General features: G+C 45.0%; 1 pseudogene across 1 annotated transcript; it reads left to right on the top strand.

Moving 5' to 3' along the window:
* Positions 1-56,111: 56,111 nt before the first annotated feature.
* LOC309552764 lies at positions 56,112-66,232 on the top strand (annotated as a pseudogene). Its single transcript has 4 exons — positions 56,112-56,287; positions 57,599-57,671; positions 63,926-64,241; positions 64,950-66,232. The product of its transcript is annotated as an uncharacterized misc_RNA (transcript).
* The last annotated feature ends 5,857 nt before the right edge of the window (positions 66,233-72,089 follow it).

Genomic DNA, 72,089 nt, shown 5'->3' with positions numbered 1-72,089 from the left:
CACAGCTCTAAACCCCGGGGATCGGGTTCCTCTCCGTACTCCGTCCACTGCGTCCAGTATCGGATCCCTCCCTCCGATCACATCCCCCGCCGCACACTGCCCGATGTTCTCCAAAGAGCGGGCCGGGCAGTGGCGGCTCACGGCTTCTCCGGCGTGGCGGCGTGTCCTCTGTCCTCCTCCCCAGCCAATGGCATGGGGTTTGCCTTTCGGCCAATCAGGAAGCGCGTATCGGACACGCTTCCTGATTGGCCAGGAGGAGGATCCGTGTGACAATAGCAAATTTTCATTCGCTATTGTCACACAATGGATGGGCTCGGGACGCACTGCTCTGCGCCCCGCGTCCACCCTTTTTTTTTAGCCTGTGAGAGCCTCTGGCTCTAATCACATTGTCTAAAAAAAAAAAGAATCCCATTGTACTCCATGCGTCCAGCGCCCCACATGTAGATTAGGGGGCCGGACGCATGGATAGGGGGGCGGCGCCCCTGCGCCCCATATACACCGGCCGCCCATTGTACAGTCCATGCCTACCAGGAGCTCATTGTATGAGCCAACTCTTGTTCTCGTCATACCTAGTTACTGTTCTCTGACACATTTCCACCAAGAACCCCATCTGGGTTCCTTAATATCAGGGCTGCAAACTGTGTCACTTTCCCTGATGTCCTCAGATCTGTCAGACATGTCATTGACACTTCCAAACATTGGGCAACTGGTGCACCGAACTGGAGAAAAAATAAGGAGCACAAAACTGGAATCATTACCAATGTCGAAAAATCCCATTCCTCATTGCCAGTATTAGGGTACTTCCTGAGGGGGACAAGGGAGCCCGGACAATACGTGCCATATCGCTGTTCATTACTCATTCCCAAATATCAGCTAGCATGCTGGCCAAATATTACTTTAACCCCAAAGTTTTCCGATCCTGACACAAGAAGGGGCAACAAAACCATACAACACACACTAATATCTACATTGTCACCCTTGACAGACTATAGGCTTGTGGGAAAGCTAATTCTTGAAACCTACAGTCATTACACTGCTCTCAAACAGACTGGCACAAAGGCTTCGCAAAGCAAATACAGATTAGTTAAACCAGGTAATTGTAGCAGGTTTTCCAGGCACTGGGCCTGATGTGGGTCTGCCATTGTTACTGGTTACCTCTCCAGCCCGTGTGAGCTGAGACCCTGGGTGTCAGAACTAACACATTGACAACTCCGGCATCTTTGTTTTGTGGTTTTAATTTATATAAAGGGGATGGGAGAAGGGAATGAGTGGGATACTCCTTTAGGCTTAACTAGATACAATTTGGGACTTTATCCGGAAAAATGTTTGTTAGCGCTGCCTTGACGCCAGCCGACGCTAGCCAGCGCTCACTGACGCTTGGAACACACTGTAACTTGACAGAAGTGCTGAATCCTCGACTCTAGGTCCAAAACACTCAGGACTTTGAAGCATAGAACTACTGACACTGTTGCAATGCAAAGTCTCTGACCACTTTCTCCAACCTGGCGATGACTGGAGGTAGCTTGCTGTGAATTTCGGTATAGCTGGAACTCTCAACTGGTACTCTGTACAATTCAGGGCCCAAACCGCAGGTGCCCCCTTTACACTTTAAGCTCTTCAGGGTCCATTGACTATGTACCCCCTCTACTACTTCAGGGTCCTCAACCTAGGTACCCCCTTTACAGCTAGCTGACACTGGATCCCAGAACCTCCTCCGGAGTGGTCTCCTCTACCTCTTCAGGCAGACCCCCAGGGGCAATCCTCAGTACTCATGACTTGTGTAGGCTTTCCTGGGACTGGACCCCTCTCTCTCTTCGCTGGTTCTCGGCACACCGGATCCCCTCAGCTCAACTCAGCACTCTCTGGATTCTCAGGCGACACCCCGAGACATCCGCTTCCTCAGACAGGAGGAGAGACAGCTGTTCTCTCCCTCCTGGGACTCTGCTCCCTCCAAAGACACCGTGTCACGCACTTTGCCCAAACTTATACCCACTCCCAGAATCCTCTGCAGCATATTCTGCCTTCTGGGGTAGTTACAAGCTTGGATGTGTCCCCTGATTGGGTTTCCTCCACTGCCCTATCAGAAGCCACTAATAAAGCCGGTGGGGAGACACACTTGGAAACCATGACAACCTACCTAGCAAAAAGAAACACGGCCCTGCTGTTAGGCAGACAAGGCCCACTATGCATTTACCTAGCACCTACCTTTTACCGCTAGGCGCCAATAGAGGGAGACTCACCTAAAGTCTATCTAGGTGGGACACACACAGGCAGATGCAAATCTGCATATAATTTAATGTACTCTGATGGTTGTGTAGTAGCTTAAGTGATTTCCCATGACCCTTTGATTCTCCAAAGTATCCTGTGAGCCAGAGTCTTCCTCCTAGTCACCTTTCCTACTACACACACACATGGGGCCCTGAGGAGGGCTGCTTTAACTCTTCCCTGACCTCTGAGTTGGGCTGAAAATCTCCATAGACAGCTGGAGTTGGTGGGTGGGCCAGGGGTGTGGCTATCTCCTCTACTCCTCCCACGGGTGGCTGCTTCATCCTGGCTGATCCCGCAGCTGAAGATGAGGAAGGGTGGAGGAGCCAGAATGAAGCAGCCTGGAAAGTCTTCCATTTCCTCAGCTGTGTGCTAAGCGACTGGGCACTCTGACACTACATTCTACCCTAACCTGACACTACACTGCTCACTGACTGCCCTGGCACTACATAGTGTTCTAGCCTGCCCTTACATACCGTTCACTGACCACCCTGCCACTATATACTGCTCACTGACCAACCTACAACTATATACTGCTCACTGACCAACCTTCCACTATATACTTCTCACTGACCACCCTGCCACTATTTACCGCTCACTGACCACCCTGCCGTTATATACTGCTCACTGACCAACATGCCACTATATACTGCTCACTGACCACCCTGCCACTATATACTGCTCACTGACCACCCTGCCATTATATACTGCTCACTAGCTACCCTGCCACTATATACTGCTCACTAACCAACCTGCCACTTTATACTGCTCACTGACCACCCTGCCATTATATACTGCTCACTAGCTACCCTGCCACTATATACTCCTCACTGACCGCACTTCCACTATATAATGCCCACTGACCACCCTGCCATTAGATACTGCTCACTAACTGCCCTGCCATTATATACTGCTCACTAACTGCCCTGCCACTGTACTGCCCACTGACCACCCTTCCATTATATACTGCTCACTAACTGCCTTTCCACTATATACTACTCACTGACTTCCCTGCCACTAGATAGTGCTTACTGACTGCCCTGCCACTACATACAGCTCACCGACTGCCTTGCCACTGCATACTGCTCACTGACTGCCTTGCCACTGCATACTACTCACTGACTGCCCTGCCACTACATACTGCTCACTGACTACCCTGCCGCTACTTACTGCTTACTGACCACCCTACCACTACATATTGGTCACTGACCTCCCTGCCACTACATACTGCCCTAGCCTGTATATTACATACTGCTCACTGACTACCCTGCCACTACATACTGCTCACTGACCACCCTGCCACTAAATACTGCTCCCTGACCTCCCTTCCACTACATACTGTTCACTGACCATCCTGCCACTACATACTGCTCACTGACTTCTCTGCCACTAGATAGTGCTCATGGAGTGCCTTGCCACTACTTACTGCTCACTGACCACTCTACCACTGCATACAGTAATTCTCACTGACCACCCTGCCACTACATATTGCTCACTGACTGAACTGCCACTACATACTACTGGCTACCCTCCCACTTCATATTGCTCACTGACAGCCCTGCCACTATATACTGCTCACCAACTTTCCTGTTGCTACATAGTGCTCACTGACTGCCCTTTTACTACCTACTGCTCATCTACTGCCATCCCACTTCATACTGTTAACTGCCCTGCCACTACATACTGATAATTGACCCTCCCTGCCATACATACTGCTCACTGACCACCTTGTCACTACATACTACTCACTGACTGTCCTGTCACTACATACTGCTTACTGACCACCCTGCCACTACATACTGCTAACTGGCCAACCTTGCACTACGTGCTTTACACTGACTGCCCTGTAACTACAGACTTTTCACTGATCCCTGCTGGTACATAACATACACTCCATAGCTCTGCACTGCATTTCTTACTCCCCTACTTTTTTGTTTACTTTTATATTTCTGTAGTCCTAAAACTACAGCTCTCTTATATATACACTGCTCAAGAAAATGAAAGGAACAGTTTGAAAACACTTTAGATCTCATTTGGGAAAAATATCATGCTGGATATCTATACTAACATGGACTAGGTAATTTGTTAGGAACGAAAGGATGCCAAATTATTTGATGGAAATGAGAATTATCAACCTACAGAGGGCTGAATTCAAAGACACCCTGAAAATTAAAGTGAAAAAATTATGCAGCAGGCTAGCCCATTTCAGCAGCTCAAAATGGTACTCAGTAGTTTGAATGGCCCCCACGTGCATGTATGCATGCCTGACAATGTCAGGGCATGCTCCTAATGAGAAGATGGATGGTATCATGGGAGTATTTCCACCCAGATCTGGACCAGAGCCTAATGCCCCGTACACACGTGCAGATTGTCGGCCGAAAAGATTCGGCCGACGACCGATCTGCCGATTGTAGGCTTGTTAGTATGATGCTTCCGACAGCCGACAGCGCACTTTCGGTCGAAAAGAATCTGTCATGCAGGCATTAAAATTTTTGTTGGCCAACACCAGAACGGCCGATTGTTCGCCAGTCAGTACAGAATTCGGCCGACAATCAGCAGATTTGCAAGACTGGGCATGCTCAGAGAAGAAAAAAGACAAGGAAAGTTAACCATCACATGACATCACTTCTGCAGTCGGCTGTTGTTGGCCGACAAAATTCGTGTGCAGTCTTTTGCAGTTTTCAGCAGACAGGACAGCCCTGGACAAAAGACGGCCGATCGGTCGGCCGACGATCGGTACGTGTGTACGAGGCATTACTGAGATGCTGAACAGACTGAGGTGCAACCTGGCAGCATTGGATGGCCCTAAACATAATGTCTCATAGTGTAAAGTAATAATTAAACCCTGCGCTACCCTCAAAACAAATAGTGGTAAGTGTATAAATAAATATTGCAGCTGCTGCTCACCAAGTAAAAACTCAGAAGAATATATAAAACCAAATTAACACAGCGCTTGCATACAAAAAAATCAATTATAAGTAAAGTGAAAATACAAATGTGACCCAAAATTATTATTTTTTAAATAACTGTGCTAATTTGTCTCATAGGTGTTCTATTGGATTTAGCTCCAGCGAGCGTGGGGGCCATTCAATAGTATCAATTCCTTCATCCTCTAGGAACTGGCTGTATACTCTTGTCACATTAGACCGTGCAGCAGGAGGAACCCAGCACCCACTGCACAAGCATCATATAGGGTCTGACAATGGGTTTATCCCAATACCTAATGGCAGTCAGGGTGCCATTGTCTAGTCTGTAGAGGTCTGTGCATTCCTCCATGGTCATGCCTCCCTAGACCATCACTGACCCACCACCAAACTGGTCATGCTGAACGATGCTACAGGCAGCATAAAATTCTCCACAGCTTCTCCAGACCATTTCACGTCTGTCACATGTGCTCAGGGTGAACCTGCTCTCATCTGTGAAAAGCACAGGGTGCCAGTGGGGGACCTGTCAATTCTGATGTTCAATGGCAAATGCCAATCGAGCTCTACCGTGCCGGGCAGTGAGCACAGGGTCCTGTTGAGGATGTTGGGCCCTCAGGCCCTCCTCATAAAGTCTGTTTCTGATTGTTTGGTCAGAGACATTCACACCAGTGGCCTGCTGGAGATCATTTTATAAGGCTCTGGCAGTGCTCATCCTGTTCTTCCTTGCACAAAGGAGCAGATAGCGGTCCTGCTGATAGGCTAAGGACCTTTACGGCCCTGTTCAGCTCTCCTAGAGTTACTGCCTGTCTCCTGGAATCTCCTCCATGCTCTTGAGACTGTGCTGGAAGACACAGAGAACCTTCTGGCAATAGCACATATTGATGTCCCATCCTGGAGGAGTTGGACTGCCTGTATAACCTCTATAGGGTCCAGGTATCGCCTCATGCTACCAGTAGTGACACTGACCCTAGCCAAATGCAAAACCAGTGAAAAACAGTCAGAAAAGATGAGTAGGAAAAAAAAAATGCCAGTGACCTCCACCTTTAAAACTATTCCTGTTTTGGAGGTCCTCTGACTGTTGCCCATCTAGTGCACCTGTTGTTAATTTCATTAACACCAAAGCAGCTAATTAACAACCCCCTCTGCTACTTAACTGACCAGATCAATATCCCAGGAGTTTAATTTACTTAATGCTATACTCTGATTCCTTTAATTTTTTTTTTTTTTTGAGCAGTGTAGTTCCAACTGTTGTTCTGCTGTTCCTAGAGTCCAAACTCTGTCACTGTATGACTACCAGATACAGTGGCATGTTTGATATCTAGGAAGTTCTTTGTTCAATACGTTTTTATTGATAAGAAAAAAAGAAAGTATAACAAAAAATGTATTCATCAAACAGTAGTAGGACTCAATATTTTTGACAAGTAAGTATCATTACAATAATAATAACAAGACACGTGTAGGAAACCATTCGAGAGCACTCAAGTGAATGGTCAAATTGGTCGTTCAAACTCTACAGAGCATTTGGTCATGTATAAAAGTTGTTGGAGAAAAAAGGGATAGAAAAAGATGAAAAGGAGAGGAAAGGTTGATAAAAAAAGGAAGAGAATAAGTGAACAGAAGGAAGGGAGGAGAAAGAAGATGGGGGTATCCTGTTCCCACAAAAGGAAAAATACTTCACAGAAAGTTAACCATAGAGAAGACATAAACATGTCAAGCTTGAGACATAATCATGGCGTAAGTGGAGGAGTGGATGAAGGATAACCAGCAGGCCCATATCTTATATGATTTATCTGTATTCGAGAGTCATGTCCTCCATACGGTACATGTGGTCCACCACTTGTAGCCATTGCTGTACCGTAGGCACACTAGATTGTTTCCAGTAATGAGGAATAAGGGATTTGGCAGTATTTAATAAGTGCGGAATGATAGATTGGCGATATGGGCCTGTTGGCGACCCCGAGCAGTGAAATAGTACTTCCCAAGGCTCATTTTTAACTGGACAGCCCTGGATAGATTCAATCACTTGTAATACTGCAATCCAATACGGCCGTATAGGAGGACAGGACCACCATATGTGGGCATGAGTGGCCTTTCCCCGCCACCCTCTCCAGCAAAGGTCAGTGGAGGCTGGAAACATCCTATGTAACTTGGCTGGGGTGTGATGCCATCTTGTTAACAACTTATAGTTAGTTTCTGCGAGTTTAGATGAGACAGAAGAGGTATGAGTCAGTCAAATTATCTTTAAAATTTGAGCATCAGATAATTGCAATTGTAAATCCATTTCCCACTGGCGTATAAATGAAGGGGGAGAAGTTAAATCCAAACTTTGCAATGTTTTGTAGAATTGGGAGATGGGTCTTTGGGGAGGTTGGTCAACATTCAGCATTCCTTCCATTGGGGTGGGGGAGAACAAAGCGCGTATAGGACGAGTTAAAGATTTCATAAATTTGCTTAGTTGAGCATAGCGCCACCTGTCCATGAAAGGGGGGGGGGGATATCTAGGAAGTTATTTTTGTGCCTCCAGTCTTTTAGAGAATGTTTTATTATTGTGCACTCCACAGGATAGAAGTTATGAATTATCACCCTTTTTCAGGTTTTTGAAACACAGACATCTGTTATATGTGCTTATTGAGACTTTACACCTAGTCTGTGACACTTTGGGACACAGTGAAGATGTTTGCCAGCACACCATGGACCTTCAGGTTGAGTCCAAATGTTTTTCTATTAAAGAATGATCACATCACAAACAAGAGAGTGCAGGACCCCTTCATCAGGGACAAAGACTCACACTAGGAGAACATACACTACTGGGTGAATCCCTACTGTGCAGGCACACAAATCAAACATTTGGCCTTTCTTCCTGACACTGTTCCATCCGTGTGCTGCCTGATATCAGTACTGCAAGTTGCTTCACTTCCCCTGATGTCCTTAGATCTGGCAGACCTGCCATTGTTACTCCTAAATTCTAAGCAGATGGTACACTAAATTAAGGAAAAGATAAATCGCACAAAACTGGAGTTGCTGCCAATATCCACCAATCAGATGTATTGCTTTGTCTTTTCATAAAATAAATGGAGAACTTCATTGCTACTAATGACGACTTAAATTATTTACTTTTCACTTTTCTTTAAGGGGAACTTTAGAGGTACATAAGGGTAACCATATTTTCTTGTTTCATTAACTGGCCCTGCTTCTCCATAGTGCTGTACAATGATAGTGTTGTCATGCTTCTCAAATCTATGGGTCGTGTTTGACAAGAGTAAAGGCAATATACCCTATATAATACTGACTAAGTTTATCTCAGCAGCTGCCCTTAAAGGGAACCTAACACAGGAGAAATCAGTGGTAGGTGGGATTCATTGCTGATTTCTTTATGAAATTTCTAGTTGCATGCTGTTTTTATCTTCACTACTACCTGTGACCTGGTAGTAGAGATCTTGATGCTGATATTTAGTGCCAATTTAGCGACTTGACAACTTGTAATTTTTAAGTCTGGTAATGGTATAATCCAACTCCCCTGTATGTTGGGGCTAGTTTGATTAGACCCCTTCGTTCTGCTTCACATTTCCTTAGAAAGCCATCAGCCTGCATTGCATTCATAAGGCTGAGACTATTATTGTCTCTTTGCACGTCAATTAGCTGGTGAACACCCCATGCACTGCATTTTAACCAGTAAAATTTATGGAGAGTTGGTGGAGGGTGCTAATTCAGTAGATGACCATACTGGCTAGATGTATCAAGGTTATAGGAGATATGTTTTATGCAAAAAAGGTGCTTGAAACAGAACAAGTCACTGACTTAGAATAAGTAGGGACTAGTAATGCTATGAAGCAGAATGGTATAGGAGGAGACACTGTTCTCCACTGAAATTACTATTACATTTAGAAATTTTCTTACACAGTGGTACACTTTAGTCCCGGGTGCCTCTATGTTGTTTATCTGTTATTATGGCTGTAAAGTAAGGATAAGTCCCATGTCCTCACCACTGCTTCCCCTGAACCTCCAGGTAGTAAAGTGCCCTCCCTGTACCCTGCACAGGGGCTATAAGCTTCTGTGGACATAAAGAAAGGCATGCGCAGACCCGGCCAAGAACAGGTACACAAAGGTGTCCCCATGGGTCTCTGTAAGGGAATAGTGCCACCCGAAGACTTGAGCTAAAGAGGGGAGGCTTTCCTACTGAGGACTTGATAGTAGGCACAGCATTTAAAGAAAAATTGACCTGAAAGCAAGGTAAGTGCTAAAGTGTACAGCACCATGTGGTGTTTTTGAATTTAAATTTATTTCATTTCAAAAATACATTTAACCGCTTGCCGACCGCCGCAAGTACATATACTGCGCAAACCAATCAAAATACGCTTATTGCAATTTTTTTTACCAAACATATGTAGCAGAAAACAAATTGGCCAAAAATGTTAAAAATTTTTGATTTTTACATTTTTTTTGGGGAATTTCATGTAAAAAAATTTGAAAAATATTGTTATTTTTGCAAAATTGTCGCTCTTTTTTTGTTTATAGCGCATGATCAAAAAATCGCACAGGTGATCAAATACCACCAAAAGAAAGCTCTGTCTCGCCTCTCTGACCTGACGACAATGACGCCCATAGAATATCTATGTCGCAAATATGATAACCTACGCAGTTTTATCTCCGTGATCTATAATGTGTTATCTGACTCGCCGATGAAGCTTCCTTACATGGTCCGTTGGGAAGCCGATATCCAGGACACCTTGGAGTTAGTTGACTGGCATGTCATGGCTCAGGGGGCCTCCAGGTCTTTGATCAATACTTCCATTATAGAGGCCAACTATAAAGTTCTGCTACGCTGGTATATGGTGCCAGCTAGAATTGCCACCTTCGTACCAGGAGCATCTCCTCTGTGCTTTCGGGGCTGCGGCCAGGAGGGCTCTATGTTCCACGTCTGGTGGCTGTGTCCTAGGGTGAGACGTTTCTGGATCAGGGTGTACAATTTTGTGTACACCCTGACGCAGGTGAACCTAGTTAAATCTCCGCAACAGGCCCTCCTGGGTCAGAAAGTGGAGGCGGCCACGAAGGCTCAGAGGAGGCTTATTACCTTTATTTTTACAGCAGCAAAAATTACTATTGCCAGGTCCTGGAGGTCTCCTGTGATCCCGTTCGAGCAGTTGAGGCATAAATTGTCCTGGATCATGGTGAATGAGCGACTGTCGGCTCAGCTGGACGACAGGATGCGTAGCTTCGACAGGGTATGGGAGCCATGGCTCAGCTATCTGACGGGGCCGGCCTGAGAGGGGTCTTTGGGGTGGGGGGGCGGGGCGCGGAGCTGGGTCCACTCTTTTTCCCCTTTTTCCTACTTCTTCTTTTCTCTCTTCTTCTTACCTTTTTCCTTTGTTTTTTTGTATTTTTCTACTTATCACTGGGGGCTCCGGTACGAGGGCCTATTATTGCGAATATGTGCTCTTTTACCTGCTCAGGGAGTAACGCTTGTGTAGCATATTTTCTGAGTCTAAGCTTGAAGGTTGAGTGTGTAACCACTGTTTTCTTTTTGTTTGCCCTGGGTACTGTTACAATTTGTTGAAGTGATGGCCTAGCCCCTACGAGGCACTCTTTGTTCTTGTTCTGATGTTAATGCATAAAACTTTCAATAAAAATTATTAAAAAAGAAAAGAAAGCTCTGTTTGTGGGGGAAAAAAGGACGTCAAATTTAGGTACAGTGTCGCACGTCCGCGCAATTTTCCGTTAAGGTTAAGAAAAAAGAAGGGGAAAAAACACACTGCAAAGCATCAAAAACACGCATGCAGAAAAGCATCTGGAACACATCCAGACTGTTTCTATAGTGTGAACTGGCCCTATGTTTTGTTGGATAGGGGTTAGTAAGTACCAAAATCGGGGCTTATCAGCCTTTCAAAATTCCATTAAAGCAAACAAATGTGCAGCCCTCCTCATCTGATACTTTACAGCATATCCTGTTTTAGCCTTTGCAGTTATTTATTTAGCATACTAACCAATATTCAGATATTATATATACTGTACACATATAATGCATACCTCCGAACTTTCTGAGATGGAAACGAGGGACACCTGTTAGCTAAAGCATGTAGGAATAGGACACACCCCTGCCACGCCCCTTAAGGAGAATTATACAAAAACATTATTAGTTAAATCTACAAGTGCTTTTTTTTTACCAGTACTATTTTTTTATACTGGCTTTTGACATTTACAAATGCAGAGATTTAGAAATTGGATGAAAGGATTAGCACTGGGAAACACTTTTTGAAAGATACAAAATGCATTTTATATACAACTATATAGATCAGACCAAAATGAGGAACAAATGAGGAGGAAAGATGGACAGAGGGACTTTGTTCTGAATGAGGGACAGTCCCTCAAAATCAGGGACAATTGGGAGCTATGCATAATTTTGTATTTTCTTTATGAATGCAGCAGAGATAGGCTCACCATCTATTGCTACACTACAGGTCTCTTCGTAGCCTTAAATCCGACTGGAGGCCTGATGAAACTTGCAGAAATATGTGTCATCTATCTGTTTTCTATACCTGACAGCATGTTTTATATGATTTGCATGACTGCGTTGTATAAACTTTCCCCTCCGGCCTAGAGAATGATGAACACAGACGTTTTACAACGTAACATCAGATTGGCACGAACTAGTATCTTGAAGTGATTAATATGTGTATGTACAGAGATCTCACATCTTGTTTCTGCTTTCAGTACACCATTTTAAGAATTTAAAAGCAGGACAAAGTTATCAAATAAAAAGAGATCTCTAACGAAAATCTTAAATATAGATTGTGCCAATAGTTATCTCCGGTGACGCATCTGCTGTTGTGTTCGTTTGAATTATTCAATAAATATGCCTAATAAATACCTCCTTTGAATTTGAAAGGATATTCCTCAATAAATATTAATTAAAAACACAGATGATAAGCTTTGAAAGTAGCTTTTGGAAAAAGAGGAGGTTGACGTTATGTTTGGCAATACTTTAAGAAGAACTCCGCTAAAGCAATAGTAATATAAAATCTGAACTCATAGGATAAACTCAATGAAATGTCAAAAAAGAGCCCTTTTTGTGCAATAACAAAATCCCTGTATGGGTCTGTATGCCTCCAATAGCCATACATATGTGGAAAGATTAAAACAAAAATTAAGCACAACCCTTCCAAACCAGCACTCTCCACAGAGAAGGTGGCCATAGACATACTATGGCACCCACTACTTCTGAAAAACCCTAAAGCCCTGGCAAACAATAGAACTAAATTATACTGATTGTCCTTGATCAGTGGTATCCAAATTGCAACCCTTAGCCTGCCTTTGGGGCACGTTTCCTCCCACTGATATAAAACACTATTCCTCCCACTTACACCAACAATGGGGCACTGTTTCCCCCATTGACACCAACGATGAGGCACTATTCCTTAAACTGACACCAATGATGGGACTCTATTCTGCCCACTGACATCAACAATGGGTCACTATTTCTCTCATTGACATCAATAATGGAGCACCATTCCCTCCTCTGATACCAATAATGGGTCACTATTCCTTCCACTGATACCAATAATGGGGCACTATTCCTTCCACTGATACCAATGATGGGGCACTTTTCCTCCCACTGATACCAATGATGGGTCACTATTTCTCCTACTGACACCAACAACGGGGCACTATTCCTCCCCTAATACCAAAGATACATTATTTACTCCTACTGATACTAGAACAATTTCTACTCCCATTGGCTACAGTCCAGCCCCCCTAAAGTCTGAAGGACATTAAACTGGCCCTTGGTTTAGAAAGTTAGGAGACTCCTCTCTTAGTTGATCAACTAATTTCCATTTTACAAAAACTACAGCCAAGACATTTTTATTCATTTATATTTAAAGTAACCCTGTTATATTGAAAGAGTACCCTGCAAAGACATGCCTGTAAGAGAAGGCAGGAAACATTTCTTCTGCTGCCCATGCCACCAAACTCTGCTCAAATGCTGTGGCATCATCCCCAGAAATCCACTGGGAAAACAAGACTTCAGAATTTTGACCTCCAGGGTCCCCCTTAGCTCTCACAGATTCCTCCTGCTGACCTTCATGTCACAACGGAATCATGTAATTAGTGGAGGTCTGAAACCAAGCAGACATTGCAGGATCCCAGGATTGCGACAAGTGTTTTGTAGTGCAAACAGCGGGAAATGTATTTACTGTTTTTTTTCTTTAAGGTTTATCTTTACCAAAGGATCTTCAGCCTCCACCCCCCCCCCCCCCACCCCTGCTTACCAGGTGGTCCAGGTGGCCTAATTCTGATACTTGCCCATCCAGAGTATCAAGTGCAAACAACTGTAGTGCAAACAGCGGGAAATGTATTTACTGTTATTTTTCTTTAAGGTTTATCTTTACCAGAGGATCTTCAGCCTCCACCCCCCCCCACCCCTCCGCTTACCAGGTGGTCCAGGTGGCCCAATTCTGATACTTGACCACCCAGAGTATCCAGTGTTGTCTGCTGAGAGCCTCTTGTTTTCTGCCACCTCTCGGTCCTGCACTGTCATGTTGATTGGGGCTTAATCAAGAGGCCCACCGGCTCTTCCTGGTTCAGCTGACGAATCTCCTGATGATGTGGCACTAGGTACATCCCCCTTCTGCTTTCGAAATTAAGCTCTATGCAAAGGGAGGACAGTGCAAAGGAGGACAAATCCACTTTAAAGTGACAAAGAGTCCTTGGTAAAGATAAACCTTTAAAAACAACTGTAAATACTTTTCCCACTACTCTCACTACAAAATTCCCTCAAAATCCCCTGGGAAACTGATACTTCCTGATACATTCGCCTAGGCAAATGACATGCAAGCGAGGGGGGGCTCCCTTTTTTAAATAAAAAAATGTCCCAGCCAAATAAAAGTCAGCCCTATTCTGACAGCGGAGGGGTGCAGGGGAGGGAAGTCTCTCCGGGGGGTGAAGATGCGCTTTTAATTATTTTGTCTCCACCAATAGAAACTATAGGGTACATTTGAGTTCTGTAATACCTAGGGCATTTCCAGGGCCAGACCTTATTATTATGTAATCTAAGATTTTATTATCTAATATTATTCTCCTTAACAATTGTTATTTTCAGCAATGAGAGCAGAACATAATCACATGGCTAAAATTATTGATTGGGTAAAAGTGAGAGGTATATGGCACCACTCACTAGGATTAAAAGAAAATAAAATATAGTGTAAATGATCACATAGACATAGACCATGGGTGAATAATAGAAAATTAGTAGAACTGATCAAGTGAGCCAATATATGTGAAGGTGAGGTGGTCAATATATAAACGCAACTAAGTGCAAAGATAAATAAATACAATATAAATAATGATATATAGTACATCAATCATAAATAGTAAATCAATAGTAGAAAATTCATAAAGTGCTATTGACTAAAAATAATATGCATAAAGGTAAAGTGATGAATATAAAAAACGGATGCTATATTAAAGTAACCAAGTGCAGCAGTTATTAAATAAATATATAACTAAACGTGTGGGATAATAACTATAAGTTGTCACAATTCAATTATCAAAGTGGTTGAGTGCATATGCTGATATTCATAACAGCACAAATATCCGCATATATAAAGTGAGTCTGTGCCACTGTCCAACAATAAGTCACATAAAGTGATTATGTGCTGGAGAGAAAAGTCCCAATAGTGTAATAGTATCAGACTCCAGCCAGGTGTGGAATTAGAGTGATACAGTGCAATCTTCAAAATCGCATGGGCAGTGGTTCTGTGAAAACTTCAGGTGCTTGAATCCAAGGGTCTGGTGATGATCCGGGTGAGCTAGGTGTGGTGGATCACTCGTGCTCCCCACACCCCCAGGACCTCACTAACTAGAAATATTCACCCCTACAGGGGTAATAGGCCTTGAATATTCAATGGAAATGGTAATCCTATGGACCTCTGGTGGTTCCTTAAATATACTTATGCCTTCTCCTGGTATCCTAGGGTTTCCTCATAGTGTATAAAAGCCACGTGTATTCCGGGATGTTTAAATAAGGGAAAGAAGTGGCTCGTATATTGTAGTAAAGTTTGATAAAATAGTTCAAAGTTTATTAAAATAATACTCACATAAATAGACGGAAATCAGGCAAAAGCTTGTGTACAAACAGTGCAAGGTATACAGCGGGACACTTCCGGAACACGATGTGCTCCAAGCAGCCGAATGTGCGTTCCACTGGACAGGAAGTGACACGGTGACGCTCTACGCGTTTCGTCTCATTGACGTCATCAGTGGAACATGTTCACTGAGGCTCCGAAGAATCTGTTCACTGAGGCTCCGAAGTGAAAAGAGTTCTTAAAAAAAATACAGCATTCTGGTCTAACAAATATTCTCTCCCTTGTCCATATTTATTGATACTTTTATCAGCAGTGGACTGACATCTGATGTGATATGTTGTACTTCTGATTCATCCATCACAGAGAGCATTGTAAGTATACTATACCGGTTGCAAACAAAGAGAACCCAATATCTTTCTGCTCTGACTCCTCTGTCCCTTTTTTACCATCTTATAAGGTGAAACGATGAAGGTTTGGGATCATTAGATGTAGTGGTTTTATTAGTCTTCCTTTTAAAGATTTCTTTCCTCTATTTTCACCTGGTCATCTGTATTATACATACAGCACTCTGGATGAAGGAGCACAGGGGGAAGATTTTTACAGCAGCATTGTCAGTCTGGGGGAAAGGGAGTGTAAGATGTACTAGTAGATTTAAATACAGTAGCACGTTTAAACTGAACTCCAACTATGGTAAACTGTGTTTCTTTTTACTTTTTGGATAAAGGTTTCACATCAATAAATAAGCTGATCACTTTAAGACTTCCCCCAGTGTAAATGGTACTGTAAGTCTCATCCCTGTAACTACAAGAGAGCTTCCCTCTGACGATATCCAATAGGATGAAACATGTCAGGCTGGACATAACGCTGGTATGCTCTCAAGCCACGACGGCCAACAGATGATCTATTTGATTTTACTGCCTTATTTTATCGCCTGTTTGTGAGTATATTTTTATAATAAAAGTATATCCTGCTTGAATACAGGGCTTCACTATGTCTGGATCTTTTATGTCTCACATATGACGGTACTCTACACCCTTGAATGCTGATTATCAATCAATGCTTGGGAGCTGTGTGTGAGAAATTACCTACCGTATATACTCGAGTATAAGCCGACCCGAGTATAAGCCGAGACCCCTACTTTTACCACAAAAAGATGGGAAAAATCATTGACTCGAGTATAAGCCTAGGGTGAGAATGCAGGGCGGCGGACATGGTACAGGAGAATGCAGGGTACTGGCATGGTGCAGGAGAATGCAGGGCGGCGGGCATGGTACAGGAGAATGCAGGGAGACTGGCATGGTGCAGGAGAATGCAGGGTACTGGCATGGTGCAGGAATATGCAGGGTGACTGGCATGGTGCAGGAGAATGCAGGGTACTGGCATGGTGCAGGAGAATGCAGGGTACTGGCATGGTACAGGAGAATGCAGGGTACTGGCATGGTACAGGAGAATCCAGGGTACTGGCATGGTGCAGGAGAATGCAGGGTACTGGCATGGTGCAGGAGAATGCAGGGTACTGGCATGGTGCAGGAGAATGCAGGGTACTGGCATGGTGCAGGAGATTGCAGGGTACTGGCATGGTGCAGGAGAATGCAGGGTACTGGCATGGTGCAGGAGAATGCAGGGTACTGGCATGGTGCAGGAGATTGCAGGGTACTGGCATGGTACAAGAGAATCCGGGGTTGTGGGCATACTACAGGAGATGCAGTGCTGTGGGCATGGTACATGTGGACCATGCCCGCAGCACTGCATCCCTCGTAGTGTGCCCGCAGCCCATGGCAGGTAGTGAAGCTGTTTCACTTACCTGTTCCAGAGGTAAGCCGCCCAGCGCCGACACGTCATTGCGCACGCGCCGCCGCCGCTCGTATACTTTCGGCTATTCCCGGCCTCTCCCGAGCGGCGCCGGGAATAGCCGAAATTACACGAGCGGCGGCGACGCGTGCGCGGTGACACGTATGCGACGGGCGGCGCCATTTTTAAACCTTAAACCCGTCGGAGCGGACAGAAATTTTTTTGTTTTTCCTTGACTCGAGTATAAGCCGAGGGGGACGTTTTCAGCACAAAAAAATGTGCTGAAAAACTCGGCTTATACTCGAGTATATACGGTATATCAATTTGGAAGTCAGCCTGAAGCAGCCGGTTGTATTTGTGTCCCTCAATCTGGGTTCATTACATGCTCCAAGGAGACGGGGGGGGGGGAGGGCTCAGAAGTAGAGTCAGTCAGGAGGGAGCAAAGGACAGAAGGCAGTATTAGAGTCAGCAGCGACAGCAGTTTCATAACCTCACTTGGGGGGTCTTTGCGGGAAAACCTCAGACCAAACAGGAATAAAAATAATCACCATTCACTATCAACTTCCACAAAACTGAGAGGGGTATATGCAAATGCCAGGAGCCTAGCTAATAAAATGGATGAGTTAGAAATGTTAGTACATGAGGAGGACATAGACCTTGTGGTAATAACGGAAACTTGGTTCGACCCCTCACATGACTGGCTGGCCAATATCCAAGGGTATTCGGTGTACCGGAAGGACAGGGTAGTAAAAAGAGGGGGAGGGGTATGTCTCTATGTCAAGAATAAAGTAAGGGTGATAGAGAGGAGTGATATTACGCCTGCTCCTAATGAAGTGAAAACCTTTTTCACGAAACGCGTTGAACTAAGGAGGCCATTCAAAATTTATTTGCAAGTTCCATCATGCATCCAATTATTATTTTCTACTCATCCTTTACGTTTTTTGGCTAATTATGATATTGTTTTTATTATCATGTATGGTCTTATCAGATTACCTATATTTATATACTCTGTATGTTCTTTTACTGGTTGTATACTTAATGTACTGATGTTAACCGCTATGGATATGTTAATAAACATGTGATGTTAAATATATACTTCTCTATGCTTAACAGCATATGTATATGTATTACCATTTTTATCATTATGTGTACACTGGCCACACCTCATATAAGGTCCCAAATATTTTTGAACACTATAGCCATACAGTAGGTATCAATATAGTCAGTCTATGCTGTCCACATATTGCACATATCCGTAGGTAGCCTAATATAGAATAATATGGAATGGAATTCCTGTTACAAATTGTAGTCACTCCAAAGTTTTTCCACGTAATATCATCGAAAGGGGTTAGTCTCAGTTGTCAATAATGATTAAAAGTATAGTCAATACCATCTCACTATAGCTGTATCCCAGATGATGAATACAAGAGCTATTATGTGGAGAGTGGGAGAAATGCAAGGTAAGGCGCAGCAGTAGTGGTATCCAACAGTTTATTCTTGTATAGAATAAATAGAAGAACCACTATAGTAGATGAGTGAGACGGTAAAGATTGGAGAGCAAGTTGATCTTACCACACCCGATCCGATATTAGAATATATCTGATTGATATGAGATCCACCTGGGGTGTCATAGGTAGTCCATCAACTCTAGCTCCTCCAGCTCATTTGTGAAATCTGCACAGTCTGTGTTTCGTGATGCTGTTGTAAAGTTACGGAATCATGGGCATCTACCTTGTGTGAAGTCCACTGCTCTCTATCAGTCAGCTAGGCATTGTTTTTTTAGGCCCCATATAGCGGTGATAGTACAACTGAAAAATACTTTTCTCCATGAACTACTGAGTGTCAATACAGGCTCCAGTAAAGGCTCCACCTGCCCAAGTCCATGACGTGAGAGTGACGTGGACAGCATAGACTGACTATATTGATACCTAGTGTACGGCTATGCCGTGCTGACCGTGCTGGCTTGCATATTCCACATACCCTTCTGCGTCTGGACGCAATACAGTGACTTTTTTGTTTTATGTTACATGTTGTCTGTTTTGTGTGTATCACACTCATAATTAGCTTGGGACACTGTCTTTTAAATATACTGTGTATACTTTTTATACTGGAGCAACTGATGTAATTGATCTGGCTCACTTCCTTTTTTACGCGAACGAGTATATTTTTCCAATAAATTCATGCATTATACTACTATTACTGGTCTGTCTTGCCTTATATTAACCACTTCCTTGTATCGCTGGGGAGCTTTACTCTCCAGGTGAATACAATAATTATTTTTTGGTATGCAGGTTTGGTATACTTTGTTTACTAGGCAAGAACCCTAAAGGAGACACGGTTTATATAGGACTTGGACTCATTATTACCTCTATACCTTTGTAGGTTTTCTTTTTTGATGTCATCAATAAATGTCTTACATCGGTGGCAGTAAAAGGATTTAAAGTGCATTTGTGCCAGAACTATGGGCATTAAACAACAAAAACTTTAACACAAGCCATCCACGACCTCTCTAGTTGTTTACACTCTAAAGTAAAATCCTCACAAATCCCAACAAAGACTCGGAAGTTAGATTTTTTTTAGCAGCTTAAATATTAGTACCTGTAATCAGGCCAAATTAAGGTATTTACACGGAATTTAAAATGCATTTAAAGATATTTAGTAAATACTTTCAACTGTTAGGTACTAGAAATTCAGATTGAATCAAAACTTCAAATTAATATTATTTTTATTATACAGGATTTAAATAGCGCCAACAGTTTACGCAGCATTTTACAAAAAAAGAGGGACAGCACAATTTACAATACAGTTCAATACAAAAGGAATAGGAGGGTCCTGCTCATGGAGTTTACAATGTAAAGGGAGGGGGAGGTGGTACAAAAGGTAGTGGCTGCAGGGGATGATCTGATTGAGGGGACTCAAGTACAGTTTTTAGGTGGAGGTTGGGAAGGCTTCCTTGAATAAGTGTGTTTTCAAGAATCGCCTAAAGGCAGAAAGGGTACGGGATGACCAGACACACTGGGGCAGGGAGTTCCAGAGGATGGGAGAGTCTCTGGAGAAGTCCTGGAGGCGAGCATGGGAGGAGGTAACAAGGGAGCTAGAGAGCAGGAGGTCCTGGGAGGAGCCAAGTGGATGATTTGGGCGATATCTGCAGATGAGGTTGTTGATGTAGCTCAGGCGATGTTGTGCATGGCCTTGTATGTTGTGGTTAGTATTTTGAATTTTATACGATGGGGTAGGGGAAGCCAGTGAAGAGATCAACAGAGAAGAGTAGCATAGTTACATAGTTACATACTTAGTCAGGTTAAAAAAAGACACAAGTCCATCCGGTTCACCTACAGAAAAAAAAAAACAAACAGTATTGAAAACCCAACCATACAATCCCATATACACAATCCTATACCCGCCGTTGATCCAGAGGAAGGCGAAAAAACCCCAGCAAAGCAGTCACAGATCGGTTAGTAAGGTGTATTAGTCTAGCAGCAGCATTCATGAAAGACTGAAGGGGGGATAGCCTGTGTAATGGAAGGCCAGTGAGGAGGGAATTGCAGTGAAAAAACCAAGGAATGAATAGGGTGTTTTGTGGTGTCATTAGTCAGGAAGGGGCGAATTCTGGAGATGTTATGGAGGTTAAGGTGGGAAGATTTAGCCAGTGATTGGATGTGGGGGCTGAAGGAAAGGTCAGAGTCTAGGATTACACCCAGCACAGTTTTCCAGGATTACAATTTGTTTAGTTTATAGGACTGACAAGCCAAAATTCCGTTCTTGAAGACAAAAGACACCATTTTTGTGCATTTGTTGCAAACCTAGAAAATCAAGTTTTCCACAATGCCTATAATTACAAAGGTAAATGATGGCTTGTAGAATATGTAAATAATCTGGGTAGATGTCAACTTTTAGAAGTATCAAGCGTAATATTAATCCTAAATAATATATAAGCAAACAAAATAGCTGAATACAATAGGTCAAACTTTTTTCACTAAAAGTTGGCCATACATGTATCAAAATGTATCTAGTTCAGCAGGAACTGTCTGAGTTTCAAGTCGTGTATGAGCAGGCTGGTTGTAGAGAAGTTTACTGATCAACTTCTCTACAACCAGCCTGCTAGGTTTTTCTTGCTCAATCAGTGCCGTCGGCTATAGCTGCAGCAATGATCTGTGTATTCTGATGGAAATCTCCCTGCTGTCAGAATGCAATGACTCAGATCATGGAAGGATTCATTTTATGTGGATGGGGCAATCAGGTAATTTTTATTTTTTTAAACCACTGGTTGAAAAAAAAATGAATAATGTATGGCCTGCCTTACACTAACAGTTACATTTTCTTCTTTTGACCTGAAGAAGAGAGTGGATCTTTAAAAAGCTTATCCGAAAACATAATCTTTTAATTCATTGAGACAGCTGCAATTAGCTTCCGTATCACCAAACACAAAGGGTTTGTAATTTGAAGTTTTGAGTCTAACTGAATTCCAGGCAGCTAACAGTTATGTATGTATTAACTACTTTTAAATGCATTTTAAATGCAGTGGGTATAAATATCATACTCTGACTTTATTTCAGGTACTAGTAATCCTCTACACAGCAACATTTTGACTTGTGGCCAATCAGATGTCCTGTATTCACATGTGCTGACAGGAGAAAAAAACAGAGAGATTACATCACTATTCTGTTGCTGCTCCTTCCCTGTCCAATCACAGCATAAGGGCAGCTGTTAAAGTAAAACTGTCACAAACCCTCACAATTATAATGGAACTTGTAAAGTAAAATTATTTTGACAATAGTTACCCAGTGTAATAAATAAAATTGAATAGCGGCCTCAGAAAAAAGGAATCTGAATTTATAGGTAAATCTTGTTTTTTACTGCAAAGTCAAACATGGCCTCATCCTACCCTATTCCCTCTTAACAAACATGGAAGCTTGAGAGGCTGCACTTGATGAGATAAAAAGCAATTTATATGGGAAAAATTTGAAATTTACAAATAACTTTAGCTTCTGTATCTCTGGACCTAATGATAGCATAGACATGTGGTTTTCAGATGACCTCTGCCTGTATTTTTTTAGCACATGCCTATTTTTATTGTCCAGGCTTAACACAGGATTACTATAAAATCCAGGAGATGGCTTTGGATGTTTAAACACTTTAGGGATTTATTAAGGCTTCCAGAGAGACTGGACCTGCACCGCAGGGGCCCTTCTGGATCTTTATCAACATCTGGCGACAAAAAGGATTATGAAAAAATGCAAGCAATAAAAGTGTGAAAAACCGGCGAATGATGTCACGTTCCCACCAGGCTTTGCCAAGGCATCAGTTCATAGTGATGTCTATCTGCATTATTGCAGTAATAGGATCTACCAGTTGATGGTGGACTCTTTTGTCACAATAGCAAGTCCTGCAAAAATTGTACCTTGATGGTACCCAATGACACCAATTTAGTAGGGGCCTGATATTGATGTTCACATTTTCTCTTTTTCAAGAAAGGCATAACAGGGTCAAACTGAGGGTGCACTCTGAAAAAATGTTTGTTCCTTGAGTGTGGAGAAAGGAAAGACCTACAAATTTGTTTTGGTGCTCAAAAAGCCCAATTTCTACACCTCGGGTCTTCCCCGCCCTCATTGGCGTCTCGGATTGTTACCCGGGATGTTACCGTGTGCCACTCCTGTGAACTTGCCCCCCTCTCCCGATGGGGGCAATCTCACGACACGTACCCCAGGTTTGGGAACTGGGGGAAAGTAATTCCCAAAGGTTTTTGTATTTGTATATGTATTACATTAGTGCCTTTACGGCATGGGGGATGATTCCTCCTGTCCTCTTATGCTTTCTCTCTAACTTTTCTTTTTCCTTTCTCTCCTCTTGGACCCAGGCTCTGCGAACTTACCCCGCACTGCTGCCCCCGGGCTCCCCGGGCGGAGGGATTTATAGCCTAGCTGATTCGGGCCGTTGTCCACAGCGATCAGGTAAGAGTGCACTGCCAAACCACCATGTCACCCTCAGGTTCCTCTAGATTTACACTGATAACACATAATGTGCAGGGCTTTAACTCTCCACTGAAGCGCACCAAGGCTTTCCTCCAATATAAGCGCCAGAAGGCGGATATCTTACTATTGCAGGAAACGCACTTTTCCAAAACATCAGCACCCAGATATCTTTCGACACATTATCCTCAATTTTATCTATCCTCGGGCCAGGAAAAGAAGCGGGGTGTGGCTATATGTTTTTCGAGAAGGGTCCACTTTACTCCGGTTACAGTGGTCCGAGACAAGGAGGGCAGGTACCTCATGGTTGTGGGCCTTGTTCAGGATCAGTTGGTCTCCTTGGTCTCATATTATACCCCTAACACGGGTCAGGTAGGGTTTTTTCAGGATATGCTGAGGACATTGCTTCCCAAAGCGCAGGGCAGGGTGATCCTAGGGGGAGATAGTAACCTCCCGCTCGAGAACACGCTGGACAAATCCGTCCAAGGCGTGCCCAGATATAAGCATGTACCGAAGAACGGCTCAAGGTTGGCCCGACTTCTTCATGACTGGGATCTCCTAGACTTGTGGAGGGAACATAATCCGACTCAGAGAGACTACACGCATTTTTCCCATGTCCACGGCACCTATTCTCACATAGACCACGTGTTCGCCAGCTCCGCTCTGGCCTCATGTGTATGCTCAGCGCAGATTTTGGCATCCTCCTGGTCCGATCATTCCCCGGTTTTAGTACAGTTTACGGCCCTGTGGTCTTCCCCAGGCCCCTCTCCTTGGCGACTCAATGCAGCTTTACTAAACGATCCTGGGGTCCTGGGGGAGATCGAAAGGGATATCAAACAATTTTTCCTAGAAAATAGACCGGGTGATACTTCCTCTACCGTCGTGTGGGCGGCCCATAAAGCTACCATACGCGGTAAACTGATTCAATTGGCAGCCAAACTAAAACGTAACAGGGAGAGTACAATAAGGGAACAGGAGCAGGCTCTGCGCGCACTACTCCTTGAACAACGGACACGCCCCCTCGTTGATATCCGTCATAAAATTGATGCGGCTAGATTGGAGCTTAATTTGACACTCACGACCCAGGCGGAAAAATACATTAGATGGTCCCGACATAGATACTACACTATGGGTGACAAACCTTCCACTCTGTTGGCTAGGAGGCTGGCCCCTCGCCCCTTCTCAGCGGCCCTGCCTAGATTGCGGCTGCGGACGGGGGCGCTCTCTCGCAATCCAACCCTGATCGCGTCCGAATTTACTAGGTTTTACACTAAACTCTACAGGGCACCACCGTCGTATAACCGGGGTTTGGCCGATTCTTTTTTTGCCGACCTGCGGCTGCCCATGCTGACGCAGTCTCATGTCGACCTTATGAACGGTCGGATTACAGAGGCGGAGGTTCTCCAGGCGATCAAGGGCTTACATCCCTCCAAGGCCCCCGGGCCGGACGGATATTCCGGGGTGTATTATCGCAAATTTCAGGAAGTTCTGACGCCGCATCTTTGCGCCTTTTTTAATGCGCTACGCAATGGGGAATCCCTCCCGCCCCATGAGAACACGGCTTATATTCATGTCTTGCCCAAACCGGACAAGGATCATAGCATATGCGACAATTATCGTCCGATCTCATTGATTAACTCTGATTTAAAAATTTTGGCGAAAATTATGGCCACTAGGCTTGGCTCCTTTTTGGCTCAATATATACATCCCGATCAAGCTGGGTTTGTCCCTGGTCGACAGACTTCGGATCAGACTAGACGGGTTGTAGACATCATCACAGCTATTCAATCAGATTGGGACGGAGGGGGTAATCGTAGAGGCATGCTCCTCTCCCTAGATATTCATAAAGCTTTTGACTCCCTGTCGTGGGAATACCTTTTCGACGTGTTGACCAGATTTGGATTCGGCGCTCCCTTTCTCACGTTGCTGCGGACCCTATATAGTACACCCAGGGCGGTTCTTAGGCTGAAGGGCTTCTCCTCGGACTCTATCCCTATCTGTAGAGGTACCCGACAGGGCTGCCCCTTGTCCCCTCTCCTTTTTGTCCTAGCACTGGAACCTTTAGCCATTAAAATTCGTGCTTCACCGGACGTGCGGGGGGTGGTGTGCGGGGGCGTCGAACACAAGTGCGCCCTTTTTGCGGACGATATTTTAGCCATTGTCTCCTCGCCCGTCACGACTTTACCCAACTTATTTGCGCTATTGGATGCGTTTGCGCTTGTATCAGGATTGCATGTAAGCCAAACGAAATCCCAGGCACTAAACATCTCCCTGGAGGGTCGCACTGTGGACACACTTAGGAAATCTTTCAAATTTGCATGGTGCACGGACTCTATGCCCTACTTAGGCATTAATTTAACCCCATCCTTGTCTACACTCTACACAAAGAATTATCCTCCTCTGTTTACACGCCTGAAGGGTGACATGGATAAATGGTTGATTCAGCCCCCTTCGTGGTTTGGCAGACTATACTCCATCAAGATGAATGTCCTTCCGAGGGTGTTATATCTGTTCCGCACTCTGCCAGTCGCGCTAAGGCGGTCTGACCTGCTCAAGTTTCAGGGTCACGTCCTTTCCTTTATCTGGGGGAACAAGAGGCCTAGGGTGAACAAGAGGACGCTGTACACCCCTAAAGTCAGGGGTGGTCTGGGGGTACCGGATCTGCTGAACTATTATTATGCTGCACAGTTATCCCAGTTGGTGAGATTCCACTCGGAGGGGGCCCGGATGCCCTGGATGGAATTGGAGGCTAGCTCGGTTCCGGGCCTGGCAGTCTCCCATGCAATGTGGTTATCGCCTAGGGATCGTCCCCCCATCCTGTGCCCAGCCTTGTCTCATTCTATGGCCATTTGGGATCGTTTGACCAGAACGCATGGCTTTAGGTCCCCACATACCCCATTGGCCACTATTCTTAACAACAGCGGGTTCCCCCCGGGTCTCTCCCCCAGATCTTTTCAGTGGTGGACGAACAAGGGGCTGCTTCGCATAGCGGACTTTTGTGATCATAGGGGTATCCTCAAACGTCAGCAGCTGATAGAAAAACATGCCCTGCCTGACACTGAGTATTATAGGTATGCACAGATTGATCATTACCTGCGATCCCTGTCTCGCCTGTCCGATCTGACTACCTTGACCTCCATGGAATTTTTGTGCCGCAAATACGATAAATTACGGGGGTATATTTCCATGATTTATAATATGCTTATGGACTCGCCCCTGAAGCTTCCATACATGGAACGATGGGAGGCGGATGTCGGGGAGGTTGTGGAGTTGGCGGACTGGCACGACATGGCTCGAGAGGCTTCCAGGTCTCTAGTTAACACTTCAATCATCGAGGCCAACTACAAAGTGCTCCTGCGCTGGTACATGGTACCAGTCAGGATAGCATCCTTTGTGCCAGGAGCATCCTCGCGGTGTTTCCGGGGGTGTGGCCAAGAGGGTACGATGTTTCATGTTTGGTGGCAATGCCCGAAGGCCCGACGCTTTTGGATTAGAGTGTACAATTTCATCTACACCCTCACGCAAATAAACCTACTCAAGTCTCCTCAGCAGGCACTATTGGGCAAAAAGGTGGATACAGCCAATAGAGCGCAGAGGCGGCTCATAACGTTCATATTTACTGCAGCAAAAATAACAATAGCGAGATCCTGGAAGTCTCCTACGATACCATTTGAGCTGCTTAGGCACAAACTGAATTGGATTATGGTTAATGAGCGCCTGACGGCTCAACTGGAGGACAAATTGTGTGTGTTTGACAGGGTATGGGGATCGTGGATTAACTACCTCACTGGGGGTACCTGATGGACTCGGGAAGGTCTGGGGGTGGGGTGCGGGGGCGGGGTCGGGTCCAATCTTACAAATCTTTTCTCTTCTCTCTTTTCCCTTCTTTTCTTGTGGCTCTATTGTCCTTTCTCTTTCTCTCTTTCTACGATTTGTCTCAGTTTACGATATGGGGTTAACAGTGGTACTGTATTCTAAGGGCTTAGTACCCCATGTCCCCAGCCCAGGCTGGGGCAAAGTTCTGTGGGATCACGATCTAGCCACTTATCCTGTGTAGTACGCACAGTGTGATTAAATGCTCGGGGTGGTTGGCCCTGTTTACCCTCGGTGAAGGTCCCTCTAGATACCTTGAGGCTCCTGTTTTTTGTGTTTTGAGGTGCTAGCCCTTGCCACGTTATAGTTTCGACCTTTTATAGAAGTATTATCTAATGTTTGCTATGGTTATACCACTGTTTACGTTTATTATGCACTGATTTTTTATTATGTGTGTATATCTTGCACTATTTTTGTGAAAACTTTCAATAAAAATCATTGAAACAAAAAAAAAAAAGCCCAATTTCTCAAGGACCCAATTTCATATGCTACTCATATGAGGGTGAAGACGTGTTCCATGTGTTGCATGACTTCCTTGTTTTTCAGAAGAGCGACCTTATGATGCTGTACATGTGTTTCCATCTTCCTTCTTCTAAGATTCCGAGATAACTTGGAGCTTTTATTGGCTGCAGGATAACTGATTATTTTTTGAGTATATATGATTCCCTAGATGAAAAAAAGTTAAATGAGCTGGCTGTAGGTGGCTACTGCTGGTGCCACTGATGCTGCTAAGCTGGAGAGTGTCGTGTTTAGGGACCTTCTGAATGTTGCTCTATTGTTCCTAGACCAGGTAAAAGGCAACCCAGCTTAGCTGTTGGAATATCAGTCAATCACATCCCCATGCACCTTGCAGATCTGACCATCATTTTTTTTTTTGGAAGGTGGGGCAAACCAGGCTGTAATGGCTCTGCCAGAGAAAGAGAGAGACACTACAGCAGCAATTGTGGTCCATTTAGAGGGCTTGTATGGTGACAATAGCCCCCCCCCCCCCCACCCGGCTGAACTTCGCCCGAGATTCTATACCCAGAGCCAGCTGGATCAGGAGACTCAATATGCAGTGGCTTTACAGGAACTATGGTGCTGGCTGGAAAAAAAACGGAAGAACTAGGTGGTACTGCTGTACATAACCCAGACCAGCTCCTATATGAACAGTTTATTTTAGTGGATATATTTGGCCATGATGATGGTACAAGATTCCTCATAGAATCAAAACAGATATGCCAACATAGTGTGAGTCCATAAAACACATTGTTTTATGGATTCACACTATGTGTGCATATCTGTTTTGATTCTTGTACCATCATCGTGGCCATAGATAGCCACTAAAATCCTGAGGAACTGGAGTTATCATAAAGATCAGATGTAACAACCTGGGTCTCAGAACCGAAAACTGGGATATTGTTTGCAGGTCTATCTGACTCCATAATAGAGTCCATAGATTCTGGTAAGAGTCCATCTAACTACTTGATGATGGCCCACGTGGTGAATATAGAACCTTTTTGACACTCCTCATTACACAGCGATGGATGTCACTTTTTATTGAGACTGTTGCTTTCATCTATGCTCATTTTAAACAGACTTATAATTGATATATTTTTTTTTCACATACGTTTTTATTACTATTAGCGTGGCAGAATTTTGTTTATTTTGTTAAGTGTCATTTCTGTCTCCTGTCTCTGCTATTAGCATCACTTCTGACAGGTTTTCCTGACATCAAGAAAACAATGGTGACAGAGGAGGGTCCTCCAGCGGATTGAGAGGCTTAGTTCTGTTTCTGGGTGAAGAGGTTGTCCGTTCTATTCAATCAGCTCTCAGAGCTCTCCTCACTGATGTAACCTCAGCTCTCCGCCCCCTGCTCTTTAGAGCTGAGAGATCCCATATAAATTCTGCACTTTGAATGGATGTAGATAAACAGTTCCCACTTGTGTAGGCTGATGTGTTTCATCTCTGTGTAATGTGTGTATCACCTGAGGGCCAGTCACTTCAATAGGTATGTGTAAGGGTTTACAAACACTGTAAGGTCTGTCTTTCTTATGCAATCAAATTGAAATTTTTTTATCATGTTACAACCAAAAACGTAAATGTATCTTATTGGGATTTTATGTGATAGACCAACATAAAGCGGCACATAATTGTGAAGTGGAAGGAAAATGATAAATGGTTTTCAAACTTTTCTACAAACTTTTCTACAAATAAATATCTGAAAAGTGTGGTGTGCATTTGTATCATTTTTGCCCATTCTTCTTTGCAAAATAGCTTGTGCTCTGTCAGACTGGATGGAGAGCGTCTGTGAACAGCAATTTTTAAGTCTTGCCACAGATTCTCAATTGGATTTAGGTCTGGACTTTGACTGGACCATTCTAACACATGAATATACTTTGATTTAAACCATTCCATTGTAGCTCTGGCTGTATGTTTATGGTTGTTGTCCTGCTGGAAGATGAACCTCCGCCCCAGTCTTAAGTCTTTTGTAGACTCTAACAGGTTTTGTTCTAGGATTGCCCTGTATTTGGCTCCATCCATCTTCCCATCAACTCTGACCAGCTTCCCTGTCCCTGCTGAAGAAAAACATCCCCACAACGAGATGCTGCACCACCATGTTTCACAGTGGGGATAGTGTGTTCAGGGTGATGGGCAGTGTTAGTTTTCCGTCACAGATAGTGTTTTGCTTTTAGGCCAAAAAGTTCCCATTTGGTCTCATCTAACCAAAGCACCTTCTTATCCATGTTTGCAGTGTCCCCCACATGGCTTCTTGCAAACTGCAAATGGGACTTCTTATGGCTTTCTTTCAACAATGGGTTTCCTCTTGCCACTCTTCCAAAAAGGCCTGATTTGTGGACTAATAGTTGTCCTGTGGACAGATTCTCCCACCTGAGCTGTGGATCTCTGCTGCTCCTCCAGAGTTACCATGGGCCTCTTGGCTGCTTCTCTGATTAATGCTCTACTTGCCTGGCCTGTCAGTTTAGGTGGACGGCCATGTCAGGCAGTTTTGCAGTTGTGCCATACGCTTTCCATTTTCGGGTGATGGATTGAACAGTGCTCTGTGAGATGTTCAAAGCTTGGGATATTTTATTATAACCTAACCCTGCTTTAAACTTCTCCAGAACTTTATCCCTGACCTGCCTGGTGTGTTCCTTGGACTTCATGATGCTGTTTGTTCACTAAGATTTTTGAACAAACCTCTAAAGGGCTTCACAGGATAGCTGTATTTATACTGAGATTAAATTACACACAGGTGGACTCTATTTACATAGTTACATAGTTACATAGTTAGTGAGGTTGAAAAAAGACATCAGTCCATCCAGTTCAACCTATGATGTGTGTGTGTGTTTGCTTTTAACCGTACATCGTATACCCCTGTATGTTGTTATCTCTAAGGTGCCCATCTACTAGTTTTTTGAAACTATCAATGTTTCCTGCTGATACGACTGCTTGTGGAAGAGAATTCCACATCCTTACCGCTCTTACAGTGAAGAACCCCTTACGCACTTTAAGGTTAAACCGCCTTTCCTCTAGTTTTAGTGAGTGGCCACGTGTCTTATTGTATCTCCTTTCTCTGAATAGTTTGTTCCTTATGCTAGGGTCGCCAGTACAGTATTTGTACATTGATATCATATCGCCCCTCAATCGTCTCTTCTCCAGAGAGAATAGGTTCAGTGCTTGTAGCCTATCCTCATAGCTGATGTCCTCCATTCCCCTAATCATTTTTGTTGCCCTTCTCTGGACTTTCTCCAGTTCCAGCACATCCTTCCTGAGGACCGGTGCCCAGAACTGGACAGCATACTCCAGATGTGGCCAGACCAGAGTCTTGTAGAGCGGGAGAATAATCTCTTTATTTCTGGAGTGAATCCCCTTTTTTATACATCCCAGTATTCTGTTGGCTTTGCTTGCAGCGGCTTGGCATTGCATGCCACTGCCAAGCCTGTTGTCTACCAGTACCCCCAAGTCCTTTTCCATCTTAGACTCACCCAGAGGTTCCCCCCCTAGTGAGTAGCTTGCTTTCTGGTTTCTGGCCCCCAGGTGCATTACTTTACATTTTTCCACATTAAACCTCATCTGCCATGTAGTTGCCCACCCCGTTATTTTGTTCAGGTCCGCTTGCAAGGTTTCCACATCTAGGTGACTTCTGAAGGCAATTGGTTCCACTAGATTTAAGTTAGAGGTATCAGAGTAAAGGGTGCTGATAAATATGTGCCATTTTGTGTTGGTCTTTCACATAAAATCCCCCAAAACATAGGATTTACATTTTTGGTTGTAATATGACACAATGTGGAAAATTTCAAGTGGTATGAGTACTTTTCCAAGGCACTGTATATATACACAGAAGTCTGGCCCAACAAAGTTCTGAGTGCAACAAAAAAAATTGTCATATGACTCATATTTTGAAATAATAGCTTTTACTTCCAAGTTATCTAAAATGTTCCTTTCCCTGACTAATGCTGAATCAGAACTTGTTGGTTGAATGAATAATGCATAGATTGTAGTCACAAGCAATTTTCGCACCACCATATTTCACTTAGGAGTAGGGTTGAGCGAACACGGACTGTATTATTCGCGTTCGTACCGAATAATTGGATTTTTGTTACCCGAACACGGACCCGAAAACTTTACTGTATGTTCGGGTAAAAATCCGTGTTCGGTCGTTTTATTTCCGGGTTTTGCATGCTTTGGCGCGCTTTTCACGGCGGGCTTTCAACAGCCAATCAACAAGCGTTTAACTGGTGTGCCTAAGCCATCCCAGCCATGCCTACAAATGTATCAGTAGCTGTGGTTGGCCGTCTGAAGCATGTGACCATGTCTTTATAAGTGAGAGACCGAGCGCCGCTGCGTCCTTCTGCTGTGTACTAGTTCAGGGACAGAGCACACATACGTGCTGGCTGCTGATTAGGGACAGACAGGAAAAAAAAAACATTTGTGTCCGGATAGAATTGAGGGACAGGTCGGAGTGAATTAGGCAGGGCGAGTTGTAGGCATTTTAGGGAGAGAGTCTGCTGATTTTTAGGGTCAGTGTGTTCTACAAACTACAATCGATATTGCTGTGTGGGGGGAGGGGGGTTTGCAGTCACCCGATCTACGATCTTATCAATCCTTTTAGGGACAGAGTCTGCTGATTTTTAGGGTCAGACAGTGCGTTCTACAAACTACAATCGATATTGCTGTGTGTGGGGGGGGGGGGGGTTTGCAGTCACCCGATCTACGATCTTATCAATCCTTTTAGGGACAGAGTCTGCTGATTTTTAGGGTCAGACAGTGTGTTCTACAAACTACAATCGATATTGCTGTGTGGGGGGGGGTTTGCAGTCACCCGATCTACGATCTTATCAATCCTTTTAGGGACAGAGTCTGCTGATTTTTAGGGTCAGACAGTGTGTTCTACAAACTACAATCGATATTGCTGTGTGGTGTGGGATAGGAGACAGGCAGGTGTCAGTGGTCCACATCCATTTTGCTGTGTGTGGGCTGCTGTGAACACAATCTTTTTGGGGTGCAGTGAACACAATCTTTTTGGGGTGCAGTGAACACAATCTTTTTTGCCCACTGAGGAGGAGGGAGAAAAGTATTTTTCTATCAGGCACTGTGTGCAGCATTTTTCCTTCAGCTGTGCTGTGCTGAGTGACTGATCATACACTGCTGTGTTCAGTTCACATGTGCTAATATTGAGTGGTTTCAGAAATCATACACTTTTTTTCTATTCCACTATTCAATATACAGCCTTGGGTTAAAAAAAATTAAATTGTGGCCTGCAGCAGAGCTGATTGATATTTGGGGTTTTTGGGGTTCATCTCATACTTCTGAAGATTTGAGGGTGCTGCCCGTTCCATACTCCTCCTACTCCTCATTCAGCATTTTAGGGGTACAAACAATAGTAATTGGGGCCTAGTGTGGTTTTGTACGTCTGAGATACATACACATTTTTTGATCATATTTCCTATTCCGCTATTCAATCAAAACCTTTGGGGATCAATTAAATTGCGGGATAGTCTGTGTTGGTAGGTGTGAGATCCACCTTTCCAAGTTTTTGGGGTTCATCTCATACTTCTGAAGATTTGAGGGTGCTGCCTGTTCCATACTCCTCCTACTCCTCATTCAGCCTTTTAGGGGTACAAACAATAGTAATTGGGGCCTAGTGTGGTTTTGTACGTCTGAGATACATACACATTTTTTGATCATATTTCCTATTCCGCTATTCAATCAAAACCTTTGGGGATCAATTAAATTGCGGGATAGTCTGTGTTGGTAGGTGTGAGATCCACCTTTCCAAGTTTTTGGGGTTCATCTCATACTTCTGAAGATTTGAGGGTGCTGCCTGTTCCATACTCCTCCTACTCCTCATTCAGCCTTTTAGGGGTACAAACAATAGTAATTGGGGCCTAGTGTGGTTTTTTACGTCTGAGATACATACACATTTTTTGATCATATTTCCTATTCCGCTATTCAATCAAAACCTTTGGGGATCAATTAAATTGCGGGATAGTCTGTGTTGGTAGGTGTGAGATCCACCTTTCCAAGTTTTTGGGGTTCATCTCATACTTCTGAAGATTTGAGGGTGCTGCCTGTTCCATACTCCTCCTACTCCTCATTCAGCCTTTTAGGGGTACAAACAATAGTAATTGGGCCCTAGTGTGGTTTTGTACGTCTGAGATACATACACATTTTTTGATCATATTTCCTATTCTGCTATTCAATCAAAACCTTTGGGGATCAATTAAATTGCAGGATAGTCTGTGTTGGTAGGTGTGAGATCCACCTTTCCAAGTTTTTGGGGTTCATCTCATACTTCTGAAGATTTGAGGGTGCTGCCTGTTCCATACTCCTCCTACTCCTCATTCAGCCTTTTAGGGGTACAAACAATAGAAATTGGGGCCTAGTGTGGTTTTGTACATCTGAGATACATACACATTTTTGATCATATTTCCTATTCCGCTATTCAATCAAAACCTTTGGGGATCAATTAAATGGCGGGATAGTCTGTGTTGGTAGGTGTGAGATCCACCTTTCCAAGTTTTTGGGGTTCATCTCATACTTCTGAAGATTTGAGGGTGCTGCCTGTTCCATACTCCTCCTACTCCTCATTCAGCCTTTTAGGGGTACAAACAATAGTAATTGGGGCCTAGTGTGCTTCTGTACGTGTGAGATACATACACTTTTTTTGATCATATTTCCTATTCCGCTATTCAATCAAAACCTTTGGGGATCAATTAAATTGCGGGATAGTCTGTGTTGGTAGGTGTGAGATCCACCTTTCCAAGTTTTTGGGGTTCATCTCATACTTCTGAAGATTTGAGGGTGCTGCCTGTTCCATACTCCTCCTACTCCTCATTCAGCCTTTTAGGGGTACAAACAATAGTAATTGGGGCCTAGTGTGGTTTTGTAAGTCTGAGATACATACACATTTTTTGATCATATTTCCTATTCCGCTATTCAATCAAAACCTTTGGGGATCAATTAAATTGCGGGATAGTCTGTGTCGGTACATGTGAGATACACCTTTTTAAATTTGTTTGGCGCATCTCCTTCTACCGCTGAGGATTGCAGGGCGCTTCAGTTTGCCTCCTGTTCCCAACTCCTCCTACTCCTCTTCCTCATCCTGCCTTTAGGGTACCAAAAATTGTAATCGGGGCCTAGTCTGTGTTTGTACGTGTGAGATACACCGTATTATAACATTTTTCCTATTCCGCTATTCAATATACACCCTTTTGGAGTGTAAGAAAATTAAATTACGGCATAGTCTGTATCGGTACGTGTGAGATACACCTTTTAAATTTGTTTGGCGCATCTCCTTCCACCGCCAAGGATTGCAGGGCGCTTCAGTTTGCCTCCTGTTCCCAACTCCTCCTACTCCTCTTCCTCATCCTGCCTTTAGGGTACCAAAAATTGTAATCGGGGCCTAGTCTGTGTTTGTACGTGTGAGATACACCGTATTATAACATTTTTCCTATTCCGCTATTCAATATACACCCTTTTGGAGTGTAAGAAAATTAAATTACGGCATAGTCTGTATCGGTACGTGTGAGATACACCTTTTAAATTTGTTTGGCGCATCTCCTTCCACCGCCAAGGATTGCAGGGCGCTTCAGTTTGCCTCCTGTTCCCAACTCCTCCTACTCCTCTTCCTCATCCTGCCTTTAGGGTACAAAAAATTGTAATCGGGGCCTAGTCTGTGTTTGTACGTGTGAGATACACCATATTATAACATTTTTCCTATTCCGCTATTCAATATACACCCTTTTGGAGTGTAAGAAAATTAAATTACGGCATAGTCTGTATCGGTACGTGTGAGATACACCTTTTAAATTTGTTTGGCGCATCTCCTTCCACCGCCAAGGATTGCAGGGCGCTTCAGTTTGCCTCCTGTTCCCAACTCCTCCTACTCCTCTTCCTCATCCTCCCTTTAGGGTACAAAAAATTTTAATCGGGGCCTAGTCTGTGTTTGTACGTGTGAGATACACCGTTTTTTTATCCTTTTTCCTATTCCGCTATTCAATATACACCCTTTTGGAGTACAAAACATTAAATTGCGGCATAGTTTGCATATTTGACTGTCAGATACACCCGTGCGATAGTGTTGTTGTTTTGTTCCGCTATTCAATAAACACCTTTCTAGGACAAGATCATAAATTACAGAAATATGAGGAGACCGTCAAATAGGGGCCGTGGTGCTGCTGGTAGAGCTCCTGTTGCAAGGAGAGGACGTGGTCGATCTGTGCCAGCTACACGCACAAGTGAAACACCTTCCACAAGTGTGAGTAGGCGACACAACCTGCAGCAGTATTTGGTAGGGCAAATGCGCCTCTAGACGTGATGAGGCCTGAAGGAAGTACAGGCGATAGTAGATTGGGTTGCTGACAGTGCCTCCAGTTCCTTCACATTGTCTCCCACCCAGTCTACTGCAGAAAGGTCAGAGTTGGCACCTGCAGCCAATGTCCAACCGTCTTTCACCTCACCCCCTTGGAAATCAGGCAAGCAGTCTGAGCCCCAATCCATACAGCAGTCTCTTCTTCTTTTTGAGGACTCTGTCAGCAGGGTTTCCCAGGGCCATCCACCTAGCCCTTCCCCAGAAGTTGAAGAGATTGAGTGCAGCGATGCCCAACCACTTATTTCTCAAGATGAGTACATGCAAGGACCATCGCAGCACGTCTCCGATGATGACGAAACGCAGGTGCCAACTGCTGTGGCGTTCAGCATTGTGGAGACCGACAAGGAGGGCAGGGGTGAAGACTGGGTGGAAGATGATGTGGAGGACGATGAGGTCCTCGACCCCACATGGAATGAACGTCATGCAGGTGACCTGAGTAGTTTGGAGGAAGAGGCGGTGGTCGCACAGAGCCACCAGCACAGCAGAAGAGGGAGCAGGGTGCAGAAGCGGAGCGGCCGTGCCCTAGACACTACGCCCGCTACTGCCCAACGCAGCAAGGGAACGAGCGCACCAAAGTCAGCTCAAAGGAGTTCTCTAGCATGGAAGTTCTTTAGAAAATGTGCTGATGACAGGACACGAGTGGTTTGCACCCTGTGCAATCAGAGCCTGAAGCGAGGCATAAACCTTCTCAACCTGAGCACAACCTGCATGATCAGGCATCTAAGTGCAAAGCACGAGCTGCAGTGGAGTAGACACCTTCAAAACCAAGAAACGTCTCTGGCTCATCCTGCTTCCTCTTCTGCTGCAGTCTCGGCCGCTCCAGCCACATCTGTAGTGATACCGGCACCTGCCACCCCGCAAACAGACAAACTGTCAGCAACACCACCACCTGGGTCACCAACCATCTCCACAATGTCCCGTGGAAGCGTTCAGCTTTCCATCTCCCAAACACTTGAGAGGAAGAGGAAGTACCCCCCTACCCACCCACGATCCCTGGCCCTGAATGCCAGCATTTCAAAATTCTTGGCCTTTGAAATGCTGTCATTCCGTCTGGTGGAGACGCACAGTTTTAAAAACCTTATGTCGTGGCTGTCCCACAGTACATTGTGCCCAGCCGCCACTACTTTTCCAGGCAAGCCATCCCTTCCCTGCACAACCAAATGGGGGAAAAAATCAACGGCACATTGGGGAAATGCAGTGGCGGATGGGCCTGAGGCGGATAGCAATTTGGCGCATGTCCTTCCACCACCGAGGATTGCAGGGCACTTCAGTTTGCCTCCTGTTCCTAACTCCTCCTACTCCGCTTCCTCATCCTCTACCGCCTCCTCATCCGGACAGCGTAACACCTTCACCACCAACTTCAGCACGGCCAGGGGTAAACGACAGCAGGCAGTTTTAAAACTTGCCTGTTTGGGGGACAAACCACACACCGCGCAGGAGTTGTGGAGGAGCATGGAACAGCAGACAAATGAGTGGTTGCTGCCAGCGAGCCTCAAGCCCGGCCTGGTGGTGTGCGATAACGGGCGAAATCTCATAGCAGCTCTGGGCCTAGCCGGTTTGACGCACATCCCTTGCCTGGCGCATGTGCTGAATTTGGTGGTGCAGAGGTTCCTTAAAAACTACCCCGATATGTCAGAGCTGCTGCAGAAAGTGCGGGCCGTCTGTGCGCACTTTCGGCGTTCTCACCCTGCTGCTGCTCGCCTGTCAGCGCTGCAGCGTAACTTCGGCCTTCCCGCTCACCGCCTCATATGTGACGTGCCCACAAGGTTGAACTCCACCTTGCACATGCTGCAAAGACTGTGCGAGCAGCAGCAGGCCATAGTGGAGACTCAGGTGCAGCACGCACGCGTGAGTCGCTCTGCGGAACAGCACCACTTCGCCACCAATAACTGGGCCTCCATGCGAGACCTGTGTGCCTTGTTGCGCTGTTTTGAGTACTCCACCAACATGGCCAGTGCCGATGACGCCGTTCTCAGCTTAACTATCCCACTTCTATGCCTCCTTGAAAAAACAATTCGGGCGATGATGGAAGAGGATGTGGCACAGGATGAGGAGGAGGAGGAGGAGGAGGATGAAGAGGTAACATTTCCAAGGCTTTCAGGGCAGTCATTCGCAAGGGGCTCTGAGGGTGGGTTCCTGCACACACAAACGCCAGGGACACAATTGTCCAGCAGGGGCACAGTTCTGGAGGATGAGGAGGATGAGGAGGAGGAGCTGGAGGAGGAGATGGAAGAATGTTCACAGCAGGGTGGCACCCAGGCCAGCTCATGGCCATCACTGGTGCGTGGCTGGGGGGATACAGAGGACACGGACGATACACCTCCCACAGAGGACAGCCTTTCGTTGCCTCTGGGCAGCCTGGCACACATGAGCGATTACATGCTGCAGTGTCTCCACAACGACCGCCGAGTTGCCCACATTCTAACTTGTGCTGATTACTGGGTGGCCACGCTGCTGGATCCCCATTACAAGGACAACGTACCGTCCTTAATTCACTCACTGGAGCGCGATCGCAAGATGCGCGAGTACAAGCGCACGCTGGTAGACGCGATGCTGCTGGCATTCCCACCTGACAGCGGGGCCACAGTGGAAGCACAAGGCAGAGGAGGAGGAGGAGGAGGTCGCCAACGCAACCAGGGCACCGCCAGCACCTCAGAAGGCAGGGTTAGCATGGCCGAAATGTGGAAAAGCTTTGTCAGCACGCCACAACAAACAGCAGCACCAGCAGCTCATATGGAACGTCTTAGTAGGAGGCAGCATTTCACCAACATGGTGGAGCAGTATGTGTGCACACGCCTAGACGTACTGAGTGAGGGGTCTGCCCCCTTCAACTTCTGGGTCTCCAAGTTGGGCACATGGCCTGAGCTTTCCCTTTACGCCTTGGAGGTGCTGGCGTGCCCTGCAGCCAGTGTATTATCTGAACGGGTATTTAGCACGGCTGGGGGCGTTATCACAGACAAGCGCAGCCGCCTGTCCAGAGACAATGTGGACAAGCTCACGTTCATTAAAATGAACCAGGCATGGATCCCACGGGACTTTTCCGTACCTTGTGCAGAATAGCGATGGATACCGACCTTACCCAGCCATTGTTCCATTTTTGCTCTTTCCCACTCTTTTGGGGTGTACCCTCATTTAAAATTTGTGAAAAGAAGCAGTGTTGGCTACCTCGTCCTCCTCAGGGCCAGATTAACATAGGGGCTATTGGAGCTGCAGCTCCAGTCCCCTACCTTTATGTAGGCCCCAGGTTGGCCATATTCACTGTTACCGCTCTTCTGTCACTTGTAAACACAGAAGTCTGGCTTCTATGCTCGCTTCCCCAGGCAGCTCCCTCAGAACCTCCCCACACAGCACGAAGGCTGGACAAGGAGGGACAGTTGCCGATGCATGGATGTGTTTATGGGCTTCAGAGACAACATCCCATGTGGAATTAGGCATGCATGGCTGCACCCTTCCTCCTCTGGGTGCATGCCAAGGCACGGCCCTTAAGGCCCTTCAAAATCCTCAGCACCAAGCCCATGATGCTCTTAATCCGGCCCTGGTCCTTTTCCACCGCCGCTTCCACCTACACCGCCCATAGGTGTGCGCAGCCTATTGCATTAGGGTCTGCACCCCAAAGTTTAAATACACATGCATGTGTTTGCCTACATGTACATGGCCCTGATACATTACTTTCCCTGCTGGCAAAGAGAAATAGAGCAGAGCAGGTCAGAGGGAGATCTTTCCCATCTCCTCACTGGCAAACAGAGCGATAATGCTATGTGCCCTAGGTGATTAGGGTGTGCCCAGGTACACCCGGCACACCCTGTGCGCACGCCTATGACACAGCCACATCCACCACCACCTCAACCTCCCTCCTACTCCATATGGGCCTCGTCCTACAGAGATGAAGAACATTGTTTTATTTTTCTGTTTTTTTTTTTTTGTTGTTTTAAGTTATTTCCCTGTCCACATTTGTTTGCAGAGCACTTGCCATGCTCTTAACTACGTTTTGCTGCCATTTGCAGCACTCTAGCCCTCTCCATTGGTGTTTTAGAGCCATTTTAGTGCCTTAAAGTTCGGGTCCCCATTGACTTCAATGGGGTTCGGTGTCCGGGAAAAGTTTGGCAAAAGTCCGGGACACGGACCCGGACTTTTTTTTAAAGTTCGGCCGAACCCGCCGAACACGGACATCTAGGTGTCCGCTCAACTCTACTTAGGAGTAAACTGTATAGGCTGTGCAGTCACACATCTTTAACCACTTGCCGACCGCTCACTGAGCTGGTACTGCGCCAAAGTGGCTCGTTATCGTCCAGCAACGTAGACCTATGACGCTGGACAACGCCCCCTCTCGGCGGTGCGCGGGTCTGGGATCGAGTGTGGAAATCCGCCCACTTGTGTAAACAAAGCGGGCGGATCTCCTATGTGACAGACAGTCACAGATTACAGGATTCAGCATAGCTTAGCTTTTATCCCCTTGATCACCAATAAAGTTAACCCCTTCCCTGCCAGTGTCATTATTACAGTAACAGTGCATATTTATAGCACTGATTACTGTAGAAATGTCACTGGTACCCCCAAAAGTGTCAAAAATGTCAGTTAAGGGTCCGATCTGTCCGCCGCAATGTCGCAGACCCGCAAAAAAGAAATCGCAGATCGCCGCCATTACTAGTAAAAAAATAAACAATAAAAATGACAAATCTTTCCTGTAGTTAGTAAACGCAATAATTTTTGCACAAACCAATCAAAATACGCCCATTGTGATTTTTTTTACCAAAAATATGTAGCAGAAAACAAATTGGCCTAAAATGTTAAAAAATTTTGATTTTTATTTTTGGGAATGTTATATATCAAAATGTAAAAAATATTGTTTTTTTTTTTCAAAATTGTTGCTCTTTTTTTCAAAAATTAAAAATCGCACAGGTGATCAAATACCACCAAAAGAAAGCTCTATTTGTGGGGAAAAAAGGACACAAAGTTAATTTGGGTACAGTGTTGCATAACCGCGCAATTGTCCGTTAAAATAACGCAGTGCCGAATCGCAAAATATATCCTGGTCAAGAATGGGGTAAAAATCTTCTGGTCTTAAAGCAGTTAAAAATACGCTCATTGAGGATTTTTTTGTCAAAGACATGTAGCTAAATACATTTTGGCCTAAATATATGACAAAAATTGAATATATTGGATATTTTTTAACTGTCAAAGTAGAAAATGTCAATTTTTTCGCAAAATTTTCGCTCTTTTTTTATCAATATCGCAAAAAAAATGAAAAGCGCAGAGGTGATCAAATACCAGCAAAAGGAAGCTCTGTTTGTGGGGAAAAAAGGACGTAAATTTTGTTTGGGTACGGCGTTGCATGAAAGCGCAATTGTCAGTTAAATTCGCGCAGTGTCAAGTTGCAAAAAGTGGCCTGGACGTAAAGCAGGAAAATCCTCCAGTGGTAAAGTGGTTAAAGTAAATCCAAACTAAATTATTAAAAACTCATATAAACCTTAACATATTAATGTTTTTTAAAAGTTGCCCAATTTTTATAAACCTGCAGCTTTCATTGAACTAATACCTGGTGATCCTGCCATGAAGGTCCTTGTTCAGGCACTACCTATTAGGAAGTGGTGACTGTCTCCCAAAAGTGCTTCTGCAATGTCACCTTGTCACATTCTGAATACCCCTGGAGGAGATCACAAGTGCATGTGCCGACACCCATTGTGCCGGAATAGCCCACTGTTGTCACTATCAGGAAGTCAGTCAATGGCTTGCAGCAAACAAGGGGCTGAGTGCAGATATATAGGAAGTGGCTAAAAAAGACTGGAGAAGATCAGCAGCAGTGAAATGTTAAAAAGGATAAAAAAAAAAAAAGCAATATTTTATAAAAAAAGATACATGGCAGTAGTTTACGATACACCATTCTTTAGATATAAATGTCATCCAGATGGAGAATAGATGTACTTTAAGTACAAAGTTTAACCATGAGGATAAATTAGCAGGCTTGTGGTAAACATGTAGCTTGCAGAAGCCGAGGTATCTACGTTTATAAAATTTACCAAAGGGGAAAATATGTGAGAATATTAGCCAAATAAATTGGCTTCACACCAAGTTTTCCCAGGCTAAGATTAAGTGGGTTATTTGTTGCTGACAACTGTGATCTACCAAGACGTCCACAATTATCCATACGCTCACTGCTAGCATTTTTGGGTCAACCATTTTCCACTAGAAATATGTGACACACACACACTAATGAGATACTCCCACACTAACAAGTTCCAAAGTATATATATTGTACTGGATGTATAACTTGCTGGAATAGGTCATTTGGTGTCTATAAGAAAGGTACCTAGAATAATTTACACAATACTCAAAATCTAAGAGCAAACCAACGTTGCTGCCTTCTGCATTTCACATCCTTCACAATGTCACATTTACAGTATCTCACAAAAGTGAGTACACCCCTCACATTTTTTAAAATATTTTATTAAATCTTTTCATCTGTCAACACTTAAGAAATGTCACTTTGCTAAATTGTAAAGTAGTGAGTGTACATCTTGTATAACAGCGTAAATTTGCAGTCCCCTCAAAATAACTCAACAAACAACCTTAATGTCTAAACTGCTGGCAACAAAAGTGAGTACACCCATAAGTGAAAATGTCCAAATGGGGCTCAAAGTGTCAATATTTTGTGTGGTCACCATTATTTTCCAGCACTGCCTTAACCCTCCTGGACATGGAGTTCACCAGAGCTTCACAGGTTGCAACTGGAGTCCTCTTCCACTCCACCATGAGGACATCACAGAGCTGGTGGATGTTAGAGACCTTGCGCTCTTCCATCTTCCGTTTGAGGATGCCCCACAGATGCTCATTAAGGTTTAGGTCTGGAGACATGCTTGTCCAGTCCATCACCTTTACCCTCAGCTTCTTTAGCAAGGCAGTGGTCATCTTGGAGGTGTGTTCGGGGTCGTTATTATGTTGGAATATTGTCACCAGACTCTCCCCTCTCTCGGTGGCGTGCGCGCACCGCCGGAGGCTCACTCCCGCTGTATTCAGACACAGCGGGAGTCGGGCTAGGGGAGGAGAGGCGGTGATCACCGCCGCTCTTCCCCGATCGTCGGGGATCGAGTGAGGAAATCCGCCCACTTGTGTAAACAAAGTGGGGGGGATCTCCTATGTGACAGACAGGGACAGATTACAGGATTCAGCATAGCTGAACCTGCGATCTGTGTCTGTGTCACACAACCCCCTCCCCCCACACACATCAGTAAACATGAGGCATACATTTAACCCCTTGATCACCAATAAAGTTAACCCCTTCCCTGCCAGTGTCATTATTACAGTAACAGTGCATATTTATAGCACTGATTACTGTAGTAATGTCACTGGTACCCCCAAAAGTGTAAAAAATGTCAGTTAGGGGTCCGATCTGTCTGCCATAATGTCGCAGTCCCGCAAAAAAAATTGCAGATCCCCGCCATTACTAGTAAAAAAAAATAAACAATAAAAATGACAAATCTTTCCCGTAGTTAGTAAACGAGATAACTTTTGCGCAAACCAATCAAAATACGCTTATTGTGATTTTTTTTTTTAACAAAAATATGTAGCAGAAGACAAATTGGCCAAAAATGTTAAAAAACTTTGATTTTTTCATTTTTTTTTTGGGAATGTTATATATCAGAATGTAAAAAATATTGTTTTTTTTTTTTCAAAATTGTCACTCTTTTTTTCAAAAATTAAAAATTGCATAGGTGATCAAATACCACCAAAAAAAAGCTCTATTTGTGGGGAAAAAAAGGACATAAATTTAATTTGGGTACAATGTCGCACGACCGCGCAATTGTCCATTAAATTAACCAGTGCCGAATCGCAAAATATAGCCTGGTCAGGAATGGGGTAAAATCTTCCGGTCTTAAAGCGGTTAAAAATACGCTCATTGAGAATTTTTTTGTCAAAGACATGTAGCTAAATACATTTTGACCTAAATATATGACAAAAATGTAATATATTGGATATTTTTTAACTGTCAAAGTAGAAAATGTCAATTTTTTTGCAAAATTTTCGCAATTTTTTTATTAATATCGCAAAAAATGAAAAGCGCAGAGGTGATTAAATACCACCAAAAGGAAGCTCTGTTTGTGGGAAAGAAAGGACATAAATTTTGTTTGGGTACAGGGTTGCATGACCGCGCAATTGTCAGTTAAAGTCACGCAGTGCAAAGTTGCAAAAAGTGGCCTGGACGTAAAGCAGGAAAATCCTCCGGTGGTAAAGTGGTTAAAAATAACCTCTAAGCACTGCAGGCTTTGGACAGAGTCCAGCACTGGATCAAAAAAACTGTTTACCCTTTAAGTGCTTTTATACACATTTAAAAAGAATCTGACCTGGTCTAAAATACTTTTAAAGCACCAACAGTGAAGAGTTTATGAGTACATGTGTTTAGTTTCTGAATCAATATGTCCCTATGGAGCTCCACTAACCCAAAGCTCAAGCGATATGTGGGGCTCAATATCTGTGTGTAGGCAGATGCCTGCTTTATACTGTACTTGTGTGTCATGGTGTTGTGCACCTTTAAATATTGGCTGATGCATGTGGGGTGTTAATGTATTCTGTGACATGGTTTCCCCTGCACGTGTGTCACTTCCCATTGCGCTAGGGCATATTTAAAGGGTAACCAACCTCATGGAGAAAGTCAGGTTTGGGAGATGCATGATTGAGGATCAGTGTATCATGTAAAGGGATTTTCTGACCACATTCTCCCCCTGCTATGGAACCTGTTCTTTGGGGCAACCTTGTGTATGGACTTGTTGCAAGGACTTCTTAATGCTTAAAGTGTAGTATGCTAAATAGCTTTATCTTTGATATTATTCATTTTCTGGCTAGCTGCTTGTCTAGCTTAGAAAGTCTTATCTAAGCTAGACAAACTGCTTCTTCCTATTTTTCACTGACAACGCTATCTCCCTTTATCTGAATTTGCTAAGCTTAACACTCTTCGTGGTTCCAGCAGCACATAACACACACACACTGTTGGTTAGAAACTGTAAGATAGATTACAATGCAACATGCTGCAGATTTTCTACAGTGTAGAACCACATGGTTGTGTCCACATGGCACTGCGAGGAGCACCGATTGCACTGTGATGGGCACTGATGGGCACTGCGTGCATGGTGTGGTACACACCCAGCTGCTGTGAACGAGGGAGGGAGCTGGGGAAGAAATGTCATGTGATATGCAATATATAAAAGAAATAGGGTAAGAAGGAACATTTTTGAAAGTTTAGAAGGATACAGATCGATTTCTATTGCTCATTACATGTGAGTAATGAGTTTATGGCTCCGTTTCCACTAGTGTGACTTGTCATGCGACTTTGGACACATAAAGTCAAGGCAAGTCACAGCCCATTGATTTCAATGGCACCCATTCCCATCTATGCCACTTTGAAAATCAGCGACTTTGAAAAGGTGCCTGCACTACTTTAATGTGACTTTGATTAGGAATGTGTAAAGTTGTATCAAAGCTGCACTCAAAGTCGCACTCTAAATCACACAAACTTAGGAGTTGCACTACTGGAAACGTAGCCACTAGGCTAGAGTGTGGCTTTGGAGTACGACTTTGAGTGCAGCTTTGATTCAACTTTACACTTTCTTGATCAAAGTTGCATAAAAGTAGTGCAGGTACCTTTTAAAAGTCGCTGATTTTCAAAGTCGCACAGACTGGAACGGGCGCCATTGAAATCAATGGGCTGTGTCTTGTCATGCGACTGTGTGTCCAGAGTTGCATGACAAGTTGCACTAGTGGAAACTTAGACTTAGTGTGGTTGCCTGTACTATGATCAGTGTAGACCGTGAGCTGAGACACTGACAGTTACCCCCCCCCCCCCTTCTCTCTTGTGTCCAGCTTCCTTCTCCTATGGTAGTGTATATGTGCACCCCCCCACCCACCCCCTCCTCCACTGTGTCCGGTGTGAATTATTTCTTCATTTTCTCATGAATTAGGATGTACAATCCTTACTGATGAGAGAACACTGGGTGGGAATTTATGATCAACTCCTCCCATTATGTATACACCCACTGGCTACACAGGAACACTGTCCCTCCCTGGAAGTGATGTCACTAGCTTTTAGTAACCACACCCACTTGCTGCTCTTGGACTCAGCAGGAAGAGGAATTGAAGTCATGTGACAGCACTGAAAACTGCAAAATAAAGGGAGAAAAACTGTTTTTTTTTTTTTTTCATTTTGACACATAAGGCTGAACTCAGCTTTCATTAATGATTGCAGGGGAGAATTTAAGGTATTAGGCTGTACTTCCGCTTTAAAATGTGGGCAGCACCACTAGGGACACTATAGAAAATCTATTCATCACTACTCTATGCCCAGCCAATCATATACATTGAACAGCCATGTATGTAGGATAATGGTATCATCTGAAAGTTTCTGTTTCAACTGTAAATATCTATTGATTCAGTAAATTGAGTTTTTGTTCTGAAGAGAAGCTGTCTGTGTCATTTACTGGGAAGTCAAGATAAGTTATTAAATAGTGTGTTTTCATGGTGTGTCACAAAGAATTGGGAGTGAAGTTACATTTAACCCTCTGGATTATGAAGAAGAGTGCATTGTACAGCAACAAGTGTATTCTAGATGACCCTAAAGTGATTGTAAAGTTTTTTTTTTAATGTTATACTGTTATACTTATGTAGCACTGTCCTGTATATAATTTTTGATCAATTTTTAGGCATTTTGCCAAGGCACCTCTGAAGAAACCTCAAGGCATCCCAGGGTGCCTGGGAAACCTGGTTGAAAAAGGCTGCTCTATGAATTCAAGAGACCGTGTTATATGATCAGGGAATATTGCTGTACTTAGTCCAAGCTTTAAAGCCCTAGTTTTATTAATTTTCGTACATATACAAGATGATGTCACATTGCATAACATTACTGCACATTTATGAGACTGATATTTCCTATAGCTTGCAGGAGTCAGAGAATGACAAATCCCTTCTGAGACAGGTGCGTAACTTTGTGCCATATTACCTGTAAGGCAGTGTCAGACACTCAGCAGAGAATTAAGCAGGAACATCAGGAAGGAAACCACAGGTCTTGGCATGTGCTGTTAGCATTCTATCTTAACAGAGGTAGAAATCATGGAGAAAGGAGACAGCTGGCAGACATAAAATCATCATCTCTCATATATAAGGGATGACATTGTGTCATCATTCCCCAGTGAACTGAATTCAGAATTCCAGACAGTGTTAGGCCCCACAGAAGTATTGATCTGTCTGTGGATTCTTTTCCTCCACCCCTTTAATCCTGTGAAAATCCCTGGGGTTGCATTCTTTATTTTTTACATCTGCATGGTACTCTAATTTCTTGTTTAATATTGCACCCTAAGCCTAAGCCCATCCTTTATACATTTATATACAGATCTAGAGCAGCCATCCTCAATCACAGTTCCAGCGCTTGTGAGTGGGTCCTTGAGCTGTAGATAAGTGACATTTGACCGAGCCACTTGCAAGACATCAATGATCATTTTAGTCATCTCTAGGGGGGGCATTCTTCCTACTGACCATCAATGTAAGGGGCATTTTCCTTATGACCTCCAATGAATTAATTTTAGCAAATTCCCTAAGACCTGGCTAAAATCTGACCGTGCCTGTCAGATCTACAAATCGGATTCAGCTGGAACTGCAAGCAAGTGAAGTGCTTGAGGAGTTTATATAGACTGTATTTACAGTACACTGTGTATAGGAAAGATGTCCCTGAAGTTGTTGCCAAGTTTGTTGCTAAAGTCAAGTGGGCATCCCATAACTTGCCATCCACATCCAAGTTATTAACCCACAATAAACCACAAAAACATAGCTGCAGACTGTTCTGTGTCTCTGGAGTGGCTATGGGGTGGGGATCCCAGTTTACTTACCACTCCCTAGAGGTCCGCTACATAAATGTTCCAAACTCATACTGATCTGTACTTAAAGTGTATGACACCCTGACAAAGAAGTTCTCTTATGCCTCGTTTCCACTGAGCGGAACGGTACGGGTCAGGACAGATAGGAAGGGAGATAATGGTCCGATCTATTCAGTTGAGTGTTTCCACTGCAAGTCGGACCGCCAGGGTCCATGCGGGGCGTACACCAAATGCCTAGTGTGGCGTCACACTAGTGCGACAACAGACGTGACGCTACAAACAACAACAACAATGGAGGTCATCCAGCAGCTCGTCTTTGCTCTACTTGGCTTTTGGTTCTTAGCAATCAAAATACATGCCACACTGTGTGAGAGAAGGTTACGAGCGGCAAAGCGAAACACAGCAGAAAAGAGAAGAAAACTTCTGGCTTGGGTCTTGAGTCAGGAGGAGAAGTACACCTTTGTGCGGCAAAGACAAAGACGGCAGCGTTTTAGGGTAAGCAACATTATGCCATTTGTCATGTATTTCTACCCGTATTAAAAAATAAAATACAGAATATGAAAAAAATCTAATATAAGATGGGAAGGATATACAGTACATATACAGAATATGAAAAAAATCTAATATAAGATGGGAAGGATATACAGTACATATGTATTTAACAACATACATGTTGCACACGTATGTAAACTTGCACATTTTAAGTACTAAAGGTTATGCATAAATAATCATTAGTAGTATAATGAGCATAATGAGTATTTATGTATAAGGTATAATACTTCAAATGTGCAAGTTTACATACATGTGCAACATGTATGTTGTTAAATACATAATGTACTGTATGTCCTTCCCATCTTATATTAGATCTTTGCAGATTCTGTATTTTATTTATGTATAAGGTGTAATACTTGCAATGTTTACTCATTGCTCACTTTTATACATGATGCTATCTGGCCGTGTAAAGTATATTATGTTGTATTAATATGTTTTTATTATTTGTGATATGGTAACATCTGTGTTTTCTTGTTTTAAAGATGCTTCTCCTTTTGTCAAAGCAGCGCCGCCAACCATTCATTTGGGCTCTCCCCCGCGCCAATGAGTGGTGGGATGTGACCGTCCCAGGATTCACACACACACACACAGTGGGTGCACAATTTTCGAATGTCGGGGGAAACCTTTTCATACCTTTGTGCAAGGCTACGTCCAGCGATGAAGAAGCAAAGCACAAACTTCAGAGCCAGTTTGCCAGTAAGGAAAAGAGTTGCCATTGCACTGTGGAAGCTGGCTACCAACAGTGAATACAGAAGTATAGGTCATCTTTTTGGTGTCAGTAAATCATCAGTGTGCCGGTGTGTGCAGGACTTCTGTAAGGCTGTCTGCACATTGCTAGCTCCTGAAATTGTTCATTTTCCAGACAGAGAAAAGCTTAAAGACATGGCTGACTACTTTGAAAACAGGTGGGGCCTTCCACAGTGTGTTGGTGCTATTGATGGGTCACACATACCAATAATAGCACCACAAGAATACCACACTGACTACTTCAACAGAAAGGGCTGGCATACCATCATCCTCCAGGGAGTGGTGGATGGAAAAGGACTATTCTGGAGTGTGAATCTAGGAAAACCTGGGAGTTTGCATGATGCTCAGGGTTTCTACGATTGTCCACATTTTGGGATTGGGTTGGGCAGGGAGGGCTGTACCCTCTTTGCACTAAGAACATTTAGGGGGTGAATGTTGGCTATTATGTGCTTGGGGACTCTTTACAAAATTGGCTCCTGAAACCATTTCCTGACAATGGCCGCCTGACACCAGAACATCAAAACTACAACAAGAAAACATCCAGGGCACGGGTCGTAGTTGAAAATGCTTTTGGAAGACTTAAAGGTAGGTGGCGGTGTCTTATGATGAGGAATGACAGTAACATTGAACTTGTCAAAACCATGGTGCTTACTTGCTGTGCTCTTCACAATCTTTGTGAAAGTCATGGAGAAGACTTCCACCAGGATTGGAATACGTCTGCAGAAGAGCCAGTACGGGTAATAGCACAGGATATTGAAGATGAGTGCAATGAAATACGTCAGGCTCTGATGCGGCACCTCAACACCTAATTTCTTACCATGATTGTTTTAAAGTTTTAATAAAGTTTTACATTAATGAATCAGACACACCCAAAGTCTCTTATGGTTTTATTCCATAAAAAAAAAATGTTCTTTCTATATTTTCTTACAAGTAAGAATTCAAAAAAATAAAACATTTTTACAAATAAAAAAAAATTACCAAAAAAAAAAAGGGTACAGGTCCTGTGCTGGCTGACAGGCACTATTGCCTTGGCAGTGGCCTGGGATCACGACTGGCTCCCAGCACTTGAACAAGCTGCCCAAGGACACCAAGGAAGGCCTGGTTGAAGGTAGCCAACTGCTCCATCTGCTGCCGGGCAATCTCAGCCTCCTGGCGCATAGCTTCCTGGGTATCCTGACGCAGTGCCTGAAACCATCGCTCAGAAAGGGTCTCCATCCTTTCCTGTTGCCTTTCCTCTACCGCCCTCATATCCTCAATAACTGTGTGCAGATCCAGCTGCAACCGTCTCCTTTCACCTGGAATATACAAAAGACCAGAATATTGATTTAAGAAAATGCACAATTATAACTTTCACTCTTATCATCATGTCTTACCTGTGTGATGTGATGCATTTGGCGTACTCTGTGGTTGACAGGTGTTGACGCAATCGTACTGGTGCTGCTGAAAGACGTCGATGGACCATTGTCTGAAAAGTTTGAGGTATCATTGGAGAGTCCATCAACAGTATCTGAAAATGCACATACTGTATCAAGGGTTTAATACACAAACAACGAGAATAAGACACGGTGTACTATCTTATGGCAGTTATCATCAGGTAGCAAACAATGGGATGCAGAGTAGGTAAAAAAAATGAGATACCTATCCTCTTCTGTACAGATCTTTAAATAAAAAATAATGGAACTATATCAGTTTAAACGCAAAGGTACAGTCAGGTCCATAAATATTGGGACATCGACACAATTCTAATCTTTTTGGCTCTATACACCACCACAATGGATTTGAAATGAAACAAACAATATGTGATTTAACTGCAGACTTTCAGCTTTAATTTGAGGGTATTTGCATCCAAATCAGGTGAAAGGTGTAGGAATTACAAAAGTTTGTATATGAGCCTCCCACTTTTTAAGGGACCAAAAGTAATGGGACAATTGGCTGCTCAGCTGTTCCATGGCCAGGTGTGTGTTATTCCCTCATTATCCCATTTACAAGGAGCAGATAAAAGGTCCAGAGTTCATTTCAAGTGTGCTATTTGCATTTGGAATCTGTTGCTGTCAACTCTCAATATGAGATCCAAAGAGCTGTCACTATCAGTGAAGCAAGCCATCATTAGGCTGAAAACACAAAACAAACCCATCAGAGAGATAGCAAAAATATTAGGTGTGGCCAAATCCACTGTTTGGAACATTCTTAAAAAGAAAGAACGCACCGGTGAGCTCAGCAACACCAAAAGACCCGGAAGACCATGGAAAACAACTGTGGTGGATGACGGAAGAATTCTTTCCCTGGTGAAGAAAACACCCTTCACAACAGTTGGCCAGATCAAGAACACTCTCCAGGAGGTAGGTGTATGTGTGTCAAAGTCAACAATCAAGAGAAGACTTCACCAGAGTGAATACAGAGGATGTAAACCATTGGTGAGCCTCAAAAACAGGAAGGCCAGATTAGAGTTTGCCAAACAACATCTAAAAAAGCCTTCACAGTTCTGGAACAACATCCTATGGACAGATGAGACAAAGATCAACTTGTACCAGAGTGATGGGAAGAGAAGAGTATGGAGAAGGAAAGGAACTGCTCATGATCCAAAGCATACCACCTCATCAGTGAAGCATGGTGGTGGCAGTGTCATGGTGTGGGCATGTATTGCTGCCAATCGAACTGGTTCGCTTGTATTTATTGATGATGTGACTGCTGACAAAAGCAGCAGGATGAATTCTGAAGTGTTTCGGGCAATATTATCTGCTCATATTCAGCCAAATGCTTCAGAACTCATTGGACGGCGCTTCACAGTGCAGATGGACAATGACCCGAAGCGTACTGCGAAAGCAACCAAAGAGTTTGAGGGAAAGAAGTGGAATATTTTGCAATGGCCAAGTCAATCACCTGACCTGAATCCGATTGAGCATGCATTTCACTTGCTGAAGTCAAAACTCAAGGGAAAATGCCCCAAGAACAAGCAGGAACTGAAGACAGTTGCAGTAAAGGCCTGGCAGAGCATCACCAGGGATGAAACCCAGCGTCTGGTGATGTCTATGCATTCCAGACTTCAGGCTGTAATTGACTGCAAAGGATTTGCAACCAAGTAATAAAAAGTGAAAGTTTGATTTATGATTGTAAATCTGTCCCATTACTTTTGGTCCCTTAAAAAGTGGGAGGCACATATACAAACTGTTGTAATTCCTACACCGTTCACCTGATTTGGATGTAAATACCCTTGAATTAAAGCTGAAAGTCTGCAGATAAAACACATCTTGTTTGTTTCATTTCAAATCTATTGTGGTGGTGTATAGAGCCAAAAAGATTTGAATTGTGTCGATGTCTCAATATTTATGGACCTGACTGTAGAATGAGAGCATCAGAAATCTCCATTATCTTTTCTACAGTTGTCTTTTTTCTCATACATAGGGGCTGATTTATACAGACAGTACATATCCCTATCCATTCTTTGATTAACTTTACTTGGTTAAAGTGCACTGTGGTTGCTTGAAATCATGATGATAGCCTTTAATAGTAGGTTTATGCATATTCAGCACCTATTGATATTATCAAGCCCATACTAATTAAGCAAAACACCAGTCACACATTTTTCATTAATTATACAAAACAGTGCAGCACTACTCCCCACCATTTTCTTTCAGTCCACTGTACAAATACAATTACATTTTTGGTGCAAAGAGTTAATGGTTTTGTGCAATTATTTTTATAAATAGCTAGCATAGGGAAAGCCAATGCCAAGCAGGAAAAAAAAAAACTTACCAACAGGATCTATCATGGATTCGAGAAGTGCAGATGCAGATGAAGATGCAGAGTCCAGACCTCCTTCCCTGCCTTGGTTTGCCGGCCTATGCCCGTAAATGGCGTCCATGGCATCGTACCACTTTCAAGTACTTCGACTGTTTCCACTACAGCTGTTGGCATCCTTCATTTTTTTATATTGGCCTTTAAGCTGCTTAAGCTTTGCCCTACACTGACCCGACGTCCGTTCAAATCCCTCGGCTGCCATCCGCTGGGAAATATCTTTATACACCTTTTCATTTCTCACTGATCCATCAAGCTCACTCTGAATAATGCTGTCCGCAATTATAGTTAGGAAAGTGGATAGTTCCTGAGCCGACCAGACCTTGCTGTTATTTGCAGGCATCCTTCTCCTATCTGGACTGAACTGCGCTTTCGTTTGACAACAGCAGTGACGTTTTCCTGTCCGCCAATCAGTGGAATGTATCGTGTGACGCCAGTAGCTCCGCCCTAACCGTACCGTAGCATTTCCTATGGCCCTACATCTGAAGGAGGACCATGAATGGTGCGGTTTGGTTTGGTTGTATGGGCCACTTTCATAACGGAAACACTCAAAATAGCGTACCGTACCGAACCGATCCGAACCGTTCCGCTTAGTGGAAACGAGGCATTATTTTGCTACTTTTTTAAATTTACCATTCAATGTTTTGACTTTCATTGATATGTGCATATGATATGTGTTTTGTGTCATATATTTGGGCCAACATTTATACTGCTACATATCTTTGGTAACCATAACCTAAATTAGAGGATATTACTTAGTCTGTATGAAAGTTATAGAGTCTACAAGCCATGGTGTCAATTGAAAATTGATCACACCTGATGTACTGACGGCCTATTTAATTTCTTGAGGTCCTGAAATGTCAGGACAGTACAAATACCCCTCAAATGACCCCTTTTTGGAAAGTAGAGAGTCTAAGATATTTAGTAAGAGGCATGGTGAGTTTTTTGAAGTTGTAATGTTTTCCCTACAACTCTTGGGAAAACGAAGAAATTTATTATTTATTTATTTTATTTTCACAAAATTGTCATAATAACAATTTATTTCTCACACACAGTATATACATATTTGCAAGTACACCCTAAGATACATTCTGGTACTCCTCCTGAGTATGGCAATACCGCATGTGTTAGACTTACTCAGAGAGCCTTACTCAGGGCCCTGTGTTGGCCTACGCTGATCCAGCGAAACCCTATGAGCTGTGTGTCGATGCTAGTCGAAATGGACTGGGTGGAGTACTGTACCAAGAAAGTGAAGGGAGGCTTCGTCCCGTGGCCTATGTAAGTCGCAGTCTGTCGCCTTCAGAGAAGAATTACCCCATACACAAGCTGGAGTTTCTAGCCCTCAAATGGGCAGTGGTGGATAAGCTGAGGGATTATTTGTATGGGGCCTTTTTCGTGGTAAAGACAAATAACAACCCATTGACCTATTTGCTGACCACCGCCAAACTGGATGCCACTGGACATCATTGGTTGGCCGCTCTGTCTGAGTTCCACTTCAGTTTGAAGCACCGGCCTGGGAAGGGGAATTTAAATGCAGAGGCTTTGTCCAGAAGACCTCATCCTTAAAATGGAGAAGCTGTATGTCAAGGAGTGGAATATTGACATAAGGGAGCTACTGGAGCTGAAGCTGTGGGAGTCTCCCTGGGGGGAGTGTCATGTTGTTACTGTGACTTAACCCAAGTGCGAAGTCTGGAGCTTCCTCAGTTGACAAAAGAAGATATAAAGGAAGGATCAGAAGGAAGACCCTCTGTGTGCGTTAGTAAGAGCAGCATTCATTCCTGATCCTAAGACTCTACTGAACAGTCCAAATGGAGGAGCTAGAGTGATCTATAAGGACTGGGACAAGATGAAGTTGGAGGATGGAATTGTCTACAGAATGTGCCCGGCAGAAGAAGCAGACGGAGTTCAACAATTGTTCTTGCTGGAGAAGCATAGATTGACTGTACTGACAGCTCTTCATGATGATCATGGACATCTGGGGCCGGACCAAACTTTCAAGTTGGTCAGGGATCGGTTCTATTGGCCCTTTATGAGAGCTACCCTAATGGGCCATCTGCGAAGTCAGGGACCGATGGAGTTAGTATGCATTGTCTTCCTGGGTCTTGAACCCTATCTGGGTGGGTGTAGTAATGTCCTGGTTGTGACGGATCATTTTAGGAGGTATGCTCAGGCTTTTCCAACTTGAGACCAGCAGGCTAGCACAGTTGCCAAGACGCTTGTGGAAAAGTTTTCCATTAATTACTGCCTACCTCAACGTATACATTCTGATCAAGTCCAGAACAACCCCTTATCATCCACAGGGAGACCCTCGACCTGAAAGGTTTGACTGTACTTTGCAGAATATTTTGGGGATGTTACCAATGGAGAAGAAGCAGCACTGGGGTGATCACATTGCCACTGCGGTGCATGCTTATAATAGTACGGTCAATGACTCCACTGGATATTCTCCTTATAGATTGATGTTTGGGAGAGAAGCTCGGCTACTAGTGGATTTAGCTTTCGAAACATCACCTGACCATACTTCTCAGAATTCCTATAGAGACTATGTGCATCGACTTCAGAAGAATTTGAAAATAGCCTATGAAAAGGTCCTTGAAGCATCTGCCTTAAGAGAACAGTGGAATAAGAAGAATTTTGATTTAAAAGTGAGAATTCAGGATCTGCAACCAGGTGACCAAGTTTTGTCTAGAAATTTTGGGGTGCCAGGAAAACATAAGTTGGCTATTCGTTGGCACTCTCAACCCTTTATCATTTGCAAGAAATTATATGGCTTACCTGTGTATCAAATCCATCCAGAGGGGAAGGTTGGTCCAGTGAGGACTTGGCATAAAAATCATTTGTTACCCATTTCAGATGCCATTTGGGTACCAGCAGTTCCTTGTGCTGATATTTCTAAAACCCCTACTTTATGATCTGGAACACAGCGAGTGCCAAGATCTTCAACCCAACAAGAAGAGGAGGAAGATAGTGATGATGAAGGAGTGATATTTGATTGGTGGTGGCCTTCTTCGATAGAAGATACTCCTGGAAGTGATTGGCTCTCTGCAGGAGATCGTCCAACGTTACCTTTACCTATAAGGGAGAGGCATCAGTCTAGGGACTTCCAAAACCCTCTATTGACTGTGGATAGAGACATTCAAGAATTTGAGACAGAGCTTGTTGAACAGCCAGAGATACCGTGTCTTCAAGAGGTTCCAGCTGTTCCTTCACCAACCAGCCCTAACTTATTCAATGCTGAAAATCCTGATTTTCTCCCTGTGGAAAATATAGAGACACCTGTTATGGAAGAAGGCTCGGCATTATTGCCAGTGGATAATCAGAAAGATGTGACTGATGGACTAAAGGAGTCACAGCCGGGATGTAGTTTGTGGTAACAGAAGTCAGAGCCTGAACTTGGAGGAACCATGTCATCCAGACTTAAAAGGGAAATTCCTCCTCCAAAGAGACTTACTTATAATACCCTTGGAGAGAGCTCAGATGAGCTTATTGCAACCACTCAACGATGCTCTAATCAAGCATCAACCTCTTCCACTGAGCCTTTGGTGGGAGATGACCCTGTTCCACCCGCTGACACTATGAGGTGAGCCACTAATTTATTACTGGCCTGTTGTGAGAGTGACTCAGCTTTTTCTAATGCTTTACATAGCCAGTTAATTGAAAGTTCTTTCATCGATCAGTTGTCAACCACTTTAAGTTCCATTCAGGGTTGTTATTGATTTATTTCTTCTCATAAGCCAGTGTATATTTGACTTTCATCAGGAGAGTTCCTCCATCTTTGGGGCCAAAGAACTTCAAGTGGGGGGAGGATGTAGCCAAGCCTGGACTACCATATATATATATATATGTTGAAAATAAATACATTAAGGTTACCGTTATTAATGATGCAACCAGAGTGCCCATTTAAGGTTTTGCAAGAGAGGATCAGCTTGCTCCAGAAATGGACGAACAGGATTGGGGGAGATATAGTCAAGAACTGAGAGCAGACTATTGTGTGGATTGTAGGAGCCGCGGGAGAGTGAAGGATCATGGGAGAGCTGATATACCTATCTGCCGGGCAGTGCGCACGCTCTCTTGCTTCCGGGACTCGTGGCAGACAGATCTGTTGGAGAGGTGTGAGCGGACACCGTTGGTGACAGACGCCAGAGTGTTTGGCCTAGTGAGAGATAGCGGAGCCAATCCTTAGCGGTGTCGATGCTGGTAATCACAGATTGGTGATAGTTCCAGTAAAGCTGAGCAGAGAACGGGCGAAGCTGAATTGACTGACCAGTGTCGATCATCCCCAGTAACGCAGAGGCGTGGGTGAGCACATCGCCTGGGTAGCAGGATAATCACAAGTGGACACTGTTGAATGGAGGAGTGCCTGGTGAAATCCTGAATTGCAAGTATAATATTCATGTATGACACACTGACTGCAGATAGGATCACGCTTACACTATCATCTTTGGATTACAAATATCACGCTGAAGAGTGATAAGAGCTCCAACTGCCAGTGAAGATATAGCAAGGCCTTGCTAGGGAGGGAACTTCAGCATATGCTGCTTTAAAGGGGACCTGTTAAAGTATTATTGAGTCATTATAAGTGAAGACTAGATATTGCTAGATTTTATATTAGAGAGTTTAAATCAGAAGTCATAAAGTAACACATATTGCAATAACTTTTACAGTCATAGCTGACATTGTGGGTGGATTACATTATTTATTATCATAATATCCTGTTTGCTGAGTATTCACATTAAAGATGTTGATCAATTGACTTCCATTGTGTTTAGTGGGGTTCAATTGATTGATATTGTTATGTTTGGTTCTTATCACATGCTATTTGTTATCAATAAGTTCTATTGATATAACTATTTCAAGTAAAATAACAGAGTTCATATTTTCATTGTGTCAGAATGTCTTTGAATATTATAATCGAAATGTTGGAACCTAAAGTGTCCAGTGGGTTGGATAATTCTCAGGGTCAGGTGAGTGCGGAGGAACACCCGTTAACCAGCAGCCGTGAAAGGGGGCAGTGCTACATATAGTTTACTCCCAATTTTGGCAAAGTATTTGCTCAGCGTTAGGTGTAACAATTAAAAGATGTATGTGTTTTTTTTTTTTTTAAGAATCATACTTACCTAGGTTAAAGCAGCATCGGTTCGATGCTGCATCTGTCCCCCAGCGCCTCTAACACTGAGAACCGAGCGATTGAACACCGGCAGAGCAGAGAGCTGTCTGCTCTGCCTCCCCTCCCCGCATGCTCACTGGAGTGCTGGCCTGTGGAGGGGGTGGAAGCGGCGGGCTCAGGCTCTCAGCAGCTCTGTGACTTCAACCAACAGCAGGCTTTAGCCTGCTGCTAAAAATGGTTCACAGGAGTGCTTTGGCTTACTTCTCTTTTAATCTGTCCTCTGCTTTCCTTCTTCAGTCTAATGGTCAAACCAAGTGGACCAATAACATTTTGGAGCAGTACCTTTGATGTTTTGTCAGTTGTCTTCAGGATGATCGTAATGGATTATCTTTCTACGACAAAGTGTACTTATAACAGCTCTAAACATAGCTCCACTTCCCAAAGCCCTTTTTTCTTAATCACCAGGTGTCATCCAGTTTGTATTCCTAATCTCCCTATCTCCACTCAAATTCCTGCTGTTACCTACAAATTAATTAATTTACAGGAGATTCAGGAGAAATTGATTGATATTTTGAAGGAGGTTCAGAAATATTACAAGAAGGCCACTGACAGACATCGCAAATCACTCCCTACTTTTTATGTGGGTGACCAAGTTTGTTTATCTACCATAAGTTTGAAGGTTCATGTTCCATCTGCTAAGTTGGGTCAAAATTTTTAGCACCTTTCCAGATCTCTGCTCACATCAAGCTAGTCACCTTTCGCTTAAAACTTCCCGACAGTATGAAGATTCACCCTGTTTTTCACGTATCAGTACTGAAGAAGAATTTGTGGTTGAAAGAATTCTTGATTCCAGGATCTTTAGGAACAAATTACAATATATGGTTCAAAGGGAAGGATATGGACCAGAGGATATTCTTTGGAACTTTAGGAGGACATTCATGCCAGATTGAAAAAGGAGTTTCCAGAAGCTGCCAGAAGTTTCTTCACAAACCTGGCCTGAAGATGGTCTGGGGCTGCCTTGGAAAGAGGAGAGTCTGGATCTAAACCTGGGACCTCTACATTGTCTGACTGTAGCTCTTCTTGCTGTACCTCCTGAGATGCCGGACATCTCCCTGTCTGATTCCTTGGTAATCTTGCCTTATACCTTGTTCATGATGAACCTGGAACTCTTTGCTTCTCTCAAGAACTTCCTGATTTAAGCCACACCTCTGCACTTCCTGATTGCCAGAATATTGTGCTTTTCTCCAGCCAATATCTTGCTCCTTTTGTTCCTGCTTCCATCTATATCTTCACTACCGACCATATCGAACTTTGGCTTGTTCCTCAACTATGATTCCGCTTGATCCCAAATTGCAACTTTTTGTTATTGATCTTTGGCTTGTTCCTTGACTATGCTTCTGCTTAATCCCTACCTGCCACATCTGCTACTGGACCCTGGCTTGCTCACCTCCTGCTGGGGTGATCTTGAGGACCTTGACCTGGCCATATCATGCAACAAAACTCTCCACCATCAGGAGCTCTGATGAAGACTGGCTAGTGCTTAGAACCCATGCCTTGGTTGAGCCATTCAGGGTGACATGTTTGTGTACTTGCCCTGCTGGTCAGTGGGAGCCTCTCTGCTGCTATAATACTGGTCTCTGAACCTGACCTCTGACCGTGACAAGTACCCTTAGCTGTACCCAAAAATTACATCAGAAAGAGAAGACAGGCGTCTCCCTTCTTGGTGATTTCATAAAAATATGGTGAGAGATGTGGGGTGGGAAAAGTGAAAAGCCTGCTGATGTAACATTTTTTGAGCGTGGCTAAGGATGCTTCTGAGAGAACTGTAATAAACTTTAGATTTTTCATTTGGCTGGGCGCAGTGTTGTGTCTTTCAGAATCTGCTGCATAGACCTCCATGAGCAGCTCTTATAGTCTGATGAAAAGGCCCTGCTCTGTTCAACATAATCAGTTGTTCATTTAGCATGTATTAAACATTGTTTATCATGAATTGAGGACTCTGAAGGAAGGCTAAATGAAATAAATATATAGTGTATGGCCAGCTTATGTGGTAGACTGGTGCAGGAGCAATACTACACTCAGCCAGCTTTAATGAAAGCTAAATAAATGATAAAAGGATTGCAGATCTGCGGTTGCTGAATTGATGCCTGTAATCTAAGGTCAGCTTTCTTTTATTAACCCGAAATGCTGGGAGGGCACAGGGCCTTTTGATGAAATTTAATGAACAATTTCAATTCTGCTTTAAGTATACTACTGTGCAAAAACATACAGTAACCTCTAGCAGTATTTAGGTTCTATACATTGATATATTGCCCTGAAGTCAGCATGTGTCATGGAAAATACACATGGATTTAGTTAAACATGTGTAACCTATTTTTCCAGTGAAGTCACCTGGAATTACATTTAAGTGCTGCATACTCAGGCTTTCATCAAATATTTTTTACGCAAATGTCTGTTATACCACCACCGGCTGTGGGAAGAAGACAACAAACTACTCAAAGCCCCATGACCTTGGAAAGCTTGTCAGAATTATCCTGACATTCAAGGTCCCCTGGGTATGGAAAGAGTTCATGCCGTAGGTTGATACATAGAATGCTTCCATTTTTAGGCACACTTGGGTACTGGATGTACACACACTTTTATCGCTGTTGAAAAAAAACGAAAAAAAAAACTGGCGCATTGCCAGATAAGTTCGACCGAGGGGAGCTTTCCAGATGAGCAATAGACGGGAAATAAATACTACTGTGTCAATGAACAGAAGGAAAAGGAATAGAACCTCTGTCAGGTTAGTACAAAAATGTTAACAGCATTCTTCTCCCTGAGCCTGCTGCATGGTTTTGTCCATTATAGTTTCCATGCGCATTTTCTTTGGTATAGCCTCCATATGCATTTTTTGGTATAGCGTCCATATGCAGTATCATTATTATATCAGTGTAGTATTTTAAATATGTATCTTTTCAGTTTTAGATACACACATTTTTATATTTTTCATTGATGGTTGTTAGATTAGGGTTTTGTTGTACCATTTATGACATTGAGCTTTCATAAGGGTTTCATCTCTTCACTTTACCTGGCAATTGAGGCAGCAGAACTAGAAAAGTTAAACATTGGCTTGGAGCTAAGAATTGTCCCCCATCTCCTAAGACATCTCTCAGGCCAGGCACCTGGTGCTACACTCTGGCAACTAGAGGAGAAAACACAAGCTCTCCGTCCCCGTTCACACTAAGGCGACCTGTGAGGCAACCTGGTCGCCTCACAGGTCGCCGTAGGTCGCCTTCCATAGGGAAGCTGCGGACCCGTTCTAATAGGAACGACACAAGCCGCTTCTCGGCCTTTTGGCTAAGATCAAGTGTAGTATCGACTTTAGACCTTAGGGGTGTCTCTGCTTTACAGCTAGGACGTTGAGAAACACTTGTATCTATCCAAGCCATTTGGTCCTTGTGGGGTACCCTCTGCTCGGGCTTGTAGGATCTTCGATTAAATTCAGCTTCACCTACTTGCTGCTATTGGGCTTGAGGCTTAGCCCCCACAAGGAACGAGATTGCGATCTTCCCTCCTCCCCCCAACTCTGCGCTACTACCTTCGGGCAGTAGGCGCACAAGGGCCTTTTTAAAGGCTGCGAAAGAGTGAAGACGCTGAGGAATAAGAAGGAAGCCGCCAAAGTTTGCCTGAAGCGACTACCGATGAACTCCTCCGTCATGGGGAAGAGCACCGGGAAGAAAAAGAACGTCCCCGCCACTTCTGCCAAGACTCCGGGAGAAGTCGCCTCAACCTCCACCCCCACGCCGGCCACCACAAGCCAGTCGGGCTCAGCAAGGCCAACCAGGTCCGCAGACGGGCTTCCTACCCTGGATGAGGCAGACAGTGGTGCTGCAGCTGAAGGAGGTGGACGGAAGAGTCCCCGACATGACCCCGGAAATCTTTGGCAAGAAGATGATCCTCGAACAGGGGTTCAGCAAGGCGGAGACACTGTCCGTGCAGACCTTCATGAAAGGTATATTTTATATAACTTTTGTGTCTCTACAGGTCTGTAGAAGGTACTGGGAAGCGGTGAAGAATTGTGGCCCGGATTCCCCTTTCCGCAACTTTGTTGCGAACACTCCCATTCAACGGGATGAAAGGCGGGTGGCGGTGTCCATGAGGAATCCCCATACCCCAGGAAAAGACATCGCTACCTACCTCCAGAGGTTTTGCATCGTGGCCAAAGACCCAGTCAGAATCCTCGATGTCAACGGCTTCTGGACAGGTAAGTGGGCAGTTTCTTGCAGGTTAAGGAGAGAGCCTTCGGGGGATCTCCAGCACCTGAAGCCCTACTTCTCTCTGGGAGCCTCCGCAGGACTCCTGTACTACGCAGACATGCCCCATACCTGTCACAGGTGCGGCAAGCAGGGTCACGTAAGTATGGGATGTCAGGAACCTTCTTGCAAGTTCTGTTGGGCTACAGGCCATGAGACCAAGGATTGCCCGAGGTCCAAGACCTGCAACCTCTGCGGATTGGCGGAGCACGTCTACAGAGACTGCCCCCAGAGATCCCGGTCCTACGCTGGAGCCCTGACCAAGGGCAGAGCTCCAGACAGCGCTGGGAAAAAGAAGCCAGGGGAAAAGACAGCGAAGGAACCCCGGAAAGCCACTGGTGAGTCCCCCCCTCCCCAGGCCCCTACCACCTCCTCTGACCCATCCCTCCCCATCCCCTCTGAGTCGGAGGTGACCCCACCTGCCCCTCCCCCCTCCCAGCCCCCCCTCGCCCTGTCCTCCATGGAGGACTTCCCCACCCTGCCCACCGCTAGCCCCACCCCACCCCCCACCAGCAAAGGCAAAAGCCGGAAAAGGAACTTAGACAGCCCGACAACCGAAGAACCCACCAAGCGGCCCACAGTGACCCAGCAAAATGACATCGCTGGACCGGACCCAGTGGTGGAGGACCTCGAGTCTGCGGGGGAAGACGAAGAAGTGCAGGAAGGTAAGGATCTGGCCCCCCCAGAGACTGACCTCACCCAAGACCTGATGGACAGTATCCTCGAGGAGAACGGCCTGAACCAGGACACCGGACAGGCACAAGAGGCAGTGGAAGAACCACCCCCCCCCTCAGGGGAGGTAAGTTCAGCCCACCTGCTAACTAGCCCCTTCATCTCCTTTACATGATGGCAGAGATCTCCATCTTTTCCATTAATGTTAGGAGCATCAGGGATGCGTCTAGAAGACAGGTGGCGCTGACCTTTCTTTCCACCCAGCAGAGTGATGTCTACATGCTTCAGGAGTGTGCCCTACCCTTCTCGAGGAGGTACACTCATCTGTCCTCCCAGTGGACCCATGGTCCCTCCTACTGGTCCGGGGGTGTCGATTGTAAGCCTGAAGGGGTAGCCATTCTTGTCAGGGGTGGTCGTTTCACGGTTGACTCCGTCCAGGAGCTCGTCTGTGGCCGTCTTTTGGTCGTAGACGGCTCATGGGCGGGAGAGCCAGTTAGGCTCATCAACGTGTACGCCTCCCCAGATAGAAATGAGCGACTGGAGCTTTTCCAGACCCTGCGGACCCAACTCGTCACCACCAGGGCAGTAGTAATCGGCGGTGATTTTTAACTGTCCGGTTGAGGAGGATGGGCGCAGCTCCAGCATGTACGCAAAGCTCGACACCACGTCTAGGCTGCTCAAGGAGATGATTGCGGAGGCTTCCTTGAAGGACGCCGTGGGATCCATAGGGAAAGGTTCCGTGAACTATTCGTGGTGCCGTCCTGATGGATCTGTACGTTCTAGGATAGACTTCGTGCTCACCTCCAAGACAGTCAGACACCGCGTGTTCTCCATGGTCCCCTGCTTTTTCTCTGACCACAGGGCCATTCACTTTCGGGGTGACCTGGGCGAGGGCTTTGGCTTGACCAGTCCGGGCTCCTGGAAGCTGAATGGTACCCTGCTGGAAAATGAGGAACTGCTGGAGGAACTCAGGGAGGCCTACATTACCGGGAAGGAGGACAAGAGGTTCTTCGGAAAGGTAAGCGACTACTGTGAGTTTGTGAAAGTCAAGCTACGCAGCTTCTTTGAGGCAAGGGGACGCCAGCAAGTGTGTGCCAGGGAGAGGGAACTCAGGAGACTGCAACGTCAGTTGCAGTCCCTGCAGGACCTTCACCACTGCGGCTGGGACGTTAGGCAGGACCTGGAGGACACCAAGAAGAGCCTGAAAGGACACTTTGAGGAAGAATCCAGGCACCTCGTCTTCCGTTCCAAGGTGGAGAATCTTGAGAAAGGTGAGAAATGTAACTCTTTCTTTTTCAGGAAACTTCACTCAGGACACACACCCCTGTCTGAGCTGCGGGACGAGACCGGAACACTCCAGAAGGGGAAGGAGGCTGTGATGCAATTGGTCAGCGACTACTACACCAACCTCTACTCCCCGAAAGAAACAGATACGGCTGAGGCCGACAGGTTCTTGTCAGGTATCACTAACCAAATTGATCCTGCAGGTATGTCGGCAATCAACGCCCCCTTGGCGCTGGAGGAACTGCACTCTGCCGTCAGATCCTTTAGGCAAGGCAGGACCCCGGGCTGCGACGGTCTCCCAGCGGAGCTCTATGTAGCGCTGTGGGATCTCATTGGCCCGGACCTGCTTGAGCTGTACGAGGAGATGGTGGTGGAGGGCACAATGCCTCCGTCGCTGAGGGAGGGGATGATCACGATTTTGTATAAGCGTAAGGGGGAGAGAGGGGATCTGAAAAATTGGCGTCCCATCTCTCTCTTGAACGTGGACTACAAAATCCTCGCCAAGGTTCTGGCCAACAGGCTGAAATCTGTCATCGGACAGATCATCCACCCGGATCAGACTTGCGGCATTCCTGGTCGCAGGATTGCGGACAGCCTTGCGCTTGTTCGGGACACGGTCCAGTACATTCGAGGCCGCCGTGTGCACGCGGCCCTGGTCAGTCTTGACCAGGAAAAGGCCTTTGACCGTGTCTCCCATGAGTTTATGTGCAGAGCTCTGCGCAGGTTTGGTCTTGGGGACATGTTTTGTTCGTATGTGAATGTGATCTACAATGACATTTGTAGTACGGTGTTGGTGAATGGCTGGAAAACTGACCCTTTCCCTGTTCTCTCTGGGGTCAGACAAGGCTGCCCTCTCTCACCTCTGCTTTTTGTTTGCTGTATAGAGCTCTTTGCCGAATGCATCCGACAGAACCCAGAGATCAGAGGGATCACCGCACCGGGACCGGACAGAAGGGTTGTCAAGTGCTCACTCTACATGGACGACGTAACGGTGTTCTGTGCTGACCAGCGCTCCATCGACTCGCTCGTCCAGACCTGTGAGGACTTTGGCAAAGCTTCAGGGGCAAAAGTCAACTGCGGGAAGTCAGAGATCATGCTCTTCGGAAAGTGGTTCCTGCCTTCTTCTGCATCCATCCCTTTCAGCGTCAAGGCACACTTCATCAAAATTCTTGGAGTTTGGTTTGGAGCTGAGGGCGCAGCCCTGAAGTCTTGGGAGGAGAGACTGTCCAAGATGAGACAAAAGTTTGGACTATGGAGCCTCAGAGAACTCACCATCGAAGGGAAAACACTGGTACTCCGCAGCGAGATTCTCCCTGTGTTGCAGTACCTCGCCCAGGCCTGCCCCCCCCCCCCCCCGGGTCAACACCTGTAAGGCCATCACCAGGGCGGTGTTCTACTTCATCTGGGGCTCCAAGATGGACAGAGTGAAGCGAGCAGTCATGTTTAAGGAACCCCTCAAGGGCGGTAAGGGGCGTGCCCGACATCGCAACGTTACTGGGGGTGTTCTTTGCTTGCAACTGCATCCGCAGGACTTTGGTTGACAGAACTTCGAACTCTGGCGGCAACTCCATGTCCCGTTTTTTCCTCCTGCCTCTTTGGAGGTCCCTTGGATGGGACAAATGGGACAGCTCCATCCCCTACAACTGGGACACTCCTTGGTACTACTTGGACACTTTCAAGTTCATCAAGGAGCTGGGGCTGCATGGAATTAAGCCCGACTTGTGGAAGCCAAAAACTATCTACAAGTTGATCAGAGCATCGGACATTGTTGAGACTGTTCCAGGCCTCCCTTCAGCCACTTGGAAACAGATACAGGCACTGCCCCTTTTGTATCATCCATGAGGAAACGTCCTTTCACGTTTTCTGGGAGTGCTCCTTTGCACAGAGCCTGTTGAGGGCCTTGGAACCTGAACTTAGAGACTTTGTTCCACAGACTGCCATCACACACTTCGGTGTGCTGAACGGACTTTTTCATGGGACTTTTTCCCAAGAGGACATTGACAACGCCTGGCGGGTGTTGTGTTGCTTTAAGGACGCTGTATGGTGCGCCAGAAAGCGCCTTATCCACCAGAGGGAGAGGATGTCCATTGAGGACTGTCGCAGACTGATCCACAGTCTGCTCAGAGACTATAACCTGATGGATCTCATGGAAGAAGAGGAGGTCTGAAGATTTCCCCTTCCCCCACTCTCCCTTGTGTGTCTTTGTCCATTCAATAAAGCTTCGGGCCTGTGATTTCATTCCCCTCCCCTTACCCCACTCTCCCACCCCCCCATCACACCTGTCGCTTTTTTTAAATGTTTTATTATTTGATATCGTTTAAGGAATGCAACGTATAGATAACGTATTTTTCAGTTTCATGCTTTAGGGGTATTGCGGCGTCATGCATGATGTGATGGCACGGGGTATCCTTACTCCGCGCAACACATCAGGCATCATACCGCAGAATGAATGTATGTGATTGAATGTATTTATTAGTATGACCGGCAATGTATTGTAATGTAGTGTATTTATGAGCTGCGTCGCAGTACAGGGGAGAATGTACCCCGACAAAGTATTGTTTTTTGTATATCTTTTATGCAAATAAAGATTACATTTTCAACCAAAAACAAGTCGCTCCGACTTAGAAAAAGGGTCCGGAGCTTCTTTGGGGCGACCCGAAGGCGACCGCCATAGACTTCAATGTTATGAAGTCCGTGGCGGCCGCTCCGAGGTCGCCCCCCGAAGTCGGATCGCCCCTGTGTGAACGGGGCCTCCCACACCCAAATTTACTGCGTATGTTACGGTTTTTGTGCAAATTATAAAACAACACTTGCATGGAAAATAGACAAAATGCTCTTAAATACCTGCAATATAATAAGCCAGGGCTCGACAAATCCCAGATGCTAGGTCGCCATGGTGACTAGAAATTGTGTCCTGGCACCTGGGCTTTTGTCAGCCATCTGCATCCGCTTCCCACTTGCCGACCGTGCTAAAGCTAAAAGACCGCTACCGTGTGGCCATCCAGTTCTGGGAGGGCTTCCAATGACTTCCTCCCAGGACCCCCTACGCCCCTGGGGCGTGCATCGGGCACGTTCTGTGAACGTTGTGTCCTTCAGACTCAGCTGATCACATAAAACAGGGTAAGAGGGCCAATCACAGCGGCCCTTTACCATGTAGTCAGCTGTGCCAATCACAGCTGATGACATGTAAACAAATGCCATCACAGCATGAGGAAAGGAAAGCCAATAACCAGCTATTCTGTGACAGGGGACATTTACACTGATAATCAGGGCACTTATCATCAGTGCAGCCTCATCAGTGCCAATCAGTGAGCATCAGTGCTGCCTATCAGTGCCCATCAATGCTGCCTTACCAGTGCAGCCTCATCAGTGCCTCCTCATCAGTGCCCATTAGTGCAGCATATCAGTACCCATTAGTGTCACCTATCGGTGCCCATCAATGCTGCCTTATCAGTGCAGCCTCATTAGTGCTCATCAGTGCAGCCTCATCAATGTAGCCTCATCAGTGCCTATCAGTGCAGTCTCATCACCGCACATCAGTGAAGAAGAAAAATTACTTATTTGCAAAAAGTTTTTTTTCAAAATATTCGGTCTTTTTAAATTTCTTTAGCAAAAAAAAATAAAAAATCCAGTGGTGATTAAATACCACCATACGAAAGCTCTATTTGTGTGGGGAAAAAAAATATTCACAATTCATATGGGTACAGTGTTGCATGACTGTGCAATTGTCATTCAAACAGTGACAGCTATGAAAAATGAAAATTGGCCTGGGAGGGAAGGGACTGAAATAAGCAGATGTTAGCCAATCCTTACCTTTAACCCCACAATGAAATTCTGAAGCCTCAGTGGGCAAGGAGTTGCCATGTAAGCTGCATAGAAAGCATGTGCCTTTGCTCTGGCTTTAAAGTGATACTAAACTCTGGGTAAAAAAAAAAAAAAGAAAATAGAAATCTGTTACAGGGTAACTCCACTTTCATGGGGGAAAAATCAGCAAATAAAGCAAAAACAATATAGTGTATACAATTGCAACACAAATCATATTGTAATTGAATGTTATTAAAAATTACCTTTCCTTTTAAATCTGCGGCTGTTGTAATTTTCTGAAATTGCAATGCAATATGGCCACCTGGAGCTGTTCTGTACACAGAATGTGTACTGACCACACCCTAGAAACATAATTTCCTGCTTGTGTGATTGGCTCACCAATTTTCCCAGAAGTCTACACTAAGATACAAGTCAGATTTCTGGCATCCCCTGCAACAAAAATGTCATTTTTGGTGAGATACTCCCAATAGGAACACGTCTAAAGGGATGCGGGCCCAGCAGCTTTCCTCATTAGAGCCTGCAGCTGCCACAGCTGATTGAAACCACTCCCATTTGACTCACTGTGCACAGAGGCACAGAGGAACAAACAGTGATTTCTTCAGAATAACAAAAGATAGGAATCTGCAACAAAGTTAGTTAAAATCTCTGCAATGAACAGAGATCACATAGAGGGGAATGTTCAAAAAAAGTGGAGTTACGCTTTAACTGTATTCTATACATTTTGTGTTTTCATTATTTTTATGACTATAATCGTGTAGCTCCACTAACATGTGAGAAATGGAATGAGTTCTGTAACTTTTCACCAGCTGACACCTGGATTTCCTTATATGCTTTATCAACATAATTGCCTTACGTCTAAAAAATATGAAACATAACAAATTTAAAAAAATCATTCACCCAACATATTTTTTGTGTTCTCATATCGGACTCATCCCAGAACCTTCAACTTGCAAGAGTTGTGTTTCTTAACATGATACGTGTTGTCCCAAGTGTACCAAACCACTGCCAACTGGAAGAAAAGCCCAATATTAAAAATAGAACCAACTATGATGTAACATTTTATTTAGAATCATAATATTTAATTTAGGTCTAAGACAGTTGGGGTAGATTTACTAAAACTGGTGCACACAGAATCTGGGGCAGCTGTGCATGGCAGCCAATCAGCTTTTAACTTCAGCTTTGGCAACAAAACGTGGAAGCTGATTGGTTTCTATGCACAGCTGCACCAGATTTTGCACTCTCCAGTTTTAGTAAAAAAAAAAACCCATCATATTTCTCAACTTTTGATGGTGTGCAACACTCTACTCCTTTCTGTATTCACCAACTACCCCTGGTGCACATCATCTTTATTTAACATACCTTTAGAAACCCATATGTTATTAGTAACGTCCAGTGGCGTCGGCAGGGGGGGGCTGACCTGGGCTATAGCCCCGAGTGTGCTCCCCAAAAGCCCCGGGTCTCCTGTTGCTTTTTTAAAATGATTAGCCCCGAGTCCCAAAGCCTGGGTTTGGCCGAGAACCGGGCTACATACATGAAAGATTTATAAAGCACATCCAATGATTGGTGGGCAATCCGGGGCAGCCGCAACTCTGCAAGGAGAGTGAATGCAGCTGTCAAGTTTCAGCATTGATGTCGGGTGTGGGCGGGGCCGGTATGCCACGCCCACCTTCCTCCCCAGACAGCTTCTGTTTCTCTATGCACGGAACAATGGGGCGGAGCCCCGCATACCGGTCCCGCCCACACCCGAAATCAATGCTACTTGACAGCGGCAATCACTCTCCTTCCTTGCGGCTGCCCCAGATCGCCCACCAATCACTGGATGCAGTGGCGTAAAGGGCACCGTGTAAAGGGCAGGCAGTGGCAGCTCCTTCAGTCCGGGGACTAGCGGGGGCGGAGCCGCGGCGGGAAGGGGGCGGGGCCTCGGCGGGAAGAAGGGGCGGAGCCTCGGCGGGAAGAAGGTGAGTGCCCATTGCCCAAGTGTGTGTGCTGGCTGGGTAGTAGAGGGATGGGGAAGCTGCATATAGAGGAATTCATCTTTCCCTATTCTTTCTGCAGCTGCTGAATAACTGATTCTCCTCCTCTCCCTCCTGCAGGAAGAATAGGGAAAGATCAATTCATCTATATGCAGCTGCCCCATCCCCTCCTATACAACTTCTTTTGCTGGCTCACCAGTGCTCTTAACCCCCCCCCCCTCCAGTGCACTTATCCCCGCCTCAGTGCTCTTATCCCCCCCCCTCGGTGCTCTTATTCCCCCCCCTCGGTGCTCTTATTCCCCCCCACCCTTAGTGCACTTATCCCCGCCTCAGTGCTCTTATCCCCCCCCTCCGTGCTCTTATTCCCCCCCCTCGGTGCTCTTATTTCCCCCCCACCCTCAGTGCACTTATCCCCGCCTCAGTGCTCTTATCCCCCCCCCTCCGTGCTCTTATTCCCCCCCCTCGGTGCTCTTATTCCCCCCCCCACCCTCAGTGCACTTATCCCCGCCTCAGTGCTCTTATCCCCCCCTCCAGTGCACTTATCCCCGCCTCAGTGCTCTTATCCCCCCCCCCTCGGTGCTCTTATTCCCCCCCACCCTCAGTGCACTTATCCCCGCCTCAGTGCTCTTATCCCCCCCCTCCGTGCTCTTATCCCCCCCCTCCGTGCTCTTATTCCCCCCCCCCCTCCGTGCTCTTATTCCCCCCCACCCTCAGTGCACTTATCCCCGCCTCAGTGCTCTTATCCCCCCCTCGGTGCTCTTATTCCCCCCCCCACCCTCAGTGCACTTATCCCCGCCTCAGTGCTCTTATCCCCCCCTCTGTGCTCTTATTCCCCCCCTCGGCGCTCTTATTCCCCCCCCACCCTCAGTGCACTTATCCCCGCCTCAGTGCTCTTATCCCCCCCCTCCGTGCTCTTATTCCCCCCCCTCGGTGCTCTTATTCCCCCCCCCACCCTCAGTGCACTTATCCCCGCCTCAGTGCTCTTATCCCCCCCCTCAGTGCTCTTAACCCCCCCACCCAGTGCACTGGACTGCCCCCTGTTCTTTAGCCCTCCCCCGGTGCTCTTCAGCTCCCCACTGTGCTTTTCATCTCCCTCCCCCCTATGCTCCCTGTCCCCCCCAGTGCTCTCCACCCCCTGCGCCTTCCAACCCCCCTGCAATGCTTTCCAAACCCCCTCTTAATACTCTCCAGTCCCCCACCCCACCGTGCCCTTCAGCTCCTCCAGTGCTCTCTGCTTCGCCTGTGCTCTCCGGCCCCCCTAGTGCTCTTCTATCTTCTATCATGTCCTCAGTCTCTGAGCATCTCCTGTATCATGTCTGTAGTCTCTGACCGTCTCCTGAACCATGATGCAGTCTCTGACCATCTCCTGTAACATGTCCTCAGTCTCTGGCCATCTTCTGTTTAATATCCTCAGTCTCTGACCATCTCCTGTATCATGTCTGCAGTCTCTGACCATCTACTGTATCATGTCTGCAGTCTCTGACCATCTCCTGTACCATGTCTGCAGTCTCTGACCATCTCTTGTATCATGTCTGCAGTCTCTGACCACCTCTTGTATCATGTCTGTAGTCTCTGACCATCTCCTGTACCATGTCTGCAGTCTTTGACCGTCTCCTGTACTATGTCTGCAGTCTCTGACCGTCTCTTGTATCATGTCCTCAGTCTCTGACCATCTCTTGTATCATGTCTGCAGTCTCTGACCACCTCTTGTATCCTGTCTGTAGTCTCTGACCATCTCCTGTACCATGTCTGCAGTCTCTGACCGTCTCCTGTACTATGTCTGCAGTCTCTGACCGTCTCTTGTATCATGTCCGTAGTCTCTGACCATCTCCTGTACCATGTCTGCAGTCTCTGACCATCTCCTGTACCATGTCTGCAGTCTCTGACCGTCTACTGTATCATGTCTGCAGTCTCTGACCATCTCCTTTAGCAAGTCTCCAATCTCATACTCAAACTTAAACACATTGCTAATAGTATTAGCTATCTATTTATGCTGAAGGTAGGACTGTGCAGGGGAGGGAGGCAGAGAGTGCAAAAGGGGGAACTGTGATTAGAGAGACAGAGGGCAGACTGCAAGGGGCACTGTGATGGGGGGCTGTGAAATGTGTGCAATAAATATTCTTGAAAACATTACAAATTTTTGTGGGTGTTTTTACATTTTAAAGTTGGGCGGTGCCAGATATAGGATCCGCCCCGGGTGCCAAATGCTCTAGGTACGCCACTGAC

This window comes from Pelophylax lessonae (assembly GCF_965119305.1).
Source record: "Pelophylax lessonae genome assembly, chromosome: 4".
Taxonomy (NCBI): Eukaryota; Metazoa; Chordata; class Amphibia; order Anura; family Ranidae; genus Pelophylax; species Pelophylax lessonae.
This window is presented reverse-complemented; position numbering and strand designations above follow the sequence as displayed.